The following is a 71,683-nucleotide window of genomic DNA, read 5'->3' on the forward strand; positions in this document are numbered from 1 at the left end:
GAATGTATATTGGCAAAGAGGAAGTGAGGGAAATATAACATTCATAAAGTGTGACGGCTAGACGCCTTTGTGCTTGCTAGGGTTTTTTTTGTAGCACGCATACATTTCCTCCAACGGTTAAAAGTTTCCGGAAGCCCAAACAAAGTGGTCATGTGGTCATGTAAACTGAAACTGGCAGTCCATCTGCTACAGGACTTGCACAGGGGGAGAGTTTTAGAGTAGAGTGGCGAAGTCAGGCCCCTTCCGGTAGAGCCCATGTGACCTATGCAAGCCCCAACCACGGTGAGTTCGAGTAAGCCCTGGCTGCAGCGCGCAGAGCCTCAATGTCTAAACGTCTGACTCTGCCTGCCCAATAGCACCCGGAGGAGGAAGGAGGTTATTGCGCGCTTTCATGTAAATTATAAACGACTTTATGGAGAAACCAACAAGTTGGAATTAAGAAGGTAATCAAAGATAATCAAGTTGTAATAAAGAAGGTAGTCAAAAAATCAATCCCTTGAATTAGAGCAGTGTTTCTCAAACTTTTTCAGACCAAGGACCACTGAACCCATAAAAAAACACTCAAGGACCACCTAACTCAAAATAGCCCCAAAACAATATGCCAACTTCAGTTCACAAATTACAACATAAAATGAGTTTTACCAAAGATACAGGTACTTTATTTTTGTCACACAGCTTGTACAGTGACATTCTTTGTATTTAACTCATCCCTCAAGGAAGCAATATCTTACTTAATGAGAAGAATGGTGCTGCTTTTTTTTCTGGGCCATGAGTAAAGCAATGTCTGGCTCCAGACTGGACAGTTTAAGTCTCATATCATAGTCCACATTAATCCGGTTGCGCTGCTTTGTTTTCAGACCAACAAGGGAGGAAAACCCAACTTCACAGTTGTAGGTGGTTGGAAACGGCATCAACAATTTCAGAGCGGAGTCAGCCAGCTCAGGGTGCTCAGGCTGGATGTGGAGCCAAAAGTCGGTCAATCCTTTCTCCCTGAAAGTTGTTCTCAGTGTCCCATCTGATGCAATGTCCACAAGGCTGTCAACCTCTTTTGGTGAAGGTTTGGAACTGACTTGCTCAATGTGCGTTTTGTCCCCAAATGGATTTCCGATCAACTCAAAGCTTCTTGGACGTTGAAGATGGTGACGGTCTTCCCTTGCAGCGCCACATTCAAAGTATTGAGAGCGCTGAAAACATCAGCCAAGTGTGCCAACTTTCCGAGCCACTGGAAATCATGCATTCTGTCATACAGTTCATCGCTGTGGTGCATTAATAACATTACCTCGTCTCACAGTTCAAATAGACGGGTGAGAACTTTGCCACGCGACAACCAGCGAACTTCAGTGTGGAACAGTAGATTTGTGTGTTCGCTCCCCAATTCTTCACACAGAGCTTTAAAAAGACGTGTGTTCAGTGCTTTACCTTTGATCTTGTTGACTGTTTTTACCGATTCGTCCAGTACTGATTTTAGGCACTGTGGCATTTTTTTCACAGCCAGTTGTTCTCTGTGGATGCAACAGTGTGTTGCTGCTGCAGACGGCGCAACTGCGCTAACGCGCGCCACAAGTCCTTTATGCTTTCCTGTCATTGCAGTTGCAACATTGGCTATGTAATCGCTGACAACAGGGGACATTTCATAGTGGTTGGTGGAAACCGGGACATTTTAGCGTTCTTTGGCTTTTGTCGGGACTCAGGACACGCAACTCAAAATAGGGACTGTCCCGGCAAAACCGGGACATCTGGTCACCCTATCACAAGTGATAAAATAGTGTGGCAAGCGATTCAGCAAAAATGTGCATTTGACAACAATGTGCGGGCTGCACTAACACTAAACTTTCATGTCAAGTAAATAAACTTTCATGTCATAAAAAGAGGAGTCCCACAAGGTTCGATCTTAGGACCCTCTTTATTCAACAACTAAATGCTCCCACTAGGGCAAATAATGCAAAATAACAATATTGACCATCATTGCTATGCTGATGACACGCAAATCTATGTATCGCTATCACCAAATGACTATCGGCCCATAGATCTGCTGTGCCAGTGCATTGAACAAGTGAAAGACTGGATGTGCCGAAATTTCCTTCAACTAAATGAGTACAAAACGATAATTGTATTTGGTGCTAAAACGGAAAGGCTTGAGGTAACCCAACACCATCACTCTCTGTCCCTGAAAACCTCAATCAAAGCCAGAAATCTAGGGGTTATCATGGATTCAGATTTACATTTCGACAGTCACATCAAATCCGTTACAAAATCTGGATATTATCACTTTAAAAAAATGTAGCAAGACTTAGAGGGCTCATGTCCACCGAAGACTTACAAAAATGTGTACATGCCTTTATCACTAGTAAGCTTGATAACTGCAATGGTCTCCTTACAGGTCTCCCAAAACAAACTCTGAGGAAGATTCAGCTTGTTCAGAATGCTGCTGCTAGAGTTCTGGCAAAGACCAAAACATTTTAACATATTACACCAATTCTTAAATCGTTACATTGGCTTCCTGTAGGTCAGAGAATTGATTTTAAAATCATGTTGCTAACCAATAAATCCCTACATGGTTTAGGCCCAAAATATTTAACTGATATGCTTCCACTACATAAGCATTCTAGACCACTAAGATCTTCTGAGACCAATCTGTTAACTATCCCCAGAGTAAACACAAAACATGGGAAAGCAGAATTTAGTTACTATGCAACAAATAGCTGGAATAAACTCCCTGAGGATTTAAGACTTGCCCCAACTCTGAGCACCTTTAAAACAAAACTGAGGACTTTTATGTTTGCTTCAGCTTTCTGCTAAATCTTAAATACATTGCACTTTCTAAAAAGCTTTTGTAACTTTGTCTTTATTTTCTATTTTATTACTAAAATGCCTTTTTAACTTTATATTTTACTCATTTCTTTGCATATGTTTTCTTTTACTTATCTATTATTTTATTGTATGACAATGTTTATATGTGAAGCACTTTGAGTCTGCCTTGTGTATAAAAAGTGCTATATAAATAGAGTTGCCTTGCCTATCTCCTTACTCAATTTTTCACATAGAGACACCATTCAAATTTTAAAATGTTCAGAATAGCTTGGAATAACGCGCTTCTTTTCAGAAGCGCTTTTTAAGACATCGCTATTCTCTTAAACACACACACACACACACAATACATTTGACCTTTCAGATTCTTCAGTTCAATTCATTTTACATTTCTGCTGTTTTTTGCAATGCTTTGCACTTTTCATTCAGCTGTCACTTTATTTGTTTCTAACAATGTTAACAATTTTCTTAAATGGTGTGCATGTTTACATTGTTTACTCCATTTAGACTTTGAACTTTTGTTCAAATCCCTTCACACTTGATTTAAGTCATTTAACGTTTCTTTGGGTCTTAATCTATGTGGCTTTATTAAAAAATATTTTCAACCTCACTTTGTACAACAGCACTCACCACATTTTCTGCAGGAAATGCATTTTCTAGTTTTTTATTCAGTAGTCTGTTGGGGTTGTGGGTTCTCTGAAACGGACAGGAAGAGACGCAATAAGCTGGTGGGAAGGGATGGCTCTTTATTATTACACCCAGCATGTAGAAGGAACATTTCCGAAGGTATTTTATTCCATCTGCCATAGGGCTCTATGGGACAAGTGTTATATTGTGCTGTCAAAAAACCCTTCACCTAAATACTGCAATACTTCAATGTAATAATGTGTGCTTTCCACTGTACATGTGTAATTAAGTATTTATTCTGTAGTGAAGGCACTCTTAGCCTCTTTTGATTTCGCCAATCAAACATTTTGATTCTACAGTTTCAAATGAATACAATTGGTACACGTACAGAGCTACAGAAAAAGCATTCATTACTTTGTCCTGAAACTTAATTATTATTAAAAGGCAGGATTACTGTGGGGCATGATGGCTGGCATTCTTTTTCCTCTCCTGGACTAGAAGATGACCACCGAGCCATTCTTCCACAGGTCCAAAGCTGTGTCAACTGCCTAACATGTAATGTCCATTTCGTCACGGTCAACCCATGTTAACCAGCTGATTAACACCAACACACACAACCAAGCCCAAGCTTTCAGTCTTTGAGGTTGTAGTTCCTTATTCTACTGGCCCTGCTGGTGGTGGTGGCTCCAGCCGTCTTGCTGGTCTTGGCTTGATGTGAAGTGGTTTTCCCGGGACTGCTCCTGTCGGGAAACGGGGCCACGCTCTTGCTCCTCACCTTGATGCCCTGCAGCCTCAACTGGGAATCTGAGCCAACAGGCCCAGCAGGAACTGGGAAGGCTGGCCTGTCCAGCTCTGCTTCACCTACAGTGGAGATCAAATGGACACGAGTGTGTGAGAAGCTTCCCCTCTCTAAAAAGCCCTTCAACATCCCTGTATCCCTTTATCACAGAGACGAGACTTACCTTGTTACATAACATTCATTAAGCTGACACTTTTATCCTAAGCGACTTACAATAAGTGCATGCAGCCATGAAGATACAACTAAGAAATTACAAGAATCAAGTGCATATCACTTGACCACACCCCCAACCAACCCTCTATATCCCGGGCACTTCCCCAACCAGGTCAAAGATCTCCTCCTAGTGATGCCCTAACCAGTCTAAGGTCAGCTAATGATGCCCCAACAATCTCAAAGATCACCTAGTGATGCCCCAACCAGCCACAGATCACCTAGTGATGCCCCAACCAGCCACAGATCACCTAGTGATGCCCCAACCAGCCACAGATCACCTAGTGATGCCCCAACCAGCCACAGTTCACCTAGTGATGCCCCAACCAGCCACAGATCACCTAGTGATGCCCCAACCAGCCACAGATCACCTAGTGATGCCCCAACCAGCCACAGATCACCTAGTGATGCCCCAACCAGCTCAAAGATCACCTAGTGATGCCCCAATCAGCCACAGATCACCTAGTGATGCCCCAACCAGCTCACAGATCACCTAGTGATGCCCCAACCAGCCACAGATCACCTAGTGATGCCCCAACCAGCCACAGATCACCTAGTGATGCCCCAACCAGCCACAGTTCACCTAGTGATGCCCCAACCAGCTCAAAGATCACCTGAAAACACCCTTATAAGCCCACTATCACCTTGCCACGCCCCAACAAGGACCTGGCCACGCCTCAACCAGCCAACAATGAACTGCCCACAAGCCAACCAATTAACCATCACCTAGCGATGCCCCAATTAGTCAAAGATCACCTGACACCTAACACCATGACCAGTCAACCATCACCTAGTGATGCTCCAACCAGCCAACCTTCTAGGTGACCTGGCAGCTTGCAGAAAGAGTCGCTGACCGGCCTTTGCTCAAACACACACTCCAACTGTAGGTTAAAACATAACTGCTCCAACTTTCCAAAGTGATCTTAGAGATAAATAAACAAAAATGACGTATCTGTAATTACTATTGAATCTCAAAACACCAATACTGTTGTATCTTATAAATAGTAAAGTTGGGAGTTAGGGTGTAATTTTTAAACTAGCTAGATGGGCCAGGCTTCCTGTAGTCATTCTGGGCTGGAGTTCCACTCTTCAGCCTGACTCTGAATCCAGTCCTGCTTCTTCTAGACCAGAGGACGTTCAGCCACAAAGGCCCAACGGGCTCCTCTCTAAAGAAGTAGGTCAATAGCAGGGTTTTCGAGTCGTGAAACGGTGGTCACTGATCCCCGTTCTGATCTGGTTGGGAAAGTGTTCCCAAGAAGGTCATCTTTTAGACCCTGACATGGTGTGTTCAACCACACACACATTAGGCAACCATCATGGGTATTTTGGCATCTCAGAATAAAAATACCTTGACCTTCTTTACTTCACAATGTTCTGAGGGGGTGTGTGGCACAAGACACACAAAACGATTAATTTGATAATATGAAAAATGTCCCTTCGAAATCGGGCTGGGGCAATGTTGAAACAAAACAGATAAATGTTAAATGATATATAATGAATATATTATATTAATTATTAATATATAATAATATCTACCGAGAAAAAAAATACATATATACAGTATATATCGATATATCTATATATAGATCTATATAGATAGATATATCTAGAGATATCTATCTATATAGATTTATCTCTATATATATATACACACTATATATAAGAAAAATATAAAAAATCATGTTTAGAATGAAAACCAGTAATTGAACAAGGATGCGGCCAGACAGGTGAGCGTCTGAGCACCAGGTGAGGAGCTGAGCACCAGGTGAGGAGCTGAGCACCAGGTGAGGAGCTGAGCACCAGGTGAGGAGCTGAGCACCAGGTGAGCGTCTGAGCACCAGGTGAGGAGCTGAGCACCAGGTGAGGAGCTGAGCACCAGGTGAGGAGCTGAGCACCAGGTGAGCGTCTGAGCACCAGGTGAGGAGCAGAGCACCAGGTGAGCGTCTGAGCACCAGGTGAGGAGCTGAGCACCAGGTGAGCGTCTGAGCAGCAGGTGAGGAGCTGAGCACCAGGTGAGCGTCTGAGCAGCAGGTGAGCGTCTGAGCACCAGGTGAGCGTCTGAGCAGCAGGGGAGCGTCTGAGCACCAGGTGAGCGACTGAGCACCAGGTGAGCGTCTGAGCACCAGGTGAGCGACTGAACAGCAGGTGAGCGTCTGAGCACCAGGTACCTTCAGTGAGCAGAGAGGGGCTGAGGTCCCGGTCCAACATCTGCCACATCTCCCTCAGAGATCCCTCCGTCGCTACCGACGACATCAGGGGGCAGGAGGAGCTGGAGGGCGGCTGGGGTCCGGTGTCTTCGCCGGCGCACAGTTCAGGACGCCTGTGCATACTGCTCGACAGCTAAAACAGAGCAGCAGACACAAAAGATGGGACACTCCCAAAAAAATTATACATATATGCCTTTTATTCTACACTCAACTGCAGTTCTGGTTATTGGTTGGCTTTTTTTATTTTCGTTATGATAAACACAATGATTGACCCGACCAACATGCAATGCTGCGCCTTTTAATTCTCATTTAGAGTAGGAAGGAAAATGGGGATGTGAGGGAGTCACAAAAGTCTGGGCTCTTGTCAAACTGACTGTTACTTAGAGTCAGTCACCTCTCTGCTGGCTGTTTTCTTGCGTCCCTGACCCCAAGGGTTGGCAGCACCTTTTTGACTCCCACTGTCGCTTTCAGACAGGAGCGCCCTCACCGTGACGATGGGCACCCCCTGCGCCCCCTGAGCGTACTGCAGCTCCTGGTTGGCATACACACATGCAAGCACACACACACACACACACTTCAGTACACAGTGCCCCCCGGTGGCCATAGAGAAAAAGGACGACCCAGGAGAGTCGACAGAAATTTGTGGAAGGGTGGAGATGTAGAAATATTTTTTTTCATAGAAAATAACATAGATGAAATGTTTATGTTATGCAAACAAAAAAAATTCTTTGAAGTATAAAGTTAAGCCTTGAAGTCTGCAGAATGCAAAGCGCTGCTACACCGAACAATTGATCTAATTAAACTTAAGGAAAACCCTGTTATGAGTTCAACCAAACAATACTTTCATGAAAACACTCCAAGACTCGGATGGGAGAGATATCATTCTGATCCGAGCTCCGGAAATAGGGATCGATGGATTTTAATTTGACCACTAGAGGGCACTAGAGGACGCTCTCCGAGGTGTTTGTTGGGCTGGGGTATCACCTGTGTGGTGAGCTGGTACTGTAGCTTCTCCAGGGTGGACAGGTGGTGGTCCGGTTGCCCCCGGTCTCTCTCCCCAGCTGGGGTCTCTGCTGCTCTGGCAGAGCCCGGCCCCTCTGTCCCTGGAGGACCAAGCGGTACGTTACAGGTCTCTTCATAGGGAATCATGATTCCATGTCAAGAGTTAATTAATACGATTCTGGCCCCTCCAATGAGCTAATCGTGAAAGGTAACAAAAAAATATGAACAGTTACAACTCAGCAATTGCTCTATTATTATAGTTGTTTTATATACAGTGGGCCCCTCAGGTTATGAATTGAATTGATAATCTGGGAAAACCAGTGAATAGCAGTAAATAATGGTAATCATCACAATGTATAATCACAATTAACAATGTGATTATCGAGATTGCCATTATTTTTGCAGCCCTAAGAGTCTAGTCCAGAAGTCGGAGCACTGTCTAGTTGAATCCAGATGTTGGAGCAAGGTGTGTGTAGAGTATCGTACCCTCTGGTCCAGATGTTTGGAGCTGGGCACGGAGCCCGTTACCCATGGCGATGAGCTGCTGCTTGTCCCGGGTCAGCCTGGCGATGTAACGCACCGCCTGCTTCAGCTTGGCCTGCAGGGGGCTGTCGCCCCCGCCGACCCACCCCGCCCGAGGCCCCAGACCCCCCGGGGAGGCGAGCTGCCGTCGCAGGGCCAGGTTCTCCTCCCGGAGCTGTCCCACCATCTCACTCTAGAAGAGGAGGACCAAGACGGGACAGACAGTGACGCAGTGGTTGTTGTACAAACATGGCTCTGATCGTTTTCACACGGGCGAAACAGTTCTGTCCATGAGTCAGAAAAGAATGGATGGAATATTATGTTGAGGAAGGGAGAACGATTACCGGATCATGAATGGGAATATAATGCATTTACGTGACATTATGTAGAGATCGGGAATAATCCTTTAAACTGGTTCTTGAAACTAACTCTACTATCGTGAGTCATGCATTGTACATCAACTCCTAGGTTCCCATCTATGTACTACAAGTTAGGAATTATACTTAAGACACATGAGTATGGTGATTCTGTTACCTGTTCGCACACTATGGGGTCCCTCCTACTAGCAATGTCCAACTTTAGAGCTGACACCTGTGGTCAAAACACAGTAGAAGGAGAGGAGTCTGTGGACATTTGAAATACATGCTTATAACATACGAATCATGTGACCAAAATGATCAAATGAAGCCAAAACTGGAATGGAACTCAAAAAGCTACTGACCACTCTAAAGTATGTGCATGTGTGTGTCGGAATATAATGAATGAATGCATTTCAGTCTACACAGCGTGCTTCACATCCTCATCCTCACTCTTTGGCCCATGAAACAGAAACTACACTTTGTCTGATAAGCCAGGGTACGCAGCATTTTGTGTAATTTGTTACAATTCTGAATATAATATATTACAATTCACTCAACATGATGATTAAATGTTATTTACCTGGTTTCTCAGAGCAACGGTGTCCAGGTTGTTAAGAATGTTTCCTTTCTGGTACTCTTCCTTCTCTTTTCTCTCCTCCTCCAGCTCCATCTCAACTGCAGCCAGACGCTGCCTGAGACCGGACTCTGTAGAGGCCCATCTAGACTTCTGATTGGCCAGTTCCAGACGTAGCCCTTCCCCCTCTGCCTGCTCAGCATAGCACTAGAGAGACAAAGGGGATCCTGAAGTACTTGTGAACCCTGATCGTTTTGTCATTCCCTGCGCAGGAGGCGGTAGCTACCTGTTGCGTGAGGCCGGCGATGGCCGACTCCAGGTGGGCTATTCTCACCTCCTGCTTTTTCTGAGCCGCTCCGCTCGCTACCTTCTCCAAACGCAGACCACCTTGGAGGAAGGAAGGAACACACATATATACACACACACACACACACACACACACACACACACACACACACACACACACACACACACACACACACACACACACACACACACACACTGGTCAACATGTTGAAAGGCAGACTGCTGGACGGTTACGTCTGGTTAATGGTTAGATCTTCTCTTTATATATATTTTTTCTTAATGGACTTTCTGAAATGTCAGTGGGAGTGAATGAATGAGAAATTCCCCATTGAGCCACTGTAGCTGTTCAAAAAAGGGTGTGCTCAATGTTGAGTTCTATAGTATTCCCCTATCTTTAACCCAAGAACATTTATTTAAGCGGTGGCACTATACACAACAAAAGACACACAACACAAAAAGACAATCGCATACAGATATGAGTTGTTATCTTGAGGTGTCAGTGTCTGAGGACCTACCGATGGTTTCATTGAGCGAGCGAATGTGGTTCTGCATGTACGTGTTCTCAGGGGCCACAGGGGCTCGCCACAGCGTTGGTGTCTCTGTTGTGATGGTTGTGGCGCCCGATAGCTGCTCTTCCAGCTTCCTGCAGCGCCTCTTCAGTTCAGACACTTCCTCCTCCAGCGCACGCGTGTACTCTGGCGTGCCTGCAGGCCGCACAAAAGCAACATGCAGTCACAGTGTTGGCGTTTTAAAACCAGTGAAACAATATATAGATATATAGAGGAAACTATTTATCTTATATTAAATTATTTTTATTGTATCATGATTATGGTGTTTATTGAAAATACAACTGTTTGATAACAAGTAACAAAGGATATGTTTTTAATTATCAATCAATTATCAATTCATTGAACTATACTAAACCATTCCATGATGGAAAATTCTCTGACAGTGTTTTCCGCACATCTGATTTCTACAATTTCAAACATTCTGCCGAACTTTCTGGAAAAAGACTACCAACAAACAATCAGCTGGGCTCGGCATACGACGACAAACAAAAGCAGATTCTTGTGTCATTGATTGCAACAAGACTCCACTAACCGCACCTTCTGGCCTGGGCGCGTCCGGTCCTTCAGTAGGGGGCGCTGTGTGCTGGGACGACGCTCCGGGCTCTGCCTGGGTCCTCGCGGTGGTGGCTGGCCGAGGAAGAGGGGCCCTGCCGAGGCCCTCCATGTCCATCCTCATCCGGGCCACCACGGCCCTCAGGCTGCTGTTCTGCTCCTGCAGGCGGGAGAGCAGCTCCGACCCTACAGGACCGGGGCCCCCGGGGACACCCTGCCAGGGACACACAGCACCGCGCGGGTGAAGGGGGCCGCGGTAGAGACTCCTCTGGATGTGTGACCGTCTATTACTACACTCCCATGGAAATGGCGTGAGGTCAGAAACCTGCCTAATGTGTTTGATCCTTTTTTATTTTTTTAGCATTTAGTCTATTTGTAATGGACAACGCAGCGCACATTAATACATACATAATTATCACAGTCAATGCCATCCCAATGTGTGTAGATGTGTTGGTGCATAGAAGGTTTCTAGCCAGGCGGCTAATATGCCTGTTGTGAATCAAGAACCTGACCATGCTGGTTGGTTTACTACAGCTGGGGTTGAAGTTACGCTACCAGTCCTAAAACTATTAAAAATACTGCTATCAAACCCTCCTCCTTGGTTAACACACGTGGTGGCGTTTGCATTCTTGAATACTAGGTGGGGCCAGTAACATTAAAAACGAATTTGGAGGAAAACTCTCCAATTTAGCCAACCTAATATAATGAATAGTATGTAATACATAATGTGGACTACAAAATAAGCTATGAGATTGAACTCTTACCGTGAAACAATATACAAGAAAGGATGTATTTCCTGGAGAGCTCAGAGGGCTTTTATAGAAGTATAATTAAGTAGGATTCATATCGATCGGGACCAGGATAATGAAAAGAGGCGTATGAGCCAGAAAGAGCCAGCTCAGCCATTAGGGATGAAACCGATCCAGGATGTTGACGCACACAGAGGCTAGTCACAATACCTCTTAAGTTAATAACGACTCTAATAATAATCTAAATAGATCAGCTAATGTATCACCATGACAACAGACAAAACCAAGCAAAGTGTAGCCGCAGTGTCTCTCAGGGGGGGAACAATTGCAACCGGGATTGAATGTGGTATGAATTATTCTCCAGCAAACACATCATTTGCAGTCATTTTCACAGTGGTTGTGGCTTACGCCCAGGCTGGTACTCTGCACTGTAATATTACAGTATTACAGTACAACTACATTCAGAACAGAAAACCTCCTCAGGTCACCGGTCTGCTGGCTGAATCCTGCTCATGTTATCCTTACTACCCTACAGTCATAGCTTCCAGGGGTAGCTTCAGTCTCAGCTCATGTTCTCGCCCATTACAACCAGATTAGCACTGTCCAGTGAAGACACGGCATGAGCAAGGGGAGCCGGGGGAACACGTGCACAGTTATTCTAGGAACGGTCAGGGACACGCTTGTCACGGGGCAAGTGACCAGGTTCCCGTGACGGGGCACTTGCCACGGGGAAAGGATGGATTGATACCGAGCGAGGGTGTGACCGCATATCAGTATGTGTGTACATATGAGTGTGTGTGTGTGTGTGTGTGTGTGTGTACATATGAGAGTGTGTGAGTGTGTGTATATATGAGTATGTGTGTGAGTACATGAGTGCGTGTGTGTGTGACCGAGTGTGTGTGTACATTTTAGTGTGTGTATGTCCATAAGAGTGTGTGTGTGTTTGAGTGTGTGCCCATACATATGAGTGTGTGTGTGTGTGCGTGTGTGTGAGTGTGTGCCCATACATATGTGTGTGTGTGTGTGTGCGCCCATACGTGTGTGTGTGTGTGTGTGTTTGTACTTATGAGTGTGTGTGTGTTCCGGTTTTCTATTTAAAGCCACTTAATGTTGCCGATTAATTATCAGCCAGAAAGAGATGGCGTAGCGGTGCCAATGCACCTCACTCAACACAAGGCAGTCTGTCATGTGACCTTACGGGAAAATCAAACCCACTGTTTAAGCTACTGGCCTGCCATCAACACTTTATAAATGCCTATCAGCAACTTGAACTTTGTACTTATTTAGGGACGGGGTTAAAAAGCTGGTCAGGCTTTTTCCATTGACTATCAGATTTTGGGGGGGAGGAGGGGGGGGAATGAAGACTTGACGATTAAAAAGTTTTTTTAGTTCATGTTGGTGTGTTTGAGGTTCACGTTGGTGTGTTTGTAGTTCATGTTGGTGTGTTTGTGGTTCATGTTGGTGTGTTTGTGATCCCTGCTGATCTGCTGTAGTTCCTTCTGGTGTGTGCTGACCTCCTGACCTGTAATGCCTGGTTCCTCTCCTCCGTGACGGCTTGCAGCAGGACAGAGGCCTCCTCCAGCTCCCTGCCTCGTTCCTTGAGCTCCGCTTGCGCCTGGCAGAGAGATAGAGAGAGAGAGAGAGAGAGAGAGAGAGAGAGAGAGAGAGAGAGAGATAGAGAGAGAGAGAGAGAGAGAGAAACAGCGAGACATTCACCCAATAACACTGCAGTCCTCAATCCTATCACACTCACTGTGTATAATACACCATTCGTTTTTTTTGTCCCGTTGTTCACTTTTGGCACATTTGTACACCTTGCCTCACAACTTGAGACCCAAATTGAGCACAGGTGCCACCCGGCCTGAAGTTTGACTGATCAGAGACGGTCTCTGAGCCACAGAGAGTCTCCTATTGGAGGGATCTCCAGATAATCAGTGTGCGTGGGTGGGACCTAGTCTCTCAGCTGCGTGAGTTGTGCGTGACAACCCTCTCTTGTGTGTTTGCGTGTGAGACAACCCTATTTTGTGTGTGTGTGTGACAACCCTCTTTTGTGTGTGTGTGTGTGTGTGTGTGACAGCTCTCTTTTGTGTTTGTGTGTGTGTGACAACCCTCTTTTGTGTGTGTGCGTGTGTGTGACAGCTCTCTTTTGTGTTTGTGTGTGTGTCACAACCCTCTTGTGTGTGTGCGTGGGTGGGTATGCTGGTGCATGTCTCACCTGGTCCCTGGCCTGTGTGAGGGCCTGGATGAGGCCCTGGCTGGTCAGGTAGTGCTGGGTCTTGGTCTCCTCACAGCGCCGCTGCCAGTCCAGCTCCACCTGGATACGCCGCTGCTCCAGGGCCTCCTCTCGCTGCAGCCCTGCGCTCAGCTGCTGCTGGAATCTAGCAGGGGGAGAGGGAGGAGCTAAAGCACAGGGAGGAGGAGCTAAAGCACAGGGAGGAGGAGCTAAAACACAGGGAGGAGGAGCATGAAGCACAGGGAGGAGGAGCATGAAGCACAGGAGTATGAAGGACAGGGAGGAGGAGCATGAAGGGAGGAGGAGGATGAAGCACAGGGGGGAGGAGGATGAAGCACAGGGGGGAGGAGCTAAAGCACAGGGAGGAGGAGCATGAAGCAAAGGGAGGAGGAGCATGAAGCACAGGAGCATGAAGCACAGGTAGGAGGAGCTAAAACACAGGGAGGAGGAGCATAAAGCACAGGTGGGAGGAGCATAAAGCACAGGTAGGAGGAGCTAAAACACAGGTAGGAGGAGCATAAAGCAAAGGTAGGAGGAGCTAAAACACAGGAAGGAGCTAAAACACTGGGAGGAGCTAAAAGACAAAGGGAGGAGGAGCATAAAGCACAGGTAGGAGGAGCAGGAAGCACAGGTAGGAGGAGCTTAATCACAGGTAGGAGGAGCTTAATCACGGGTAGGATGAGCCTAAAGCAGAGGTAGGAGGAGCATGAAGCACAGAGAGGAGGAGCCTAAGACACAGGTGGGAGGAGCATGAAGCACAGGTGGACCAGTACATTTATAAGACGCTGAGTGATTACTTCTCTGTTTCCTGGCGCCTCCTGTCCAGCTCGCTCTTCAATCTGGCCTCCGTCTCCTGCGCAGTCAGCAGCGCGGTATCCCTGGCAACCGTCTCTTTTGAGGCCTGCTTGATGTATTTGTCCCAGTTGCAGCGGGCCGTCTCCAGCTCTCCGTGAAGCCTGTTGGGAAAAAAGGCACACACAGAGTTAGACAGCCGAACGCGCACACACACATACACACAGTTAGACACACACACATACACATACACAGACAAACACACACACACAAAAGAGGGTTGTCATGACATGAGATGCTTATGTAATCGCAGTTACCGCATCACTCAACAGAGCTGAGGCTGTATACACACCAGGACTAATACAAAAGGGAAAATATTAAAATACATATACTCATATACATATATATCATATACAATACTCATTGAAGCGGCTGTAGTTAAGATACATTTAAAAAAAAAAAGTATATGAAGTGTTACAGGAAAGGGGAAAGAGATCGAAATGGTCTCATACAGAGGCGGGTGCACCAGAGCAGATATTCTCACGGAGCGTTTAACTCACTATAGAGGACGGAATGCAGAGATATTTCTAACAGGTTACAATCAAATTTTACCATAAAATCTTACCTACAGCACCTTTAATAATTATAATCATAAAAAGAATATATAACCCTAACGCTGGATATTAAAATCGATCCACAATCCCAGACCGTTGCACCTTAAGAATTATATTATAAAGAAATGTACAAGATTAAGAAAATGTGATGTTCAGATGTTGGCAATGTGCCGAGTTTTGAACCCACATTATTGAAATAAATAATTAAAAAACAAACCAAAAAATCAGGTTTGATATTTGACGAATAATCGCCCCAGGACTCCCGTCCAACACCTCACCTCTGGATGGCCTGGTCGCGCTCGGCCAGCGTCCTCTGCTGGTCCTGAAGCTGGGCGCGGGTCTGTCCAGCGGCCGTCTCCGCTGCCTCCGTCTGGACGCTGAGGGCCTCCTGCTGGGCTGCCAGGGCCCCGTCCCGCTCCCGAAGGGCCCGCTCCAGAGCCCGGTGCCTGAGAACCGTCCAATGGAGAATTTGTTTTTAACTTAGCGGTGGTCTTCATTCTTCAACCGCAGCGGGCAGCGGTATCAAAAGGGTAAGAGCAGTTTGTCTGGCAACCGCAAGGTCCCTGGTTCGATCCCCGGCCCCTCTTAGCTTAAGTGTCGAGGCGCAAGATCGTTCACCATCTGTGCGATATATAGGCTAACAGTCTGTTTCAGCGTTCTTAGTATATTCCCGTTTAACGTAGATCCTGGTTTTGGATTATTTCCACCTACTTTTTAACATGATCCTCCTTTTCTTTGCCTAGTTTGGCCTCCATCCTTGTCAGCCGTTTTTCCAGTTCCTTGATCCTAGTAAACGTATCCAGTCAGGAGTAGTAAAGCATGGGTACCAATCTCCCCATACAATGATACGATTACATGGATCACAAATCGTTATCTCGACTCCTATTCGAGGTACATGTACTCATGGTTGTGACACCGTAAACACAGTGATAACATCCAGATATTTTCACTGTCATGAGCCATCTTGAAACATTGCAGTTAACGGTGTACATTAATACACAATCAAACAAGACACACACCACTGTAGATTAATGGAAGATGTGACATACCCTCAATCAGTTAGTCCTCCATTGCAGACAACAACAAACAACGTTCACATATATTTTAAACATGACAATGGTTGTTTGGAGAATTGAGTCATGACAAAGAAAAAGATGTGATTTCTCTGTATTGTTATTCTCTTATTTCTTTTCTTTTTATCTTGTGTAAAGCGTCCTTGGGTACCAAAAAAATGGTCAACACATCAAATGCATTACATTATAATTTACGGTATACTAGCAAACTTCTTTACTCATTGTAAATCCCCCAGACAGACAGACAGACAGACAGAGGTTACCGGTTGTCCCTGAGAGCGGTGATCTCGGCGTGCTCCAGTCGTGTGTGTTGGAGCTGGTCCCGGGTCCGTCCACAGAGCTCCTCAGAGGCCTGCAGTGCGTCAGAGGCCTCCTGCTGCGTCTTGGCCTGGTACTCCGTCTCCTTGGAGAGCAGCTTCACCTGGACCACGGCACGTAGGCACATACACGTGCACACACACACACATACACACAGACAGACAGACAGACAGACAGACAGACAGACAGACAGACAGACAGACAGACAGACAGACAGACAGACAGACAGACAGACAGACAGACAGACAGACAGACAGACAGACAGACAGACAGACAGACAGACAGACAGACAGACAGACAGACAGACAGACAGACAGACAGACAGACAGACCGACAAGACAGACAGACACACACTCAAATTTAGATTTATTATTTGTTTGCTTTCTTATTTTCTGCTAAAACATTTTATGGCTGTGTGTTGGTGCTTGTTTGCCCTCTAGGCGAAGTCCTGTTTAGTCCAGTGTAACCGAAGATGACAGCTAACACAAAGAGTATAACAGTAACTGCTATGCTATGAGTGATGCAGGTCTATTTCGTTTTTTCCATGCTTGCAGATTGGCCAGAGCCAGAATGAGTGAGGCCTGGCCTACGAGAAGGCTTATGATGTCCTGCTGGATTTCCCAACTTTCAGTTAGATATTAGTCTGTCTGGAACCAGGCAAGCTGATAGGCGTTTCCCTTTTGAGAACAAATAACAGCTCTCACAGGTTCTGTGGCATTATACTACAAGTCTCTGGAAGCTAAACTTTCTCTCATATGCCGCTGCCCATAGAGAGTGGAATGTTCACATAGTGGGTTTTTTCTTAATTGGGGAGTTATTTCAGTAACAGTGATAAAATGGCATTAATTACTATGTTGACGATCATATTAGACATATGGTCACGTTTAAAACCAAAATAAAAACGGTATGGGGTTCACTGGCTCGTTAATAGATTTATTTGGTTTGTCCGTCCTTGTCTGTCTTTTGAAACAGTTCATGATGGAGTCTGCGGAAACCAGAAGCCAATTTTATGTCTGATTAAAATTGGATCACAGCATGGTAACATGTCATCATCAGCCTTGAACTTCCTCATTTCATTACACAATATGGCATAGGTTATCTTTATACGTAATTAACTAATAATAAACTACATCTACAGTAAGATCATATTTTTCACTGCATTATGTTATGATGTGGTATATGTCTGTTATATATCAGTAAAAAGTCATGAAAAAGTGTTGGGAATTCATCAGAAACAATATAATTAAATTCTATATGATGTTTGTGTTTTAGACCCCTTAGTCCCTCATTAAACCCTTCACCAACACATAGAAATCCTGCTTATCAACATGCATAAAGGAAAAACTCCAAGGCATCACAGAAATCAATCTGTGACACGTTATGAGCCAACCGGCTATCCTTGCAAAATCCTTGCAAATTCAGTAAAATTACCAAATCCTTTCTACGGTCTCTAGTCCCGTAAAGCTGCACAAAAGCCCAGGGTTGGGGGTAAACATGCATAAAATAACGTCACAGAGATAGGTCACACATATTGATAGACCACACACTGCACTGTCGGGTATTGATTGGATTTGACTAAATGAGGACAAAGGAATGAAACCCTACAAGCATATCTACACACCAACGGAATGAGATATAGGGGAGATTACATAGAAGCATATTGCAAAGTATACCTTTTCAATGTAATTACAAACCTGAAATCTAGATAGCGATCTGCAACGTAAACACAAATATGCTCATTGCAAGACTGGAGACATGCAGAGGTGAATACAGGCATGCGTGCCCGCACAAGCACACACAGACACACACCAGACTGATGCACATGTACCTTGATTTCATGAGAAAGTAAGACAGTGCGCATTTCGTCCATTCGCAGGTTGAACTCATGCTCTCTCAGACGGAGGACGTTGTCAAAGTCTGCCGTCATCTCCTGCAGACGCAGAGGAAGAGGAACTCACAAAACAACCAAACCTGCCTACATACTCAGTTTGTCTGTGTGTGAGTGGGTCTGTGTCTGTGTATATACAGTGGGGCAAAAAAGTATTTAGTCAGCCTCCAATTGTGCAAGTTCTCCCACTTAAAAAGATGAGAGAGGCCTGTAATTTTCATCATAGGTATACCTCAGCTATGAGAGACAAAATGAAAAAAAAAAATCTAGAAAATCACATTGTCTGATTTTTAAAGAATTTATTTGCAAATTATGGTGGAAAATAAGTATTTGGTCAATAACAAAAGGTCATCTCAATACTTTGTTACATGGCCTTTGTTGGCAATGACAGAGGTCAAACGTTTTCTGTAAGTCTTTACAAGGTTTTCACACACTGCTGCTGGTATTTTGGCCCATTCCTCCATGCAGATCTCCTCTAGAGCAGTGATGTTTTTGGGCCACACAGACTTTCAATTCCCTCCAAAGATTTTCTATGGGGTTGAGATCTGGAGACTGGCTAGGCCACTCCAGGACCTTGAAATGCTTCTTACGAAGCCACTCCTTCGTTGCCCGGGTGGTGTGTTTGGGGTCATTGTCATGCTGAAAGACCCAGCCACGTTTCATCTTCAGTGCCCTTGCTGATGGAAGGAGGTTTTCACTCAAAATCTCACGATACATGGCCCCATTCATTCTTTCCGTCACACGGATCAGACGTCCTGGTCCCATGGCAGATAAACAGCCCCAAAGCATGATGTTTCCACCCCCATGCTTCACTGTAGGTATGGTGTTCTTTGGATGCAACTCAGCATTCTTTCTCCTCCAAACACGACGAGTTGAGTTTTTACCAAAAAGTTCTATTTTGGTTTCATCTGACCATATGACATTCTCCGAATCCTGTACTGGATCATCCAAATGCTCTCTAGCAAACTTCAAACGGGCCCGGACATGCACTGGCTTTAGCAGGGGGACACGTCTGGCACTGCCGGATTTGAGTCCCTGGCGGCGTAGTGTGTTAGTGATGGTAGCCTTTGATACTTTGGTCCCAGCTCTCTGGAGGTCATTCACTAGGTCCCCCCGTGTGGTTCTGGGATTTTTGTTCACCGTTCTTGTGATCATTTTGACCCCACAGGGTGAGATCTTGCGTGGAGCCCCAGATCGAGGGAGATTGTCAGTGGTCTTGTATGTATTCCATTTCCTAATAATTGCTCCCACAGTTGATTTCTTCACACCAAGCTGCTTACCTATTGCAGATTCAGACTTCCAAGCCTGGTGCAGGTCTACAATTGTGTTTCTGGTGTCCTTTGACAGCTCTTTGGTCTTGGTCATAGTGGAGTTTGGAGTGTGACTGTTTGAGGTTGTGGACAGGTGTATTTTATACTGATAAGGAGGATAACAGGTGCCATTAATACAGGTAACAAGTGGAGGACAGAGGAGCCTCTTAAAGAAGAAGTTACAGGTCTGTGACAGCCAGAAATCTTGCTGGTTTGTAGGTGACCAAATACTTATTTTCCACCATAATTTGCAAATAAATTCTTAAAAAATCAGACAATGTGATTTTCTGGATTTTTTTTTTTCATTTTGTCTCTCATAGCTGAGGTTTACCTATGATGAAAATTACAGGCCTCTCTCGTCTTTTTAAGTGGGAGAACTTGCACAATTGGTGGCTGACTAAATACTTTTTTGCCCCACTGTACATACATTTCACTTGTAAAACATTCATGTTTTTTCTTTATGCAAAATTGTATTCAATTATTTGCATGTCTTGCAAATAAAAAAAATATTAAAATACATATTAAATAAAAAATATAATTCCCTTTTCAAATCATCTTAGCTCCAATATCAGAATTTAATATCTGTACCATAACTCCTATTGATCCTACAAGCCCAGTCTTATGTCGCGCAAACGTTGGACCCCAAATACTGCTTACAAACACACACAGTTCTGTAACAAAATTAGTCCATTGGATCCCAATAAATCCGACCATTGCGTTTTGTTCCTTTTCGGTGGCGGTGAAGTATCTGTCACTATTTGTCCACCAAATTATAGCACCAGTGCCAACACTTGAAAGTACAAGATTAATCCCTGTCAAGTCATCGCTCTGCTTGTTGCGCCTTCTCCTGTTTCCTCACAGAGGAGGTAGCGACAGCACACACACACACACACACACACACACACACACACACACACACACACACACACAGGGTGAGCCAGTTCAGCACAATGACTCACTTGCAGGTCAGGCAGAGGTCAGTGTAAAGGTCTAGCCCTGTGCTAAACACGTGGGTGGCCTGTCAGTTATTTAAAGCCTTGCCAGGCTGACCAGAACCACCAGCCCCACCGGAACCATCAGCACCACCAGCCCCACCAGAACCACCTGCTCCACTGTGTGTGTGTGTGTGTGTGTGAACACCTGTGTGTATCTACACCTGTATGTAAGTTTGTGTACATCCATGTGTGTACACCTGTGTGTGTGTGTGTGTGTGTGTGTGTGTGTGTGTGTGTGTGTGTGTGTGTGTGTGTGTGTGCCTGTCTCTGCAGGGCCAGCTCTCCCTCCACTTCTTTAATACGTCGTTCCAAATGGCGTTTCATCCCCTCATAGTCTTCCCTCTGCTTCTGGATGTCACCAGCCATGGAGCTGCAGGACACACACACACACACACACACACACACACACACACACACACACACACACACACAATAACCACAACATCACCAGAATATCCCCGCTCATTGTGTGTGTATGTGCATGCGCGCCTGCCTCTCCGTGCATGTATACAACCTTTCTCCTTTTACACATGCGGTCCAAGCCGGGCCTGGCAATGTTGGAATTCACCAGACAGCAAGTCAAGGTTTCGTGGGAGTGTGAACCAAGAAACACTATCCTCACCCAGGGGATGATAGTGTGCCCAGATATGTATCTCATAGTCAAACTGATTTACATCTGTGAACTCTTTACAAGAGTCCTGCCCAAGCTTTTCCAGCCTCATGTTTAGCCTCTGCCACCATCAAGAACAAAATTAAATTACCAAGGTAGTCAATTATTCATGGTTTGGTTACGGTCATAAATGTGCTTAATTTGTTTGCTCCTATTAATTGCAACCGTAAAAGCCATGTTAGTTTCCATTTTAAATTATGTCATCAAAATATAAATATTTGAGAATGTCATTCTTTTGTAGTTAAGAAAATAATTGAAATATTTACAAGAAACCCAAGGAAAGTGCAGGGGGTCGTATACACAACATGTCAATATAATATTTTTTTCACCTAATGGGAAAAGTAATCAAGTAATCAAATCAAATATGTACATGGATGCTAATCAACACCTGCACTGTATACTGACATCTACACTTTATCATAAGATAGAATAATACTGTATCTAAATTCAAAATGCTTTGCATGTCAAAAAGATTAGGGAATCTATTAGGAATTGTATAAGCCTGTTGAATACCATATCTATGCCATATTTTTCATACGCGTTTCTTGTGTGGGTTGACCTTTCTATATCGTATAATGTACATGAATGTGGATCCTTTAAGATGATTAACTGCAGACTAACTCCCAAACTCACCCCTGCAGCTTCTCCAGCTGCACCCTGTGTTCGGTGGCCTTCAGCTGGCTGCGTCTCAGCTCCTGGCTCCTCTCCTGGTTCTCCCTGGCCTTCTGATCCGACAGCTTGGCTACCTGGATACGCAGCTGGCTCAACTCCTCCAGCCTGCGGAGAGTCACGTCAGCATGCCGTAGTAAAGACCAGGTCAGGCCCTGTTTACACAGGACTTCAAAACATACCTCTCTTTGACCTACCCTCCTTAAAGATTCTGCTATTCCAATGTTTGGACGTTAGGGCAGACATTATGTACTAGGTCTGAAAATAATGATTATCACCACTTTGGCTAATTTATCTACTGCCCTTTCAAAGCCATGCAAATTGATGGTTGGGTATTTGGTTGCATTTGATCAATGGGGAAATCAAAGCTTTAGACTTGAGATATGGACGATCCAATAGGATCCTATGAGATCACGGTGTTGTAGTGAATCGTCCCGGCTCGATGAGTGTTACTACCTGGCACTCTCCACAGTCTGTGCCTTGGCAGCCTCAGCATCATATCTCTCCAGCTCTCTGTCTCTGTCCTCCAGCACAGAAAGGTTGTATTGGAAATCTTCTCTGAGCTGCTTGAAGCGCTGCCTGAGGAGAACCAACATGCCAGCCATCACTCCTCACGTACATGTCACACACAGAGATACATGCTAATCCAGGTCACTGGATTAACACTTCATACTTGGCCTCATCCCTGACCCAACACAACATCGTATACAACGTCCCCACGTCGCATTGGGATATCGGTTTTACTTTGACTACTTTGCAGGGTTTGGGTCTTTGAAGATATGCCCATGATCCGAATGGTCCTCCTTATCTAAACACGGCCGTTCTTCACTGTTCCTTAACACACTGACATCCCCTGCCGTTGCTGGCCTATGTTCTATGTATCCAAACAGTGAAGAAGAAGAAGAAGAAGAAGAAGAAGAAGAAGAAGAAGAAGAAGAAGATCAAACAGCTATTATTGAAGATGAAAGCTGAGCAAAACCTTGCCATACAGTAATGGTTGTCTACTATATGACCCAGTAACAAAGCAAATTAGTTCAGCCACTGTTGGGTGTGGGGTCACATATGGAGCTATATGCAACACAGCCAGCAAACAAGCAAGCTTACTGTACCGAAAGTGATATATTGCTGAACTTTATGACAAATGTACTTATTGTAATTCGCTTTGGATAAAAGCACCGTCTAAGAAATGCCCTAAATGTAAATGCAAGCAAGTCAATAGATAAAAAGCATTGTTCATAACGGCACCTTAAGGAGGACAGCTGCTCCTGCGCCTCTTTGAGTGAACTTTCCAGCTGCCGAGCCCTGAGTGTCTGGAGCTCCTTCCACTCTCGCTCCTTGGCGGCCAGCTGAGCGTCCAGGTGCTCTGGCTCTCCGCCGTCCACCGCCTTCATGTTCAGTGAGACCGAGGTACACCGAGGACTCTATACGTTTGTAGTAATGGTCATGTCAAAGCGGCTTAGTCGTGTGAAAGCGGGTGGCATCCACACTAGTGATGGGTCACTGACTTGTTCCCCATTCATTCTCGATGAGCGCGATCATCACTTTGTTTCCACAAGACGTAACTTGGGGTAACAGGGATAACTTGGACACATCGTCGCTGATCGGTGTTCACCGCGAGGAGAAAGTACAACACTCGCAAAACGACGTCACAGGCGCTTCATTAAAAAAATGTCAAACCTTTTTTGCAAAACCCTTAAATGTTAATCCTATCGGATTTCATTTGAATGACACATCTTCACACACATCGTCGCTCGGATGTTGTTGAGCGCAACAAACGTTTAATCGCGCTTTCCCCAATCGAACTCGTTACCATGGATACCGTCCGTCAATTGAGCTCCTCCGTCAGAAAATTAAACCATTTAATTTATGTTCCTATTATCCAACAAAGCAACATGGTGTGACGTAATATAGTTATGTACTTATAACTGTCTGCCGTCTATAACTTTCTAAATGTATTACTGAATAAATAAGAGGACTTATATTTGCTCTTATTTCTTCTACAAAGAAAGTTGTAGCTACAAAATAATTATTCATATTTGTAGCTTCATCTGCTACACATTTGGTATTCACATTTGCTCTGTATTTCACATAAGCAGATGGTTACGGTTAACGTAAAGGTTCAGCATTCACCATTCAATAAGTAGATTTTATTTTGTGTACCACGAACAGAGAAAATGCAATTAAGGGTCACACACCCTAATATGGACGAAAAAAAATAGATGGCGGATGCACTGTAGTTCTGTGAAATGTAACGATTCATGATATATCAAAGTAACTCATTAATAATGACATTGTTATCACACACTACTACGCCACAGGCAGCCAGGGCGTGTGTGCGTTGCGTCAGACCACCCTCAAGATGGGAAGTAACAAAGCGGGGAAAAGGGCGGAGCATTTCACGCCACTGCTGGTCATAGATGCGTCATCGCCGTGGAGGAAAGGGGTTCTACATCACCTGAGAGATGGAGAGACTTCGGTTCAATCCTCCTGCGCTCCCCCAGCTCGTTCCCTCACTGCGCCGGTGACAGCTCGTGAAACAAGTGGTTAAGTGGCGGAGGACGCGAGTTTGATTCCACGATCCTAAGTCCTAACGCCTCCGGTCAGGTAGGCGACCTCTTCATTATTAATAGACATTTTTTGGCAAGGCATCAAGGATTACGGTTCATCGTTTGCCCAATGAATGATAAAGTAATAAATGATAAAGGACTAATGTTCTGCTTAATACGTTTTTGAGTACTCTAAATGTAGATGTGTGTAGCATAGATGTTTTGCGAAGCGAAGCAACAATTAAAATAACAAAAATACATAATTAGGTGTTAGGTGTGATCGAGTGTGTTGTGTGTTTGTGTGTGGGCGGAGGGGGGGTGGGGAGAGAGAGAGAGAGGGAGAGAGATAGAGAGAGAATTTGATAATTCTTTTTTTTTCTCATGGATTTTTATTTTCTTACCATTTTTGTGATACACCTTTGCTGCGCACTTGTTTTCTTAAAACGTGCCTACACGTTGTTGGTAACCTAAGCCGGCGCTGACCATGGCTGACGTCAACGGGCATCGTCTTTTCGAGGAAACGCGAAGCATCTCGAGTGAACATACTTGGATTTCAACGTTTTTCCCCCCTCGCATTAGTAACTAGAAGTGGCGTCACGTAGACCAGCCTACGTGCGCCCGTCAGCATCCGTGGAGGGCGTCAGACACGGCGACGCACGCTCACAGCAGCACGTGCGCCTGTTAACAGCGATCTCTCTTGTATGTGTCTCATTTACATAAAGGCGCACACGCAAATCGAATCCAACGCGAGTTGATATCCAAAACATGATGCTGTTAGTTATCGTACGTTTGTGTGTGTGTGTGTGTGTGTGTGTGTGTGTGTCTGTCTGTTGGTACGCAGCCAGTGTTTGTGCGAGAGGGAGAATGTGAGTGAGAGTGGTTGTCCAGTAGTTATATAAGGATCTCTAATTTTAGGTTGTATATCTGCAACCATGTCAAAAGGCTGCACGGGTTCCATTGGAAAGGTTAGGATATTAGGTATGTTGTGTGTGCGGTGGGTTGTGAGGTGTATGTGACTCCCAGCACACTTGAGAAGAACACATCACATCACACAGAACATTACGTTCACACAAGTCCTCATAGACTTCCACGTTGACACAGAGTATGCTTACAAGGCACAGAGCTATGATTCCATCCATCGCATTGAGAAAAACATTGATATAAAACAGCCAAGGCCGGAGTCTTCATCCCTGGTGGCAGAAATCAGCAAACATAGTGCTTTTTTACTGTGAAGCAACAGTTTTTACCACTGAGCCACATAGGACATTCCTGTCATTATACTTTACAAAAGGGTTAAGCATTTGGGAGTGTAGGCACATGTTTACAATTCATCAACGCTATTTAAGCATAAGGTTGGTTTTAAGGCATCAAGGGTGTGCAGTTGGATTCGTTTCTTTTGACCAAATGATAAGTCCAACGTAATTTTGGTTTAAGAACTGGAGCAATGGCATTCAGAATGTGTACATTGCTGCGGCCACTCCAAAGAAGTGTTCACAGAAGGGTATGACCGAACCTGCTGACAGCTGTAGAAAGTCAGGAGTAGCTGGAAATGCGTGGTGAGAATCTTGGAGTAAATCATTCTCTTGATTCTGGCACCATTATATTACCGCTTACCCATGCTAGTATTTGAGCCAATAAATAAATTAATAGTGATGCGTATATTACATCCTGACAAGGTCCACAGGTCTGTAGAGGGTTGTTGAAGCGTGAGAGAACCATCTACAGAACAGATGCTGTGATGTCCTTCTCTCTTGATTCAGTTTTTCACAATAACCGACTTCCCCTCTTAAGGGGAGCTTTGTTCCCCCATCTTAACAAAGCTGCGTCTTGATTATAAGTAGTGGTGGTTGTAAACTGGCTGGTTGAGCTATGTTAACAACTTGATTTATAACCAACTTAATTTCTGAATGAATAATGATGTAGATGTAGCCAATCTCAGTCATTGGTAGGCCCACACTGCTTGTTAAATACGATAAGCTAAAATATGTTCCTCTCAAAAAGATTTGTGACTCCATGAAAAATTGTGTTCGCTGTTGTAACCTCTGTTACATCAGCACAAGGGATAAGGCAATAGCATGAGGCGTCATACAAAAAACCTCTGTAAGACATTGCCCTTGACAGAGCAGTGTTACATCATGGCTGGTCCCATCATTGTGACTGTGCACTCGTGAATAGGCTGTGTTAACGCATTAATGTTCCTGCTGGAGATAAACATAACCGGTGTTTCCAGAATCAATCGTTTCCTTCTATGCAACATCCTGGTGAGAATAGGAGGCCGTACTATGTGTACTACTACTATTGCCACTATCACCACCACCAACACCACCCAGAATGCCTTCATTTAACCAGATCGATATTTACCCAGTGATTTGTAGTTAAACACAGATGGTCTCTCTCTCTCTCTCACTCAAACACACACACAGGAATACAAATGTCCTTGAAATTGTAGTATTGTATAGTAGTGAATACAAAGCCAAAAACCAGCTCTCTGTCCGTCCACAGCTGTGACATCACCATCGCAATCAGAGGTGCATCATGGGAGGTGTAGTCCTGGACGAGGGGCCTGCGGGGGTGAAGGCTCCAGACGGGGGCTGGGGCTGGGCTGTGCTGACAGGCTGCTTCGTCATCACAGGCTTCTCATACGCCTTCCCCAAGGCCGTAAGCGTCTTCTTCAAGGAGTTGATCCATGAGTTTGGCGTGGGCTACAGCGACACCGCCTGGATATCCTCTATACTGCTAGCCATGCTCTACGGGACAGGTGGGGACACATGTGTGATATAAAGCTTACACTAGACCAAGGTGTTGTGAGTTTGCTTCCATCTACAGGGCAAAAGAGAAACATCAACATTTTGTCACTTGTTTTCTACCATGGATGGCGCTGTGTAGGCCCAGTGGTTCAGCTCTTTACATTTTCCCAGAATATGAAAGAAAACTCATTCATATTCATGTGGATTACTACACAGTACTCTGGTATAAGTTTGGTTTAGCTACTCCAGGGCGACTTTTCACGACTATTTTGAAAAACACATGCAGTTGCTGAGCGAAGACTGCCAACGCCCCCCTCTATACACAATTATTACTGCAAGGCCACGGCCAGTTAGAAACAGTGGACAGAAAAAGTCAGTGCTCCCCAGTGTTTATTTAGCATTATAACACCAATTAAACATGGTGGAATACACAAAGTGACACTATTATTAGAATAACAGCAAGCCATCATATTATATTTAATGAACAATATTACTATAGAATTTTTCCTAAAATTGTAAATGAGTGTATTTAAAGGATAAAAGTCCCACGTGCCGCCTGCAGTGCCCTCACGTACCACTGGCACATGTTGAACAACGCTGACCTAGAGCATTGAGGCGTCAGAGGAGTGTGTGACTGACTGGCCGAGGGGCCGTGGGCAGGCCCTTTGTGCAGTGTGCTGGTCAACAGGTTCGGCTGCCGGCCGGTGATGATGGTCGGAGGGCTGTTCGCCTCCCTGGGGATGATCCTGGCCTCCTTCGCCACCAGTATCATACACCTGTACATTTGCATTGGAGTCATTACAGGTAGGTCGTTGACGACACTGCATGCATGTGTTATTTGTATGGTTTTATAAGCCTTCTGTGTCTCACCCTGGAGTGGCTGTGTGTGCCACCCTTACACCTCTCTCTCTCTCTTTCTTGTACTCTCGCTCTCTCTAGTCCTCTCTCTAATTCATTTTCAGCACCATGCTCTCCACGGCCCACTGTAATGTCTGCCTTAGTGTAGACGTTTAACTGGTTAATAGTCTCCCTCCCTCTCTCTCCCTCCCTCCCTCCCCTAGGACTGGGTCTGGCCCTGAACTTCCAGCCCTCCCTGATCATGCTCAACCGCTACTTCAGCGAGAAGCGTCCGCTGGCCAACGGGCTGGCGGCGGCCGGCAGCCCCGTGGCGCTGTGCTGCCTATCCCCGCTGGGCCAGTACCTCCAGTTCCAGTACGGCTGGCGGGGCGGCTTCATGATCCTGGGGGGGATCCTCCTCAACTGCTGCGCCTGTGGGGCCCTCATGAGGCCCCTGCTGCCCCCCAAAGACGCGGAGGGCAAGGTGAAGGAGATCCAGGAGGAGAGCCCGCAGCCGGCCAAGAAGAAGAAGCTGCTGGACTTCAGCGTGTTCCGGGACCGCGGCTTCCTCATCTACACGGTGGCCGCCTCCGTCATGGTGCTGGGGCTGTTTGTGCCGCCCGTGTTCGTGGTGAGCTACGCCAAGGAGCTGGGCAACGCCGACACCAAGTCGGCCCTGCTGCTCACCACCCTGGGCTTCGTGGACATGTTCGCCCGGCCCCTCTGCGGCCTGATCGCGGGGCTCAAGTGGGTGCGGCCCCGTTGCGTCTACCTGTTCAGCTTCGCCATGATCTTCAACGGCGTCACCGATATCGTCGGGTCGCAGGTGAGGCTTTCCGTTGTGTGGTTCAGCAAGCAACCTCTTGGGGCGCCGCTGCAGCTGCCGTGCCGTGGTTATGCTACTTATAGTATATCTTGGCATGTAATAATGGCCAAAACAAAAAAAGATCAGAGAAAAAAAACATTCAATCAGGACAAAGAAATGAATGTACCCCTAGGATAGCCCCTTGTGTTTTAACCCTTAGATGGGCGTCAAAGTATCCCCCCCTCACTGCAGTCTCTTGCTGCTGTTGTCCCCCACAGGCCACCGACTACCCAGGGCTGGTCTTGTTCTGCATCTTCTTCGGCATCTCCTACGGCATGGTGGGAGCGCTGCAGTTCGAGGTGCTCATGGCCATCGTGGGAACGGAGAAGTTCTCCAGCGCCATCGGCCTGGTGCTGCTGATGGAGGCCATCGCCGTGCTAGTGGGCCCCCCCGGCGCAGGTCAGCTATACACACATTTACATGTGTATAATACAGTCAAATGAATTGCATTGTAGCACATTGTATTGTGTTGTATTGTAGTGTAATAGTGTTGTATTGACTCGCTTGTGGTCATGTGTTGGAGAATAGTTTACCAAAAAAAACAAATACAAATCATTCAATTAAACTGATAACATGTAATGGACTAAGACTAGTACTACTGCCGCTAACAAACGCTCTCTCTCGCTCTCAATTCCAGGGCGTCTGTTGGACGCCACCCGTAACTACATGTACGTGTTCCTGCTGGCCGGGTGCGAGGTGGTGGTGGCCGCCTTCATCATCGCCCTGGGGAACTTCTTCTGCCTGAAGAAGAAGCAGGACGAAGGGCCCGAGGCCCGGCTGGAGATGGCCATGAGTGCCTGCGAAAGGGAGGGGCTTAACCACGAGGAGACGGGCTCAGAGGACGGCCCCGAGACGCAGAACGGAGACGAGGGCGAGACGGCCGGGCCGCAGGAGAAGACGGTGAATGGCTTGGAGGGGGAGCTCGACGGAGAGGTGAAGCCAGAGAACGGTGTATGAAGTGAAGGACACAGAGGAGAGCGAAGGGAGGAGTTGCCCTGGTAAAGAGGACGTTCGAGGAAAGACCGCCAAGCGCCAGGGCGGGTGAGACACGGGGAGAGAGAGGGAGAATAAAACTCCACGGTGCGTTTTGTTTGTTTTCTATGTTAAGAGGTGTCGCACTGTAACAAACACAAAAACACGAGTCGCTGACTCAACTCACATCTGCACAGTTTGGGCACTTAACATTTCCTCTGAGTGATCTTCACTCAGTGGTCGCCGTTTTCCATTTTTGACGTTTTTTTCTCATTCTGTAACGATACTTTCCCAATACTGTTTTGGTGTCAACTTTTATTTTGGAGGCGTGTTTCTCAGGTTTGTTCTGCAGAACCTCACCTGTTATGTTCTCACGTTCAGATACCACTTGGGAATAAGGCTGGGCATTACAGTTAACAACCAAAGTGTTTTTTAATCAATAGTGGGTTCTGTCCACGCCTGTGGTTAGTGGGCAATTAGCTTACCACAGGGGAACTACATACTGTCGTAGTTATTTTGCAACACAGTGTGCTACAAAATTGGTATTTTGCAGTGCAGTGTTGCTAGTGTTTTACTTGTGTCCAATTGTGTCTAATAAGGCATGTGTGCTGATCAAACTTCAATTATTTTCATAACTTAATTCACGTATTCTTGGCTATCAAGATCCTCTAAATTATTGCACTTGTGCTGATGCTGCAGTTGGCGTAACGTGAAGTGTGTGTCTGTGGTTGTGTGTTTTGCCATCGTTTGACATTTGCAAGGAACTTTCATGTTGTCTGGTTATGACATTGAGAATTGCAACACACACAAGTTATTTTACTGTTCGAAGTCAATTATACAATACACAGCTGTGGTAAAATATGAATTAACTACCCATGAAGGCATTCTGTGTAAGGTTGTAAGTGACGGCTGGTCAATAGACGGGTGATGCTTGTCATTGTAGACAGTGAACACGATAATGAATGGCTATAATCCTTGAGTTCAAGACCATTGTAAGGAATATAAGGGCCCTTTTGTTCATATTGAACTGCACCCTATTCAATGACCCATCGGTGATTGCTTTATGGGGGTTTCCCAATGTTACGAAATAGGTCCTCTCTGCCAGATGTGCTTTAAATGAATGGTGCAAAGAACACCAGCTTCGACTGCCATTACAGATTAGTTTATGATTCCTCACAAAAGAAATAACTGAACAGAATAAAACAATATTTCAACACATTCCGATTCTACGAGTACAGCATGTGTGGTCGATGTTGGACAAAAAGTGCAAAAATGGTACAAGTACTTAATTTATTTACAGGTTTTAAAGTACACAAATACAGTGGCAAATACAAAGAGAAAGTAGATCTTACGGAGCCGGTACCTTGGATAAACATAACTGTTGCATGGCCAGCCAAACCGACCACGTGTCAAAATGATCCCTTAAGGGGAAGAATGAAGAGCAGGGAGGCTCAATTTCAACAGGCTTCCCATGGTTCAGGACATGGTCAGAAAGGCGTAGAAAGCTTCAGGAGACTGGCTGGTTCCCATACAAGTCCGGGTAAATACAAATCGCCCTTCGCCCAAACTAGTTTGCTGGCTTAAACCTGTCAAGTATTAGTAGTAGTTCTTGACTCAATAGAAATTTGTGAACAATACACTTATAATGCTTTGAATGCCCCCGTCTCTGTGATTAGCCACATCCATGTAGGTCTTATCAGATCCCTTTATAGGATATTTCCTCCAAGGCGAAAGAAATAAAGATTCAGACGATGACTTTCTGGACTCACATTATTTTCTTTGCTTGAAAACAGACAAAGAAAAACAAAAAGATTCTTGGTAAGCAATGAGTGCCTTGTCCTCATCCATTTAGTGGTGAGCTGGCTGTGGCATTTCATAATTGATCCTGTACTACCTCTATGTGCAGGGACGTAACCAGGGACTATACAATACTAATGCTTCCGTGTAAGTAATCCCCCAAATCACTTTCAGTTAATAAAACGGGCTTCCCTCACTGCTACAGAAGCCGAAGTGTTCGTTTTTCCTAAACCTTCACAACTTTCCAGATGGCATCTTTTCAAATCTCCAGGTTGGAGTTTTCTGCTAAAACTGGGGTTTACTTATTTATCCTCAAGTATCACATGCATGTTGCCACCACCCTTTAAATTTTGCGTGGGAAAATGTTTTCAAATCAAATGCTAAAATATTGTCACTTTTAGAATCACGGCTAGATCCTTTTAGTATTGCAAAGTTCACGCAGTTGCGTGCAAGTTGAATTACTAAACGATTCAGGCTGTATCTCAAGTACATCAATACAATAACAATTTGATCCGCTACATCGTTCCACGACGTTAATTAACCGGGAATGTCAAACTGCAAGGTGCTCCTTAACCTCTTAAGCTCCAGCCTATTTTTTAGGTTTCTGGGTTAGATTGAGAGCGATCGAGAGTCCCCAAATATGGGGACCCTAGAGTTGAAGAGGTTAAAAAGGACTACGTTAGTTTGAAAGGGGAGGAGAATTTAAAATGACAGAGGGATGGGGCATCTGCGTCCGAGGTGTAACTCACAGCCCTGCCTATGTTGCTTCACGACGCGTCGACGACAAAACTACTGGGGGGTGGAGCCACTTGTTATCATGACGCAAAACAAAACTACCCCTGCATTTTAATCCCCCCAACACCAGGCAAGTTGCCCGGATGGAGCTGAAGAGAGGATGCCTTTTTTTTTTTTTCATCTAAACCAATAGACAAAGAAGGGGCGAAAGAAAAAAAAAGAACATGTACACATCTATATTACAGATATTTCACAGCTTAAAAATCATACAAACGAGGGAATGAAAACGTAGATCTGTACAACAGTGAGCAGACATCAAATGCAAGTGTCTTAAACGGGCCCCCCGGGGCTCCTTTGTAAAGTGCACTTCTCCTCGACCGGACACTGGGAGTGGGGGGGAACTCATTCGATGGTTGAACCGAGGGAGGGGAGGGAGGGGGGAAGGGGGGGAAGGCTGGTGACATCACTGACCGTGAGATTCCAGAAAAAATAACGGTTGATACACTTATATCTACCTGGACCCAGGGTACCAATAAGAAGACTTGGTACGTCAGGACTATGAGTAGACCGGTTAGCTTTACCCCTGCCCCTGACCGCTGGCGAAACGAGGGGGCAGGGTTCTAAAACATGCAAAGCAGGATTTGTTTTCTCTCCTATAAAGGACGTAGCTATCGAAAAAGTATCGCACCAGCGGCTGCAAAATGAAACCCAACAGAAACTGAAAAGCGCCCTGGCTTGTCGTTAATGTGAAGAAATAAAATACACACACCTTCAAAATAAAAGCATCACACCTCAAAAATCTACCCACAGGAAAGAGAAGCTGCTGCTTCCACTCGATTTAAGTTACTGCCAAGTAAAAAAAGTAAAAGCGTGTTATGCACCGGGTTATTCCACGTTCAGTAGCAGTAGGAACAGAACCGAACACACGCATTCCGTGAACGGTGGTTCAAGAAATGTGTGCGTTAGGACACATAATGGTGGAGAACAGTTGTGTGTTTGTGTTGTGTGTGTGTACTACAGGTTGGCCAGACCGGTTCTTAAGCCCAACTGGAGGCGGAAAGGGAACCACCGGCATGGAGGGTTCTGCAAAGGTTCTCCCGATAGTAAAAGTGGACACATGAGAGCAGTCCTTTACGTCCTCAATATATTTTATCAAAATGTCTGCCGCTCTAGGTCTGGCAACCAAGACCCCCGACAGTGAGGGGGGGGGGGGGGGGGGGGGTGGAGACGACAGGCTGGGATCTATTCAAAGAGGAGGCAGGAATATCTGAAAAGCGGGGGGGGGTGGAGGTGGAGGGGAACACGAGGCCAAGAAATAGATCATAGACAGACATTGTGCTGAGTCAGCAGCTGGCTTCAAATGAGAGCTGGAGTTAGCAGTAGCAGTATATTTGTGTGTCGTCTGATTGCTGCTACATGAGCAGGGTGTGGTCCGCTAGCAGAGCGGGCGGGGGGTGGGGTTGGGGGTGGGGGCTCATCGCGGAGCTAAAGAGTGGAGGCCACCCGGAGTCACGCCGGCCACCATCTGCAGAGGAAGCAGACAACACCGTGAATGGGAGCAACAGTGCAGCTATTGGCCGTTTAGTCCATCATTCTAATCAAAGGGGGCCTCTTCCGCTGTCCAAAGGCTATCTGCTAATTTGGCGAACATGGGTTATAACTAAACTTGAATAGCCCGTGTGTTTTATCTTGTGACAAAGTTTCAGACTTAAATTTGGCTTTGTGTTATATTATTGCAATTTGCCTTATAACCCATTTGGCTGGCCAGTTGAAACCCTTTAATGCCCTTTTTCTCGGTTTTCCCCATTGCGCAGTTACTCTTTGTAGGGCAATATTGTAGCCCTGAATTATTAACGCCTGCCAAACTATGATTCTGAAACATGTAATAAAACATGATCTGTAGTGTGCTATCCAGCCCTGAATGTGGTAGAGCTTCCCACCTCCCTCCCCGTTGATTGGTCTTTCAGGAGATTGTTCAGAGATTTCGTTTTTATATCTCATTTGGGAATTACACCGCAGACGTTTCGCCTTCCTCCTAGACATCTTGGAATCGCTTCGCCGTGCATCATAAAACACCGTCGTTAGTGTTCCTGGATCATTTTGTAGACCAGGAAATGGTTTGGAGAAGAACCAGTACTGGCTCATATCGAATCAGCCCAATCTACTCTGAGGCGGCTCTATGGTAGGACTAGAGACACACCCAGGGTTTCAGGTTACCCAGTGACCATCTGGAATATTAACCAAATGAACACCAGAGTGTGTAAGAGCAGGAAAGGATTTATATCTACAGTAGGCCCCCTTTAAATGGAAAGAACAAACAACAGGAAAATGGATAATATATCAATAGGTTGGTAAGACATAGGATGGGGAAAGTCACACACTTATTTGAGTTGGAGTAACAAACGGGTTTATAATATTCCACACAATCCTAAACATATGGTTGAGTGCCATGCTGTGGGGTTGCAGTGTCCCTCATCATGCACACACAACGGTCTGGATACAAGCCAAGGCAGGGCATGTTCTGCATGAACACATCTACGTTAAAACAACCCAAGGCAGGGAATGTTGTATCAACACCTCATCAGCACAACGACGGCATAAAATTGCAAGGCTTGCCGTGAATGCTGTTCGTATGCTTTGAAGCATTGCCGCTAAGCTTTGAGCAGGCATCAAATCAACAGCACAAGCAACAAGCCAGAGCATGGATCAAGAGAGGGCGCGGGTTCCACACGTGGGGAAGGGAGAGGGTCAGGGCTAGGGCTTTGAAACACTGGTCGCTCACCTTCTGACGGGATTGCCTCACACCTGAGAACAACCTCCCGTCTGGATCAATGAAAATGGATTTGATGGGCGCAAAGATGATGTCATACAATCAACAGTAAATATGGGCTCTTTGATTTCTGATTGGCTCGACTTTGAAAATGTTAAATGACGTATGGCGAAACAGACTGCTCCTCTGCCGTCTTACTGTATAACTGACGCCCATCGACTGTCGTCTTTGCAACTGTGTTGGCTCTTTACGTGTCCAAAATATTTATCAAAAGTTGCGTGAAGGGATAAAAAAGCCAAAAGACTAGGGCTTGGGGACTCACTGGCAGACGTCACTGATGGATAGTCGATTTGAACATTGTGCAAACGTTGCACAATGACACATCGGTGTCAAAACTTTTGCAATTGCAATACGAGATCCTATGACATCGGCTGCTGCCAAACACACCCAAGTCTAACAGGAAATGGGAAGTCAGGCTGCCTGACCTGCAGAACACTCTGAACCCAGGTTGCAACACTAAAAACTGGAAGTCTTTTACAGCTTTTACCAAGAAGCTGGAACCGACGGTCCCAGGCAGAAGGTAAATTCATTTTGTAGATGAAGCGCTGTAAAAAGTGCCTTCCGGCTGTGGCTTCAAACCCGTTCGGGGGAGCAGGAGTGAAGCCTTTGCAACCTGAAGAACACTCTGAAGGCCTGGACAGTCCCGGGGGACGTGTGCAGGAGAGGAGTGTTTGAGCAGTGCTTCAGGTATGGGACTCACCCAGCGCGGCTGCCATCACACAAGGACTTGGTGAGCGTCTACTTGGCATGGTGCTCGTAGGGAATGCTATTCTGAGGTTGGGGGGGGGGGGAGGGAGGGGGAGAGAGAAGGCTGTATATGTCAAGTCAGAACCCAGAGTTATTCCGACCAGACATGACCGGTGAGGACTAGCTGCGATGAGTCTTTAATGTTTTTCGGTCCATTCGGCTGTCTGATGAACCTTTTAACACATACAGGGCTTCTCCTTAAAATAAGGTCCTTTCAACGGACAATGAGTGGATCTAAAAAAAGGTGTCTTAGGAGCTAGGGCTTCTGACATCTCCACTGAGTTTGATGACCTAATAAGTAGATGGCTTCCCAATCCTGCTTATGCTGCTTTAGTGTCTTTTAATCATGTTGGGGCAATCCTCCTTCCATTCCGACGCAGTCAAACTCTGCATTAAACCTGCAGCGGCCTGTGAAAGCCCTTTGGGACCAACTGATAAAGGGATATAACCAAATACATGGCATGGGACATTTGCATGTTGTAAAAGCAACTGAGCTGAGGCTGAACACTGACAAAGCCACGGTGGGTGATCATTGGTGTGCGGCTGGGTGTTTCCGAGTCGGGGGCCGAGGGCCGAGCGGCGAGGCCCGGGAGCGAGGCCGGGCGAGGGGACACACGTACCTGTGAGGTGGACATGCGGGAGGCGTCCTGCCGCCCCGTCAGGTCAGAGGAGGACACGTTGACGGGCGCACCGCGGTGGAGCCTCATGCTGACCTTCCTCTCGCGCTCCATGCCGGACACCTGGCGCGGGGATGTGTTCGCTGTGGAGGGCGGAGGGGGTGAACCGTCAAGACTCCTGTACAGACTGTATACTCTCATACACCTTCATACGCAGCACCGGCTCTAGCAGTACGCTCACTTTAGGCCCCGCTCCCGAGTAGCCCAGTCAAATCTGATTGGTCAGCATGCCAACTCTGTCGGCAACGCTTATCGGCAAATTCAGACCGCCCAAGAATTTGTTAACATTTGTCGTTTGGGCATCTTATATTTCACGATCTAACTCATTTGTGTACAACAAGGTAACAACAGTGTGTTTGTTAAATGACCCGAGTATATCCATTGTAACTATACATTTGATAAATTATACATTACTTTCTTGTTGCATCTTCAAAGCTACGCACAAGGCTAACGTTGCTCATTTGGTGGTCTCTCCTGCAACAATCTGTTTTATATTAACTATTCCAACACCCATTGTATTTGAAATACATTTTGCGTCCTGGATCAATAATATGTCCTATGGAATGATGTCGCCTCAGGAGTGATTTGCTTTATTACAAAACACTATTTGTTTTTCAGCACTTATTGTCCTTATTAGGTTGTAAGACGAATGAAGCAGCTTCCAGCTCAGCCTACATGCATGCTGCACAAACCAGGCCTAGAGCCTTACTGCTTGAATCCATATAGCCTGCAGAACATAAACAACATCCTTAGAGTGTACTGTGAACCTTTGAAGAATAGGACAGAAGCAGAGAATGTTTTTATTTCATGTTAAGAGATACCACTCTAATATAAAATTGTAATACGTTTCAATTTTGATATTGTTTCAAACTCTTCACATAAGCATCCCTGTATATACGCAGTAAACACGTTTTTCAATTTATCCTTTCCAGGTGTCAGCTTTTTCTTCTTGGGACAGAGTGTCAGGAAGGTCATCCCATCGTGCGTTGTGATCCATATACTCCATATTTGTGGTGCCTTTCCCCTTCCAGGACTTAACACGACCTCGAAGACAGCTTGTCCTGTAGATGGTCAGGCTTGCAATCCTCCCTTTCATTTTAGGATAATGATCACCAGGTACAACCTACAATTATAGAAGGTCAACAGTCAATGATCCATTTGAAGCATAGGAAAGTAATTGTGGCGTTTGAATATGTTATTTAGTCATTAATTGGTAATTATCTCGTATTGAATATATGCCATGATGATGTACAAGGCCTAATAACATACAGTAACAATACAGCTTTAATAATAATTTATCCAACTCAACACAATAACTTAAGGAAGCAAGTTAGCCGAGGTATAATACTAGAGCTGATGAACCAAAACATAACAGCATAATGATTGGAGCTAGGAAGTTAGCCGAGAACTAACGCTACAGCTGACTAACCAATATGTTACACACAATAACGTTCGGTATCTTCGGCACTGGGTGAACCACTCAGCGACAACATACTCAACTAACACTCATTAGTAGCTACCTTGTTTGAAAAAAATTGCTAATAAAGCATACTTACAGAGTGTGATCCTTAGGGTCCAGGTTGGGCCAACAAAGTGGGAAGTGCCTCGTCTGTGAGGACTGACCGAGGCAGACATCCTACATCATACGGTGCCCGGTTCTCAGTGATATGAAGCGAACACGGTGCTGGGGCTGTACTGCGGAGGGTGTGGTCTTGCAACCACTCATTCTACACGCCACCTTCTTTGGGAATTAGCTTTCACACAGGGAGCATCTTCTCGACGCGGCAGGTAACCGAACACCACAAGCTTTTACGGATGTAAAGTATGAGCGCAAACAAGCCGTTCCACGCACTTATTAAAGGGTTCTCGGTGGGCGCGAATACTCCCCCTGGCTCGGACCTTGATTATTTTCTAGCTCAAAGTAAAACATATGGCATACAACGGTCTATAGCAAAGGGAAAAGTCGAAAAAGCACAATATCACCTTTAAAGATATATAAATATATATAATCTGTTATCTATAGCTAATCCGTGTGCACCGCCCCCACCCTTTCAACAGGGACTTCAACAACAGCTCCGGGCACGGCTTTGCCATTTGCAAATTTAGATTCACACTTTGGCAGAGGTGTTGACCGAAAGGCAGGTAGTATGGAGCGGTGCCCTAGACTACGGCGAAAAGCACAGGTTGGACCGGTTTCCTAATTGAATTGTTGAAAGATTTATAATCATGAAACATAGATAGCTATAAACATTGCCAGCCAATTAAAAAAAAAAAAAATGCACACATACTGTAATGACAAACACATTTGTATGACATTGTCTGACAATGGCCTCAATAACAAAAAGCCTTCACACAAACTGCAGAATATTAAATTACATCCACACACTATGAGCCTCCCCGTGGTCTGTAACCGCACTGACCGGTGTGTGAGGTGGGCGTGAGGGGCGTGGGGGGTGCTCCGGCCTCCTGTGGGCCCCGGGGCCTGCCGGGGGCAGCGGGGATCCCCCGGGGCCCCGGGGTCCTGCCGTGCCTCAGCCGGTCCTCTCGGTCACGCCGCTCTCGCTCCGCCTCCTCCGCAGCGCGATTGGCTCCCTGGGCACATGGCGAGACGGGTTTGAGAGGAGATACTTTCAGAAGCGGCTTTGTGTAAAATTCATTGTGAGTTTGCATACAAGACATTTATAATGTCAGTCTATCTCTACTCTGAAGGGTGGATATTAGCATAATTGTACCCGGATAATACACACGGCGTGGTTATTTATACTCACAAACTTGAGCATGTTCCAGTCGAACACGTAGTCGTAGGAGAAGCCCTGGCGGTGGAACAGGTTCCTGAACAGCTGCCGCAGGTATGAGTAGTCTGGCTTGTCGTCGAAACGCAGGGAGCGACAGAAGTTCAGGTAGGTGGCAAACTCGGCTAAAAGAAGAAAGAAAATAATTTTCAAAAGCCATTCGGACTCAAAATCCCGGTTCCAAAGAGGCGATCTTGGTGCAAGAGTCTTCTTTCAGGGCAGGACGCCGCTGGCTCAGCCCAATGCAAGCACTGCCCTTCCATACATTGCACTCACAGGGGTAGCCTTTGCACAGGATCTCGATGGGCGTGGACATCTTCTTCTCGCTGATGCGCTCGTACTTCTGCCTCTTGGTGGCGGCCTTGAGGCCCTGCCAGGGCAGCGAGCCCAGGTTGAAGTACATGAGGACGTAGCCCAAGGACTCCAGGTCGTCACGCCGGGACTGCTCTGTAGGGGGCGCAGCAGACGGGACAAGGTAACTATACAAAGCTCTCATCATACCATCAGCAATGATCCTGTCCTACACACGCGACAGGTGTAGGCAAATTCAGAGCTGATGACAAGACTCAACCCCTTGATTAAAATACCTCCATTGCAACACGCATAAGGTAATGTCCCAGTGGAGTGACCAGAGAGTGCTAACAGCAGCCCTACCTATCCCCAGGTGGGTGTTGATGGAGGCGTAGCGGGCGGTGCCGGTCAGGTTCTTGTTCTCGCGGTAGGGGATGTGCTGGTGCGTGCGGGCGTCGCGGTACTTCTTGGCCAGGCCAAAGTCGATGATGTAGACCAGGTTGCCCTTCTTGCCCAGTCCCATCAGGAAGTTGTCGGGCTTCACATCCCTGTGGATGAAGTTCTTGGAGTGGATGTACTCAATCCTGCTGATCTACGGTGGCGACAGAGAGAGGCAGAGGAGTAAGGCGACGAGGTTCGCAGTAGAAGAAAGTGCTTAAAAGGGGGAAGGTTCAGCTATAGTGTTGCTTCCCATGTGTGTTGTGAAGCAATAGGTCTGAAACAAAAACTTTCTGCCAAAAAACCCAGCCAATTTGGACCATTAACGTTGTTTTTCAGAACCACACCAATGACATAAGAAATGGTCCCACTTTTCTGTGATTCTAAGAGACTTGATTTCCTTAGACTTAACATTGCACAACAGGTGAAGCAGTTCTCTCCTATATTAGAAAGTATTGAACAGGAATACCCAGGAAGAACAATGCTATTATTAATGAAATACCAGAATAAAAAATGTCGGAATCTGTAGCCAAAAGGTTCCAAGAACCATTCAGAGCCAAATAAAACAACCAGTATTTCTACCACACCCAAAAAATGGCTCTACTTGCGATTTAATAATACCATCCGTGACAAGTCGGCTGCATCACCACCATACACAGATGGAAGAGGCGTTGCCTTTATCAGTCTAAATTAATTACTCATTTATTATCAAGTCAATACTATGATGGCTGCTCTGTGCCCTATGACATTTTGATAACATTCATTTGCCATTTTATGACACCCACACGACACCTATCAATCTTCTCCACATCCAGGAATTGGAGCCTTCCCTTGGGGTGTCCCTCAAGCTGGTTTCCTTTCTCCACTGGGGGTTCATACAGGATATGAGCACATCCAGGCCCTCTAGCGCTGTGACCAAGACGGCAGTTACCGGGAGGTGACATTTGAGTGAGTCCCTACCATCTGGTCCGCCAGCAGCAGGACCGTTTTGAGGCTGAACTTGCGGGAGCAGAAGTTAAACAGGTCCTCCAGACTGGGCCCCAGCAGCTCCATCACCATCACGTTGTAGTCGCCCTCCGCGCCGCACCACTTGATTATCGGGATGCCCACTGCAGGTGGATTGAGAGGAGGGGAGGGGGGGGGGGGGTCATTTACATCCAAAGTTCAATGGAGCAGAAGCAGAGATCCATTCATTAGGATATCTTTATCAAGCATCAGTCAGTAACGCTGTGCTCGCCGTAATTCTGTACTGAATCACTTGATACTTATATTAGAAATATTAATATATATTTATACCACAGGCTATGAATCACCTTTTAAAAAAGGGGATAATCAGCAGTGTCGATGGTTTACAACGCGTAGCGGTATACAGAGCAGTTATGCATTGGGAAGCACATTGTACAGGAGAGTTATGCATCATGATGGGAACAGACATGTGAGATGTGAGTGTGTGACGTGACCGCTCACCTCCTCCTTGCATCATCTTGTAGATCTTGCTCTCGATATGGAGCTGGGGGTGCTTGGTCTTCACACATTCTAGCTTGATGGCAACCTCCTCACCCACGGAAATATCAGTGCCTGGGAACGGACACAGAGGACAGGACACGTGGTATCATTAGCGCTACCGCAGACAACAGGACCAGGACTGCAGATGTCAAATATCATGTGAAAACAGAGAGTATGACGTAGCTGTAATATTCAAGGTGGTTGAGTGTCATACATGTCGAGACAAGTAGAGGCACATGCGTCCTATATATTGTGAAATAAATCGGTAGCAGCCAAGAGATTCTCTACCAAATGACTTATGGAAAGTTTTGTGGCCGAACATGTCAAGGCATATCCCTGCACGACAGCAACAAAACAATGCAGGAGGCTGACTAAGACCAAAAACACTATACGTGCGTCCTGGAAGATTAGCCTATATGAGCCAGTTTCAGGAAACAATCGCAGAACCCGACTGACAACTTAGCATGACAAACCATTGTGGGGAAATGAATCCATGACGCAAATAAAAAAAATCTAAAAGGAAAAGAAAAAAACGCCAAAAAGTATTAACTTTTTGTGATCAGAAAATACACGCACACATAGTCCTTAATAAAGACCACGACAAACAGCCCTGACTTACATTCACAACAATGGACCCTGTTCACAGATCCGTCAATAGTCCAATAAAGTGACCTCCTGTTCCTGAATTTAACATTATTTGTATTTTTTGTCTATTGTATTCATGTCTGCCAAAGACCCAGCATGGTCAATCTATATTTACTTGAGTTGACGTGTCCATACTGATGCCCTGCTACACCTTAAATCAAAACAGATGAATATTTCATGTTGTGAGCTATACTTGGGTGTGTTTCAGCGGAGATCCACACAACACAAAGTCTGCTGTCTCTTGAGGGCTGGAAAGCAACCAGTGGCAATATTTACTGATCAGGGTCCTGACACTCCACACCCTTGGTGCAATCACTCAACAGGCTGAGACTCATATGCGTGCGTGTGGTTTCATAAACCCAACTGCAATGCAAAAAAATAATTCAAAAGCGGAAGTGGTTCAAGCTGTCAATACTCCTAATACAAATACAAATACACAGACAGACAAGTGGAACCTAAGGACAAGAAAAGAAGAACAGACACATAATAATGCTCCAGTCGGCTTGTTATTGCTGTTAGTTTAGTACTCATTTGGTTGGCTTATGGTTTATAAGTTGGCACGACATTCATATGATATCGATGCTTTAAATAAAGGCACTTTGTTGTTATAGAGTGTTGTAACACGTATATAATATAACATAGGCGGTCTACTTTACAGGAGGACACAGATGTAAGATAGCCTGTTTGAGTCTCAGAGTTACACAACACATTCTGTAATTCAGTCAGGAATCTCAATAAAACGAGCATGTTGGACTAGCACACAGAGGGATTCAGGAGGGTGGAGTTACTGGCCTGTAACGAAAATAAGTGTCTACAATGACAAAAAGCTCAGCAGACTCCAAGCAGACGCCATAGACAAACATAAATGTTTTGGAAACACCGATTCTATAAGTCACCTTACATAAGGGAGGGAAACACAGCTGCACTTCCAGTTTAAGAGTACTGTCCCCAATGTAGTTCTGCTTGCTTTGTTTGCTTTGTCAGCTGGTCTACTTAAATACCCAAAGAGGGAACAATGCTAGGTTTACCACGCCAAAAAAACCGATATATTTTGCTTGGTCAACATTTTAAAAACCAAACAACTAGAACACAAACATGACAGTTATTAACAGGGGTGATGTCGTTCATGGAAACAATGCAGTCCTTCTATTCACACACTGGTTAGTTTGCATTGGGTCAGGCAAGCTATAAAGAGTCAGTTTATATTTAACGTAACGTTACACTTCAGAAAATAGTCATGTACCAACACAGTCATGTACAGATAGCTATAGTGCATATGCCGTTTAGGCCTCTATCGCATGTATGGGATGAATGTGGAAATATAATGGATCAAATAGGAGACAGACAACACTAGATAACTGAATGTAAACATTGGTTGTCTACATTCGTAATGAGTACTATATTTGAATACGTTCATTTGAACTGCGAGGACTTCGTAAACTGGACAAACTAGTCTGCTGCACTGTATTTGTTGGGGCGAATCTTAATCGCATTCAACGGATTAACAGTGGTAATCTCGCATAAGTGAGGTGCTCCAAAAAAAAATAAAACATCATAATAAAAAACGACTTGGCTGCAAGAATTGCCCGGAGAACAGGACAGATCTGCTTGGCTCGCTCGCTCATGTTTTCTGCTGCCCTTCAGCCCCGGAATTAGATGACAGATGGCAGGGAGCTGCAAGCAAACACTGTAGGACTGGCTCTGCCTGGACGGGGTTAGGCGTCCAACAAGATTCAAATCCATCTACTTAGCATTGGTCCAGCAAGAACTATAGCCTGCCTCGTCCACAAAACGAAGAAACGAGCTAGTAACGATCAAGAAAATGTCCTCAAACCCCCGATCGTTTGTAAACAGGGGCTGTGGGACACGGTGACAACACACAGAGTACAGGCCGTTCACGGAGGGATATCTGCCCTATGATACGTGCACCATAGGCGGATACATCCGAGGGGAATATATGGGTGTTTTTCTGGAGATACAACGGAGAGGGGACTAGATTAGGAGGGCTAGGATGGGTGATGACTAGCCGAGGACTAGGTTAGGAGGACTAGGTTAGGACTGGGGTAGGACGGGATTAGGACTAGGCTAGCACTATGGGACTAGCTTGCCTGACCTAACCTCCTTCGTTTGATTTTCGACCACATTAAAAGGAGCCAAGTATGAACATTGATACGAACTTGATTTGCAGAGCCAGTGCCAATACGAATGATCACAACAATCTATTTATCCCCCGGGAAAATACAGAGTTAATGTTGAATTTTACTCACCCAAATAGATGTCTCCGAAGGATCCGCTTCCGATTTTTCTACCCAGTCTGTATCGGTTTCCTACTCTCAACTCCATTTTGATGTTGACTTTTTTCGTCTATAGCTTAGTTTGTCCCTTGTAAATTAATGTTATCTCGTAAAGAATGAACTATATGCTCGGTTACCTCGTCAAATGTTTCACCTTACTGAATTGGGTTACAACCGACCCCTTTATTCACACTCCCCCTCCTCTCCAGATCCTAGTCTCAGTCTCTTCTGTGGCCGTCCAACTTTCACCATTCCGTTTTAATGGTTTAAATCCTTAAACCATCACAATATCGATATTTCCGGAAAGCCACGAATGTGAAGTTTATGATCTGGATATTTTCAATATCATTTTCCCCTGTTTTAAGGCAGGATGGGGTCGGATTTGGCGAATAGGTATCCTCCAAATATCGTCCGATTCTTTACATAGGATGGTGCTCCACAGCGATAACTGTCATATGCTTCTGACGTCACTTCCCCTAGCAACTATATGCAAATGAGAGAGAGAGCGAGCTAGGGAGAGAGTGGGGAGAGGGAGCGAGAGCAAAGTGTATATAATATAAAAAGAGCCATGTGCAAATACAGTTTTTATACATATGCTGTAACGTTATACAAATAGTATTGTACAGACGATTATGAAACAGAAATGGGAAGTGCATTCTAGATAACAAACGGTGCATTTTGGAAATATAACCTACATAGAATGCAGTAGTTTACAATATTAAATTCAGCATATTTAGGCAGTTTATAAATACGAATTCTGCAGTTATTTTTTGTGTCAGTATACATGCGGAAGATAAAAATGATTTGCTAAAGTTACAGGTAGTTTCATAAATGGAGAAGACAATGGCCAGCGAGTCATACCCTTGAAATGAATGGGGCGTTCAACAATACCTTTACTATATATTAATTAAACTTATATCAATTCTTCGAACAGTGTGTGTGCGCCAACTCATAAAATAAAGTTGTGGATAATCAAGACAAACATGTGCAGTCGCTTCTTGTTCTCATATAGTATGTATAAAAGGAACCACGCCCATGAGTGTAAATCGTTCTCACAATTTTTGCGATTGGTCAAATATGTACCAATCGTTAAGCGTTTCGGCCGCTCACATGGCAGCCTGTTGTTGTTTAGATTGGGTAATCCTCAGCGCACGTGTACCACAATGCTCCTCACCGAGGTGGGAGGAGCTTTGTGCAAAACACATGAAAATAAGGGCTTTGTGTTGTCAACAAAACTAAAAGTGCACGGTGGAATCACAGTAGTAGGGTAATAGTATAGTAGTATGGTCCAGACAGAATTTTGTAATTGCAGACTAATTAAAAAAGCGAGATGAATCTACGCCCTCTCTACAACAATGGGATCAGCGTGTCCTCATCTGGCCAGGCATGCGCAATGTGTTCATATTTTTATTTGATTTTTCTTGAAATATGACTTTCCGAAAACAAAATACTACTACTATATGAAAACAAAATACTTTAACAACATAAATAATGATAAAGTCATGCCGTTAATATTCCTCGCACAAAAGGGTCAACTTTAATGAACTGTAGTTGACAACATGTCAGACCTTTTAACAGTAAAATGATTCAGCAAAGTATTTGGCGTGGCCTTTAAGCTATATCGATACAGGATCAGAGATTTGTGACATTTTAGTAGGTCAGGCCTACTCTAACTAAGCACTGGTGCCCATTCATGCGAATCCATCATTTCACACGCTTCGGTCAACAACACGCAGCAACACTCAACATATCGCCCTTCAAAAGATAGATCTACAATTTCGATCATAACATTTGTGGCTTTTTAGTGTTCCAAACAGAGTAATCATTATAGCCAAGCGATTGGTGGTTCAAACTATAAGGGGCAATGGGGACATCTAGAGGAAGAAAACAGGTACTCCCATATATGCCCAAAATAAGATCTATAAAATATAAAGGCTATCACTCCCTCCAGCCAAAGGTAAATTGACATGTCACAATAAGAACACATTTACATTTTTATTAAAAGCATGCATAGGCATTCAATGAAGATATGGATCAATTTTTAATTTCATTGTAAACTTTGTCATCTATTGACTCAGTATACCGAAAGTAAGATAAGACAGAATATGACTTTATTGCTTCCACAGAGAAGCCAGGGGGAAAGTGCATCCTCCTATGGGTACACAAAACAAAAATACTATTCAAAGGGTTGTGAGTACTACAAATCATACGAGCTGACCTTCAATCCATGAGACCATTATCACAAAGAAGAGCATCCAGTAATAATCAAGCCCAACACTGGGAACACTGGTGGTACTTCTGGCTATTGCCACCGGAGGTTCAAACCCAGACCTGTAGATCCAATAAAAGTAGAATAAGGAGATGACAATGAATGTAGATTTTAGAATTAGGGTTAGGAACTATAGAATCCTAAACTTGTTAATGCTTGAACAATGTGACTGTTCAATGGTATAAATACTGTGTTTGCTATACCATATTTTATTAATCAATTTATTTTACTGCTTTCACTTTACACGTTGTGTTTCATTGTCTTTGTTGTGATCAATGTGATGTGTTGTTTGTTTGAGGTTTGGCTGTATAACCAACACCGTGTATGAGATAAGTATAAGGTTCATATGCACAATTATATATTGCAGTACAGAAACTTTGACCTTATATGCACGATGACCACAGCTCAAGTCAATTTCACTGAAAGAGGTGCTTGGTATAAGAGGTGAGGAGAAATATCCCTCTGTCTGTCTGTCTGTCTGTCTGTCTGTCTGTCTGTCTGTCTGTCTGTCTGTCTGTCTGTCTGTCTGTCTGTCTGTCTGTCTGTCTGTCTGTCTGTCTGTCCGTCTGTCTGTCTGTCTTTCTGTCTGTCTGTCTGTCGGCCGTCGTTGTCTGTAAACTGATTAGAAACAATCAAAATCAACTAAAAATAAAATAAAGGTACTACATTCATCCTTGGTCTATTGGCGCCCATACATACCTACCGATGTAGGATGATGTGTGATTCATGAGTCACAATAGACAACAGAAGATCTTTATCTCATATGCACGCTGTCAGAGATGAGCGGACGATGCATTCTGGGAACGCTTCTCTTCCACCACTATCGCAGACGCTCACGGCGCTTCACAATGGAGACATCCTCAGCAAGCAACAGCAAGCCCTGTGATCATGATTAAAACAATGAGCCATGCTATCATGATCAAAACATTCGAGCTGGTACCCTGAGGCAAAGTGAGCATTAAGTCACATCAGGGATGGGAAATGTACAAGGGTCAAAACGGTCCTGTGACGGATGACTTCCATTTGAAAGTTGTTTGTTGATTTCTTCCTCTAAGAGACGGTTGGAATGCTGATACGCCGCCACAGCTGAGGCAGATCTCACGCACACACAAACAAGTTAAAAATCGCTTATCTCAGTTTCTTTCTCACTTAGTGCATTTTTCCCCCTACTGCACTCCAACAACTTCCCTTCATCAAGCTGCCTTTCTCTTTCTCTCTTTCCCCCCTATTCTGTCTCTTCCAGGCCCTCATTCGATCACTGCCTCTCTCTCTCTCTCTCTCTCTCTCTCTCTCTCTCTCTCTCACTCCCTTAGTACCCTTCCCCTCTCCTGTCGACCCCGCCTCCTTGTTTTGCTTCATCCCCTCCTCCCCCTCCTCCTCCTCCTCCTCCCTCCCTCTCCTCCTCCGCTTGTTTGGAGGATCGAGGGCTCCCGGCATAGAACCCGCGCGGAGGAGCAGACAGGAGGAGCCGTCACCGGGACCCACACAAGAGCCCCACAGCAGCAGGTCCGGAGGAGTGACCCACGGACAACAATCGGCTCCATTCATCCCCCGTCTAAAGCCTGTCCAGACAAGGGCTGAACACGCCGGCCCAGCTCCTCGCGGACGGACTGTTGCCCCCGAGCCGAGGCGCAGAGTCCTCGGGACACCATGAGAGTTAAGGTAAGCACCGACCGCTCTGTGCTCCGAGGTGCTTTTGTTTGGCGGGAGTAAAACGGGGTGACGTAAGTTGAATGTTGATGCTGTTGTGCAGCAGTGCGGTTCAAGTTTTTACAGACAGAGAGGGAGACTGAGAGGGAGACTGAGAGGGAGAGAGAGAGGGAGACTGAGAGGGAGAGAGAGAGAGAGAGAGCGAGAGAGAGAGAGTGTGAGAGAGAGAGAGAGAGAGCGAGATAATGAGAGAGGGGAGAGAAACACACACACACAGGCAATTAAAGAGAAAGAAAGAGACAGAGACACAGAGAAAGAGACAGAGGCAGAGAGAGAGAGACAGAGACAGAGAGAGAGAAGAGGTAGCTCAATATGGGTCTCCCAATGACGGGACATCCATCCACTGAACTAATGTTGCATACTGGCTTTCAAAGGTTTTTGTTATAAACATGCATTGCACATAGCCAGGATGGATGTCTGAACAGATGTAACAACATGCGTAAAATACTCCCACACACACACACACACACACACACACTTACATGTACAAATAATCACGTACCAAAACACACATACAAAGCACACACACGTACCAAACACACGTACAAAGCACACACACACACACAGGCACACACACACACACACACACATACACACACACGTATGTATGAAAACACACACACTCTCTCTTTCTCTCACCCTCAGACACACACACACACAAACACACACACTTATGTACAAACACACACAGACACACACACACACACACACACACACACACAGGTGTGTACATCCAAACACAAATACGTATGTGTGAGAGTGCGGCTCCCTCTGCTTTGAGACCAAACCATTCCCAGATGTGGCCGACCGCATGGCCTCCACTTCCCCTTGTTCAGGGAACATTGTTTTCAGAGACAACTGGCCTGAAACGACCCCGGCGGCCCCACCACCACCGCGCTCATGGGAAACCCAGCTACTGCAGCCTCCTGGTCTAGTTAAAGCAGCAGGGAGCAGGGCTCACCTGGGGCAGGTGTTTGGTTCCCAGCCTGTAAACATGAGGTCCCCCCACCTGCTGCCTGGCTGACAATAGAGCACTTGACCCGCCCATGCAATCATTTGCCCTCTGTTGTTGTTTCAGAGACCGCCACTGAGCGGCTGTCGGTGTTGACGTAGTTTATCCGGCCGGCGCCACCTCATGGTTTGCTATGCTCTGTCTGAGGAAGATACCAGTGTTTAGGGAGACGGGCGATGCTGGACGGGGATCTATGTGAACTGAACAAGGAGCCGCTTGTGAGAAAGAGACTCAGAGAGTGAGTGAGAAAGAGTGAGGCAAGTGTCCGGAGAGAGTTGAAAATATGAAACCTGGGGTATAAAAGTGCAGGGCATGCCAAAGCATAGGCCATGCAGCTGTCCTCATGTCTGACACAGACACAGAGAGAGAGAGAGAGAGAGAGAGAGAGAGAGAGAGAGAGAGAGAGAGAGAGAGTTTCAGGACAAGAGAGAAGGCCATAAAATAGAGAGAGAGTAGAAAAGAGAGAGAGACAGGCAGAATGGAGCTTAACCAAAGTGGCAGCAGAGTTGGAAACCAAAGTGGCAGCAGAGCCACTGGGTGACATAAACCAGCCACATCCCTGGGAAACTTTTCCACGTTTGGTGAGCGTTTCAATGTTGCTGCTGTGGGTCCTCTCTCTTCCTCGCCTGCAGCACTTCTGCTGCTCTGTCAGGCCTTCTACATTCTCGCTGTCGCACGTTATTCATAGGTTTGGCTAGTCTTATCATAACAGGTGAGTGCATGCTAAAATACTTTTGCATGTGTGTGTGTGTGTGTGTGTGTACCCATGTGTGTGGGTGTGTGTGTGTGTGTGTGTGTGTGTGTTTGTGCGGGCAGCCGTGTGTTGTGCTTGTGTGCGTGCATGTGAAAGGGATAGTGTGAATTGTTACTTGTGGTATGTGATGAGATGGGCAGAATACATCTCCTCACAGTTCAGCCGGCAATAAGTGCTCACTTCAGCTCCGATGCTATACAGCTTATTAACCTTTTAACTCTTTCCTCTTCCCAAACCAGAACTTAGTTTGACAACAGGAAGTTAGGAAGTGCGGGGGTAGTGTGGGGTTGTTGGCCGAGTAAGGCTTATTTCTTTTAACCTTCCAAATGTTTTGCAACTCTGAATCACAATAAGCCAAACAGAAATAACACAACCAGTAATATAAGTGGTTCTTCGGCTTCTGCGAGTTCAACCTGTGTTTCCTGGCCAAATTAAGTGTTTGTGTTTAAGGGGAATTGTACCATATCTTTTCAGGATATGGCCGAAACGATATACACACACACACACACACACACACACTAAAAGAGAAAAAATAGCCTATGAGAAAATAGCCAATTGTCCGATCAACCTCAGATGAATTGCCACCTCAGCTATTGTCCTCTGAGGACCTGAAATAGACCCCATAAATATCTCACATACACAGATATAAAGCATATAGACAGAAATAGACATTGAACCCTGAGGCAAGAGGGGGTTCTGTGTGCAGTTGAATGTTCTCCCGGTGTTCATACAGGTTTCCTACGGGTGCTCAGGTTTTACTCCCGCAAAACAAAGAAAAAATGCACTTTAATGCTCCTGCCCTGCTCATTACCAAGGCAGGGACACTAAATCTGGAGCTGGTTCCCAACCCTACCCTGTGACAGCCCACTGCTCCGAGCCCCTAGCTAGGACACAGAGGAGGAATTTCCCCAAGGAATCAATAAGTATATTGGCAATCGTAATATCATATTTACACACATCTGTATGCATTAATTTGCATTTACATTTAAGGCATTTAGCAGACGCTTTTATCAAAATGACTGACATTAACTACATTTGTACTTGTTCTAACCCTAACCATATTCTATGTATATGAAGAACTTTAAATGGTGGCAGCACATCTACTTGGCTGCTCCTGCTGCCATTGTAAGACAGGTTCTAACAACTTCATGTAATTGTTTACAAAGACGGGCTGGGCCAGGGGGTGTGTGGAGAGAGTGGGTCTAGCTTAGCCTTGTGGCTTTCACCACACGTCCACACTGGAACAAAACCAGTGACCTGGGACTGCTTACCACCAGTTGAAGGAACTGGGCCATGAAGGAGGATTTCTGGTCTGTTAGGTGAATGGAGACAGGCACCCACAAAACACACATACAAACACACACATACACGCAAAGACAGACAGACAAACATACACACACACACACACACACAAATGCACACAAACACAGACACAAACACACACACATGGGACGCACACATGCACACACACACACACACACACAAAACTGATAAAGAGGTGGGCATGACGCTTCCACAGTGGTATGACAAGCTTGCACAAGAAGACATGCTGATATAATAATGCACATGCAGGCACACACACACACACACACACACACACACACACACACACACACACACACACACACACACACACACACACACACACACACACACACACGCACACACTCACAGTCAAATGTTTCCACTTATTAATTATTACGCCAAAGGCAGGTTTCAACATGTGTTCTCTCTCTACGGGTGAACAGATGTTTGATGGGCAGAGCAGCTTCATTGAGGCTAAGCGCTATGAGCTTCATTAGGTAGAGAAGGGTCTATGGATAAAAAAAACCCTTTTTCTTCTATTCTGACAATCAACACAATGGTTTGTCACATTTTTAAATAATTGATACAACTGGCTTTTCAAAATTATGCCTGATTAAAATGAATGAATGAGCTAGAATGTACTCATCACTAGACACTTGGTAAACAAACAACTCCTGCTCTTTGCTACCACAGATGTGATTTCAGTGCTGAATTAAAACCAAGGCATGCCATAGGTAACACACACACACACACACACACACACACACACACACCACACACACACACACACACACACACACGCACACACACACAGGAATTCCCAGTTGGGAAGTGAAACCAATTGAGGAATTGGTTCAAAAAATCGAAACATAAGACACCTCTAATGAATGTAACAACAATTTGTTTTCATTTCGTTAAGCCTGTCCATGCGTAGTATTTCAACTAATAATATCCACAAGCTTTTGCTCCCAATATCACTCAGCTCAAATGCAACAATAAAAGGATAAATATTATGTAATATTTATAATGATAATGTTATCATAATGTTGTTTTTCCAATCTGACATTTCCAAAAGTACAGATATATGAAGAACTGACGCCACACCAGCGAGAGTAAAAAAAAAGAGGTTAAGGCGGTATTCTCAAAATGCTAATCGTCGTACATCCATCAACACGCAACGGTATTTAGTATGTTTATAATAAGTATGTTTAGTAGACTATAAACACAGTTTTGTAAACCTGAAAACAGTAATGGAGGGTTCACTGTGTGACGCATATAATGGCTGTTAGCCACACAAGCACCTTGACAGGCAGCCAGATAAGAGTGATGTCATGGAAAGTTTGATAAGAGTTCAGATGTAATGACATCATCCCTGAGGTGACCCTTATGCTGTGATCAGATCATTGCCGTGATTGGCAGATCAGTTGAAGCAGAAATGAGGCAGTTCAAAACATGTTGCAGCACTCTGCATAACTATGATGGTTCAGAGGAGATCCGAGGATCAGGGATAAGGGATCAAGATGTGGACTCAAATGCAGAAACAAGAACAGTTTGTGCAAAAAGATTGAAATTCTTCAGAAAAAAAAGGATGAAGATAGGCAACAAGTCGAAAAACTGCCTGATTTATCTCAGGACTACTTAGACACAGACTAGACAGGGTTAGCGACGGGGCAGGACAATCAGAAAGGGCGAACAAAACCAATGGCTTGAATGCACAGGAGGAAACCATAGAAAATCAACACAGGTGGAACACATCAATTGATAATTGATATCTCTCAGAGTGACACCAGGTATTCAGCTTGCCTCTGGAAGCATTGGACCCGAATCTTCTATGTGTTTTAAATGTGTTTGTATTATAATTGGTAATGCCTCATTTGCATCCTTCTTAAATGTTTTGTCTTGTTTTATATATATAATTTTTTTATCTATGTAGTGTGCTGTCTATGTGGACCTTCCTGTGTCTTGAATAAAGTTATAATAATCAGGGTTAATGAGATTAAAGAAGATTATAACTGAGGACATCAAGGAGGAAGAAACTAAAACTACACAAATCAAACAGAATAGTTCAAACAGTGAAAAGATGAATGTCTCCTCTGTGTCCCTGAGATAACATACAGCACATCGACAAGGACTTCTGGGGGGGGGGGGGGGGGAGGTCACAAGGAAGTTAAGCACATGCTGAACAGAATGCTTTGATTCTTGGACGTCTGGACTTTGGGCAGCCATGCTTGTCTTCAAAGCCAAACATGTTCATTGACTATCTCTTTATCCAGTCGTTCAGTCAGCAGAAGGGATCGGCTTTGTGTGGGCGGGTTGTTGTGTGTTTGAGCAGAGGGTGGGTAGTGGGGGAGTCGCAGGTGAGTGGTGGGTGGGTAGTGGGGGAGTCGCAGGTGAGTGGTGGGTGAGTCACAGGGGATTGGTGGGTGAGTAGTGGGGGAGTGGTGGGGGAGTCGCAGGAAAAGTGGGCAAGTAGTGGGTAAGTATCGGATGAGTTGTGGGGCAGCATATCAGCATTGGGCTCCTTTGTATTCAGGGCCCTCTCTTTCCGGATGTCTTCCCGGAGCAAGAGGTCAAACTGAAAGGCTTGGAAGCACTGAAAGGAATCTGTAATCCCCCTGCTAATCCCATGTTTGCATCCAGACAACCTCTGATCCCTGACGTTGACTTTGAATGTTGTCGGACAGACGGACGGAGAGACAGGCAGGGCCGAAGCAAGCCAGAGAAAATGAAAGACAGAAAACAGAGAAGGAAGGAAAGAAAGAAAAAAGAGAAAGAAAGATGCAAGAAAGGCAGATTGAATGGCGATAGGGTGATTGTCACTTATTAATCAAGCTGTAGCTACAATCAGGGCTGATAATGGCTGCCCCTTGACCAGCAGCAGGGCCTTTGTGGAAGACAAATATGGGGCCCCTAGTTTTGATTATAGTGGTGCCTCTGATGCCAAACAGCCAACTTCCTGTCGCTCCAATTTCAGAGGTAGTCATTAGTTTGAATTGGGTTAGCACTTAGAGTATTTGTATTTGATTTATGTTTTTGCTTGGAAATTGGCCTCCCATTCCCATATGTTGCATAGCTTCAAATTAGTATCATAATAATGATGATCTCATTTCATCCCATAATTTTGCTAATGGGTATGAGCAGGCATCTTTGTAGCTGGATGGTCTTAAATCTGGAGAGCATTCATTAACCTGGATACAATTACCCGTGGAGGAGTAAAACATTAATCCACTCTATAATTAGGATGACCTGTGTTACAGTAAACTCATAAATATGAATTGATTAACCTTGATGTGAGCATGCTCTTATAGTGTATTTTGCAACATCTGTAATAAGACCTATGTCCTAGTAAAAACAAATAAAAAACATGTGTGTTATTTGCACCAGTTAGCAGTAAAAGGTTAGTACAACACAAATTCAATTTTATCCTTAAAGTTGGATATGGTTATGTGTGTCGTCATTTCAGGCTTCATATATGTTGGAGGGAGAACAACTTATTAGTGTAAAAATTGTAAAAAAAAGTAATACATTAGCATAATTATTGGGACATTTAGTGATAGACAGCGAGGGAATGTCTGACTGCTTTTGGACTTTCCCTCCAGTATGGCAGCCCAACATAAAGCAACAATGTTACTGTTACTCTGGGTGGTGTCAAATTTTTTCGCAATGTTCCACAGATTGCTGTCAGATGTTTCGCCACATCCTGTTTAGTGCTGATGAGTTCAGTCTTGGAGCTAAATGAATTCCCTGCTTCCAGCGCTCAACAACACAGAGCAGGCTGCCATTCATTGTGACTGACATTCAAAAAAAAAACAGATCCATTCCGATGTTTCCAAAAGAGTTCCCGTCGGATCCTGGCTGCTCAATCGGAGAGCCCGTCCTAATATAAGCACAGACAGTAAAGTGTTTTGTCTACAGTCTAAATTTTCCGTCCAATTCCTCCCTAGAAATGCTCTCCAGCTACAACAGAGCTTGTGGCTTCAAGAAGGCCGGAACATTGCTTGCTTCAACGCGGCCCCCTGTAAAATCCTGTTTACTGACCATGGCCGTGCATCTATCAAATCCTTCACTCACTTCACAGCCTTTTGTTCTTTCTAACGTGTGTGTGTGTGTGTGTGTGTGTGTGTGTGTGTGTGTGTGTGTGTGTGTATGTGTCTCCTTTGGGCCCTGGCAGATGAAGGTGATGTGTGTGTGGGCCGTGCTGCTCCTCCTGGGTCCGTGGCCAGCCCTAGTCTACCGGACCCCCTTCAACCATGGACCGCTGGAGTCTGAGCAGAAGGGTCCAGGCATGACGGAGCCTAGGGGACGCCCGACGGACAGCTACCCCAGAGATGAGGCTTCGGACAGCGGGTACGTCGCCGTGCTCCACGGGTGGAACCTGCTTGGTCAGCAGTTACAGGATAACTCAACGACCTGAGGAGCGTTTAGACAGAGAGCCTCACGTTGTGCTGCAGAAAGTTGTGGGCGACAGTTTTCCGACATTAAAACACTATTTTAGGTCGGAGTAAACAGGATCCAGGGAAAAACGCCAGACCTTAATACGGCAGACATGTAGCTCATTATCTGTGTGCTCTCACACACAGCCAGCGTTGTGCTTATACAGAATACGTTTCCAAACTAAATGTAATGGAAACAGCGACGGCACCAAACAAAACGTCACAAACACGTCATGTTAATTAACAAGCTACAATCGAGCCCATCTGGTCTGCGTTGAACCTCATTACAAACAACTTTCAACTAGAAGCAAAGACCACATTGAGGATGTTAATGGCCGGGGGCGGTTTGTGAAATGGATCTTCCGCAGGCCGAGGTCGTCCAGAGAGTGTCGCCGATGCTGCGACCCCCGAGAGGACCCCCCGTCGGGCTACACTGGCCAGAGCTACCCCCAGTTCCACCCGCCCCCGCCCGAGTACAAAGTGGTGCCCCAGATCAACATTACCATACTCAAAGGTTCACTCAATGATAGCATGCTTTCATTGCATAAACAAACACATGCACCCCTCCACGCAGACAAAATCACACACGCACACACACACACACACACACACACACACACACACACACACACACACAAACACACACAAACAAACACACACACACACACACACAGAAATACACACACAAACACAAACACACACAGAAATACACACAAACACAAACACACACACACACACACACACACACACACACACACACACACACAAGAGACCCACACACACAAACACACACACATCTGGTGTTTATTGTGGTGGTTAAGAGCGAGACCGGTGGAGGTGTGTCTCCCGCCCGCAGGGGAAATGAAGAAGATTTGAGGGCTTTTGAGGAAAGAAACAAATAAAAGCGTGGGTTAGTTGGTGTCCATGAGGGGACGATTTAGATGTGAATGTGGGTTCGGCTTCGCTGGAGCGCACACATTGCCCGCAGCGATCCCGACCACGGCAATTAACTGTGTTTTAGCAAAACCCACCGTAATGTGAGTCGGAGAGCGGGGCGGGCGCGGCGGATGTCTGAGGGTCCCCCATGAAGTATGCGACAATAACACTTTTAGTTAGCGCACTATGAGCACACAGCAGTATAACCATAAGCACACATACCTCAACGATAACTACCAGCGCTATAACCACAAAGCACACTCATAACAACAACAGCTCATTTCTACAAGCCTTTACCTGAACCCTTTCCCACAACTCTCTCTGCCTTTGCCAGGTGAGAAGGGGGACCACGGCGAGAGAGGACACTTTGGCAAATCGGGGAAAGGCGGGCTGACCGGCCCCCAGGGGCCCACTGGGTACAAGGGCTCCAAGGGCAGCGTGGGCCTCCCGGGGGAGGCCTGCAAGTCGCACTACGCCGCCTTCTCAGTGGGCCGCAAGAAGGCCCTCCACTCCGGCGACTACTACCAGACGCTGGTGTTCGACACGGAGCTGGTCAACCTCTACGGACACTTCAACATGTTCACCGGAAAGTTCTACTGCTACGTGCCGGGCGTCTACTACTTCAGCCTGAACGTGCACACGTGGAACCAGAAGGAGACGTACGTGCACGTGATGCACAACGAGCGGGAAGCGGTGGTCCTGTACGCGCAGCCCAGCGACCGCTCCGTCATGCAGAGCCAGAGCCTGATGCTGGCGCTGGAGACCCACGACCAGGTGTGGGTGAGGCTGTTCAAGGGCGAGCGGGAGAACGCCGTGTTCAGCGACGACTTTGACACCTACATCACCTTCAACGGACACCTCATCAAACACAAGAACGATTTGTAGGGTGTCGTGGGTGTGTGTGTGTGTGTGTGGGTGTGGGTGTCGGTGTGTGGGGGTGCGCGGGTGTGCCTGTACTTGTACGTGTGTTTGTGTGTGTGTTTGTGTGTGTGGGACAGGGACAGACGATAGCAGCTAGGTACAGGCCTTGACGAGCCAGAGGAGAGCAGTGCATCATGGGAGGCCTCTGTCACAGCATCGCTCTGACCCCGATCGACCGGCCAGCTGGACCTCAACAGTCTGAAGGGACTCAACCCATGGACCCGCAATTGGGTTTATCTGGGGAGCGTTGGCATCAGCAACGTTATGTCTGGGTGGAAGAGGCGTGTCGGGTGCAAAGGTCTGTTAGGACACACACCTGGCCCTGGTCTTGTAGCGTAAGCAAAACCTGTAGAGCCAAACTCGGTGATAGACTGGCAATCAGCATTCTGGATCTATTTATGGGTTTGATGATTTCTGTTATTGATTGACGAGACTCTCAATGAGGTTTATATTTGTTTTGTTTTTATTTTATGTTCTTGTTTTGTACTTTTTGCCTACTTTAAATATTGTGACTTGATTAACAGGAATCAAGTCCCATCAGTATTGTGTAACTAAACGTTTTTTTTTGTTTTGATATTTACATTGACTAGGACCTGCATTGCTTGCCAGGTCAGTCAGCATATATATTGAGCATATAAACTCTCCTTCAGGTGCTAGTATAAATAAGTATCAATAAAACTGTTTGAGCCCCAGGATTGAATGAATACCTATGGTGACAGAACATCAGGTATTCATGGATATTAATGAAAGGGGCTATTTAATATTTGTAAAGATAAAAGGCTATCTGGAAATCTACATTGATACGGAACTCCACATCCACACTGTTGTGACTGTCGTTTCCATCTGTCGTCAGGACAACAGTTCTTGTAATATATCATACGCCCGTTTTGGCAGAGCATATGGCGTACTGCAGGGAATCCATCTGACACATCCTGTTTCATTGTTTTGGACATGTTACACATGACATTAAAAAGCAGAGATAGCCATAACGGTCTGGAGGTGACGTGAACTTCCTGCTTCATGTGTGCTCTTTGTTTTTTTTTATCTTAGTTCCTAGATAGATGTATATATCAATTGAAAGGTTTTAACAAACAGGTAAATGATGAGCACCATCATGTAATCTGTATCCCTCCCGCTGTTACATTTAAATGGCTGCGATTCCCAGCTCCCACAGGGAACCCAAATTAATTCCTGCTTTTAGTCTACATTTTAAAAAAAGAGAGCAGGAATTCAACAGGTGCATTAAAGAATAATCAAAAAGATTTCCCTGAACCACCCTAAAATTTTGCACATAACATTACACAATTTCTTTCTCGGGGTGTGCAAGAAAAAGGGTCTCCCCTCTTAAAGAGATGAGAGGGATCGTGCACGCACACGCACGCATCGCCGTGAGAAAACACAACAGAGAAATACGACTCTTAAATTACACGTTTTGTCGCGCCAATTTAAAGAAGCACCGGCACGTATCGAAATATTTTTTTGCTGCCAGTCGGCCTGCTTTGAACACCATCTGTCACAACGAATGTCTCGTGGAGCCTTTGATGCCGTTGTGTATCTGGACAGTGTTCAGCGGCAGCCTTTCAGAGCAGGCGTCCCGGGGGGAACGGTTTCAAACCGCCGCTTCAAACCCATAGGCCCCCTTACTTATTTTCCACAATGGCGATATTGTTAAGTCCCTTTAATATGAAGATTATGAAAACAAGAACATTTACATAGAAGAGGAAAAACAATGGAGGGAAACAGAGGGAGGGGAACCGCTTGACAGTTAAAAGACGTTGCTGCAGATCCCGTCTATGTTTGTTATCCTGTCTGTTCTGCTATGTTGCTGTTGTTTCGTTTGTTCAGATTTCTGTGTGCATTGCTCGAAATGGATATGGATCGAATTCAATGTTAAAATAAACAAACATGTCCTTCAGGGAACGTGGCTGTGTTGGGAGAACGGAAAGGATCAGGAGAAGAAGCTCCCAGTTTTTGAGGACCCACATGTGTGTTGCGTGTGTCTTGGAGTTGTTGGGTGTGTCTGTTCCTCAGTGCTGTTGCAGACGAAATGTGACTTGGCAAAGCGTACAGAACAGCAGATGAAAAGTGAGCCAGCATTCTACAGCAGAACTTGCCATGAAAAGAGGAGCAAAGCAGTTACTCCAAGTAAAGCTTTAGCCTCCAAACACCAAAGGCTCTCTGGCAGTTTATCCTTCGTTTTTTTCTCTTAATGCCTGATTATCTACTTTTTCTTACTTTCTGTATTGTTTTTCAAACACAAACCATCGGTTCCAATGCAATACACACAAAGAAGAGACAATGAAGAACTCGGGTCTACCACACATCAACATGCACGTACTTAGCTGTAAATCAATGTGTACCGGCGCCCTCTAGCGTTGGTCTTTATACAGCACATGACAGGAAAGAGCGCATAGATAAAGCAAAGCGATCGGAAAGAGTTGCGCCAAACACATTCCACATCCATGTAAAGACATCATGCAAATAAGGAAATAACGTCTACTATCACCTTCTGGTGTACAAAAGTAGTATAATTCTAGCAACATTTTGTGCAGCTATAGTAGACCCATCTGTGGATACATATTATTGGAAATGCATGATTATTTCGGTTATAATAGCGGTATAATTATTTTTTCTTACAAGCGTCAGACAATATTATTTTATTATAATATTGTCATGAACCTCGCCGGATAAAGAATATAGTTTGATCTCCTTCTTGAAGGAAGTCTTGTGGCTATGATGTCTTTTGTAGTTTCCCACCATGAGGAAAGTATAGCAGGAGAGGCTTAGTGGTCAAAATTGGACTTAAGGAGAGTATATTAACGAGATTTGAGAAAGAGACTTCCTGCCAGCATCAGCAACTCTCGGTTCTGGTGTTGACCGCATCGCTCACGTGACAACACCGGCCTCAGCTTCTACCTCCTACAGCTCTCTCATTATTTTAATTATGGACCCACACAGGTTATCCTTAATGGGCCCAAGACTGCTAAACGTGTATTTTCAAGATTTGCATTAGAAAAAGGCTTCAAAGACTGATGGAACCAATGTATTTTTGGACACTAAATATTCTGCTAATTATTTAGGATAATATGCTGAAATAGGCCGACTTAGATACTCTGAAGTTTTAACCCAATTACAGGAACAGTTCTTACATCCTAATACCGGCATTTCTGATCTTATGGCCTTCCAGTCAATGAATCCCATTTATGAATCAAAAATAAGAAGTTGATTATAGACGATTCTTTACACTTCAACTGAAAAAGAACATGGCGACAAGGCCAGCATGGAGAACACACTCTATACTAATTCTTGTCGAGAGAATAACCACAAATGTTTTCATGACTGAATACTCCGATGGAAGGGTACGTGCAAGCCTATGGGTGTTGGGTTATAAATCCCAAGGAAGATACAATGCCTTCGGACCATCACCAAGGGTGAGGCGACGCAAAGTTCAAAGATGGAATCACGTCGTGGGCCCGTTAGAGGAGGTGGCGAAGAACGATGGCGTAGGCTATGTCGAAACGGAGAGTTTAACCTCTGGTGATATGGAGAAAATAATAGGTCTACTTATCAACGAATTAATTAACTCACTAACAAACGAAATAAATAACTAGTAGGACATTAGTATGGTGGAGCTTATTTCCAACCAAAGAGCATGAGGATAAACGTATATATTTTAATTCTGCGTACGTTCTAAAGCACGGATTCCTGCTCCCAGTTCACATACATGGCCACTCGGTGGCAGCCTTGTCCCTGTTTTGATCCCGGCCGGCTGCCGCTGAAACAGGACTAAGTGGGGTTGTTGGAGAGAGAGGGCAGGAAGAGCCATGTTCGGATCAACCAAACATTATTGGAAACATTAATAACTGACACTCTAGGGCTTGGGATGACTGTGGAGGTAGTCGGTTAGAAATAAGGATATCAAATGAGTGCGTATGAAACGTAACAATCTCGCCTTTTCTTTTTTTTACGAGAACGCCTGTAAGCAATGCAACAATTTATGTCTTCTGGTGGTACATCTGAGGTCCACTGGAGCAACAACCAAATGCAAATGTAGAGCTAAAGGGTAAGTCATCTGAAAAGACACATCCCTGAACATACTTGGCTCATCTGGTCTTTTTTAAATAAGATAACCTATGCTGCACCACTTTTACTTGCAAACAAAGCGATGGGCGAAGAATCAAAATCGAATCGAATCTAATGAGATCCCCCATGAAATCCAATCACATCCAATCGAATCATTAAAAGCACCGCCAAGGTTTTGTCAACTCGGAGTTGATCGCTGAGCTGATAAACGTAACGAGCCGCCCACTTTGATGATCTAGCTGCCTGTCAGCGTTTCTCTGGGCGTCATCTCAGGGTCGCCTGTTCTGCGCTGATCTACCTGATGGGCCAGCGCTCATCTCCGCGCTCCCCCGTAAACCCGGGGAGGGCGCGCACATGAGCGGCAGACAAGTCATCCCGGGTCCCCTGGGGGCCGTGTGCACTGCCGCTGAAGTGCAGCCATCAAGAGACGGCGATGCGGTTCCGTATGCGATGGCCACAAGCAATATCAATTTTTTATTCGGATCGCACTTTGAACGGTGGAGGCCTACTACACGTGGCACCGACGTCTATTTATTAGCATATGCCAATAGCGGGGCCCCACTAAATAATCAACCGGCGAAGGGCTACCAGCGAGGCATTAATATTTCATGGGGAATGGTGTACCTCCATGTATATATGGTGAATTTTTAAACACAGATTCTCCCGGTCGCAATTTTCATCATGGTTTTATTAGGTATTAAAGATTGAACTGTGGTCCCCCCCCCCCTTACCTTTTCAATCAACGAAGATGACGGGCTGGCGACTCAACAAAACACAGAGAAGAGGCAGGAGACGTACAGCAGCCAATAGCAACAGGGGGTGGGGGGAGGGAGGCGGAGGACCAATGATGTGGGTTTTAAAGGGGCAAAGGGTTCAAAGAAAGAAAGAAAGAAGGAAAGGAAGTGGGGAGGAATAAAATGAAGAAACGGTGTAATTTGAAATCAATAGTAAATGTAAAAATATATATTTTGCTCGATTTGTTCTCACTTTTTGTAGCCAATCTTGTGTTTTCTCATATTCTGTATTTTTCTGTTTCTGTACCCTTCCTACATGGCACATCGACGTATATCCATATCAAGAGCTCTGAGAGGGTGTACAGGCTGATGTCCGGAGAGAGGGTGCACACCCCTGTTAAAGGCTGATACCCTGACAGACAACACACCCCAAATACCCTTACAGAGGGTACATTCCCCTGGTTAATGCTGATACCCTGACAGAGGGTACATACCCTGATAGCCTGAAATAGGGTAGATACCCTGATACCCTGACAGAGGGTACATACCCTGATACCCTGACAGAGGGTACATACCCTGATAGCCTGACAAAGGGTACATACCCTGATAGCCTGAAATAGGGTAGATACCCTGACAGAGGGTACACACCCTGATACCCTGACAGAGGGTACATGCCCTGATACCCTGACAGAGGGTACATACCCTGATACCCTAACAGAGGGTACATACCCTGATAGCCTGACAGAGGGTACATACCCTGATTGCCTGAAATAGGGTAGATACCCTGACAGAGGGTACATACCCTGACAGAGGGTACATACCCTGATACCCTAACAGAGGGTACATGCCCTGATACCCTGACAGAGGGGTCATGCCCTGATACCCTGACAGAGGGTACATGCCCTGATACCCTGACAGAGGGTACACACCCTGATACCCTGACAGAGGGTACATGCCCTGATACCCTGACAGAGGGTACATACCCTGATACCCTGACAGAGGGAACATACCCTGACTGAGGCAGTGGAGCCATCGCTGTTTGAGTCATACTAATGAGGGATCGATAAATCTGCCCACTGAGTCTGCCATACACACAAGCACCCAGGTGTAGAGCACAATCTATTTTTCTTTCTCTCTCTCTCTTGTGCTCCTCTCTCCCAGTCTCTGTCTCTCTCCCCCTCTCTCTCTTTCTCCCTCGCTCTCTCTTCTCTCTCTTTCTCCCTCTCTCTCTCCTCTCCGAACACTCCAGAGACAATCAATGATGGGACAGTGAGGGCTGTGTCAGCACCAAGGAACCCCCTCCCACTCTCTCTCTCTCTCTCTCTCTCTCTCTCTCTCTCTCTCTCTCTCTCCCTCTCTCCCTCTCTCTCTCTCTCTCTCTCTCTCGCTCTCTCTCTCTCTCTCTCGCTCTCTCTCTCTCGCTCTCTCTCTCTCTCTCTCTCTCTCTCTCTCTCTCTCTCCCTCTCGCTCTGTAGCTCCATCTCGTCAATGCTGCCTTGGCAGCTGTATAAGTGTGTGTGTGTTTGTGTGAGAGTGTGTGTGCGTGTGTGTACGTGTATATGTGAGTGTGGGTCTGTATGTGTGTGTGTTTGCGTGTGTGTGTGTGTGTGAGAGAGAGTGTGTGTGTGTACGTGTGTGTCTATGTGGATGTGTGTGTGTGTATGTATGTGTGTGTGTGTGTGTGTGTGTGTGTGTGTAAATGTAGTAGCTTACCACTGTTAAGGCTCTCCTCTCCCCATTTCTTCTGCTGCTGAGTATCTCATGGCCGTCACATCCCCCGTTCCTCTGAGGACTAATTTAAATGTCGGCAGGATGTAATTACGCAGTTTCCATTTTTATTCTTTCATCCAAACCTATTAGAGGTTTAGGTCCTGAAGAGGTCTGCGAGAACATACAAGAAACACAAATAGCATGAGCAATAAGAACAAGAATACTTCAAAGCAAAATACCGGAATATAAATATGCACTAGAAATAACAGAGGCCGCTACATACGTTGTTTATGATTTTCTTTTACCGGAATTAGCATTTTAACAGACTTTCCACATTTACATTTTAATTTGGACAACATGAGAAACGTACCCCTCAATGTTGACTTCCCAACAAGAATGCTTTTATGCTGTTTTATGAATTTAGCAAAAATAGGATGAAAACGAAAAATATAAATTTTGCACATGCGCACTGCGCTCCTTCTCCCTGCCGCTCCCCTTGCTCTCTCTCTCTCTCTCTCTCTCTCTCTCTCTCTCTCTCTCTCTCTCTCTCTCTCTCTATCTCTCTCTCTCTCTCTCTTTTCTCCCCCCCACCCCCCCCCCCCCCCTCTACAATCCCCAGGCGACTCATTTCATCTGGAAGCAGAGCGTGGAAAATATGTTGTAGAGGGTTGTGCTTCCTCTGATATATATATATATATATTTATATAAAAACTGGCATGGCTTTTAAATAAACACTTTGGTTGAAACAGTACTGATGTATTCACAAGGCACTTGCTTATGTGCTCACTGAACTCTTCTATCTTATAGAATATCTATATCTATATATATCTATATATAATCAATACATTCTTTCTATATATGTATATACTGTATATATAGTCTCAAAAAATATATAAACAATAATAAAATAATATATATATATCTACATAATTATATAGTGAATAAAATATATAATGTATATATAATTATATAGTCAACAACAAAAAAAATAGTATAATAATGGGAATGGAGGGGGTGCACCATTTGAGTTGGAAAAAAGGAATAGCATTTGGCCCTTCATTGTCTGAAAAACGATGTGGTCGACAAATAGGGAAGGTAGGATGTGACACTGTAAACTCTGGCCTGCCTTGGCGCGTAGACATGGGAGATCCAAACACTTGACCCATAGATAATAGATGGATCGGATCATATTCTGCCAGAGCAAACCTTTTGCACTTGAAGGAGCCCCCCACCATCCCCTTCACATCACTCTGAGGGACGTTTTGTGTGTGTGTGTGTGTGTGTGTGTGTGTGTGTGCGTGTGTGTGTGTGTGTGTGTTAGTGCGTGTGTATATGTCTGTGTCTGTGCATGGCCGTGTGTGTGGGCATGTGTGCCTGAGCAGTGAGTGTGTGCGTGGGCGTTTGTGTGTGTGCACAGTTGTGTGTGTGTTTGGGGGGGGTATCTCTTACCTGGGCTCTGATTGCTGTTGCATAATTAAAGGTGTAATGCCCCTTAGAGTATCACTGCAGAGCCTTGGGTAACTGCCCTAAACCACAAATACACACACACACCCACCCACACACGCACGCGCACACACACACACAAACAAACAGCATGCCGGTGCACACACTGACACACACAATATCAAGCACGATACCCACACACATGCGCACCTGCAGATACCACACACACACAAACACACACAGACATACACAGAAATGCACACATTCTGGCGGGCACACACACACACACACACAAGGAAAGACTCGTCTGTCACTCCATCTCCCTCTGAGCTTTCTCTCCCTCCCTCTCTTCTCATAATGTTTTCGGTGATTCTTTCTCGTGGCTTCGCTCTCCTCTCGTCCATTTCCTGTCCTGTCTACTCTTCAGAAACCCCTTCGCCTTCTGGCCGATTGTACTCGTCTGAAGTTGGTGATGAGGGAGAAGTCTGTGAAGCAAAACCCAGAGACTCTTACCCAATTTCACCTCATCAGCACCCAGAGACACCATGCAGAACCGTGACGGCTCTTTTAGGGTACTTTGTTAATTACAGAACGTCCTCTTTATTTTCCTTTCCCTTCCTTCTTCCGTTCCTCTCCTGATCATAATGTTTAATTTACTCTTATTTCATGTGTGAGACATTCATTTTCCCGAGATATTGTCTGGCACAAAAACTGCAGTCACACTGTTTGTTTTGCTGTTTACTCTGCTATGATGAGCTGCAGGCGGAGAAGACGACTGGTCACTGTATAATTAGAGCGTGTTGTGTTTATTTTATGTTATTGTACTCCTACCACGAGACCAGAGCGTAGCCTCCTATGTCTGAACAAACATTTGTTGGGTTTGCAGTATATATGGAGCTCTACACTGTCCCACAACTTCTCTCTCTCTCTGTCTCTCTGTCTCTCTCTGTCACTTTCCAAGATTGATGGAAGGAAACATACAGAGAAAGAGAGAGGGAGGGAGGGAGAAAGAGAGAGAGTATATATATGGGAGGAGTTCTGAGAAACAGCGGTAACTCAAAGTGTGGTGTGTGTGTGTGTGTGTGTGGGGGGGGGGGGGGGGGGGGGGCGTGATTGACATGGTGACAACTAGACCCTGGTCGAGGAAACACTACCTCTGCCCTAGAGGCCTCTTTCCTTTGTGTTAGTGGAGATAGAGACAGAGAGAGAGTCTCACACATGCACACACACACACACACACACACACACACACACACACACACATAGACACACATAGACACACACATAGAGTGAGAGAAAGAGAGGGAGAGACTGAGAAAGGTGTTGCATGTGGAGTGTGTATATCAGTGAGTCTGTGTGTGTGTGTGTGTGTGTGTGTGTGTCCAAGATCTTCCTTGATAGCTCTGTGACAATGATGGTTGGATGATCTACTGACACCTCAGAGAGAGAGAGAGAGAGAGAGAGAGAGAGAGAGAGAGACAGGGGGGAGAGGGAGGGAGATAGAGATGGATGAACGTAAGAGAGAGGAAAGAGCGAGAGCGAGAAAGAGAAAGAGAGGAGAGAGAACGAGAGATTGAGGGAGTGAGGGAGAGAGAGAGAGAGAGAGAGAGAGAGAGAGAGAATGTGAGGATATCAACAGCATGAAATAATCATCACCCCCTCCTCCCCCACTCATCCCCCCATCCTCTGCTCTTGGGAAATATGAAACATTAATACAAACATATCCTCCTCCTTTTCCTCCTCCTCTTCCTTCCCTCCTCCTCTGCGTCTTGATCCCTCTCTTATATCTCTGGGGAGCAAAAAATGTAATAAAGACGACAAAAAAAAGAAAAACAAGCAACAACACAGGAATGATTAAAAGGTGCTTCTATGCAGAGAAATATAAAAAAAATAAGTTTAAATGAGATGCATCAAGTTGGTTCTGGGTGATAAATTGATTAAATTGATTAAATTGATTAATTCAGATGTCGATTTTTTTTCAAGCCGTCTGTAAAAATGACTGAATCGTGTAATCGAGATTTTATGGTCTGAACGTAAAAACATGGGGCCTCTTTGCTCTTTGTTAGGAAAACCTTCCCCGGAAAGCTGGGTTTGAAAAGTGAAAAGCAAATATGGAAGACATACAGGGCTGACATGGAGTGAAAGTAATAAGCATGGGTCAGCAATGAACCTCAACCGTTTTGCTTCAAGCATATGGACATACCAGTTTATGAATAATATATGGCATCCCGTAAGGGCTGGTCAGTACAGCGCTCAAAATGGTGCTTACGTACATCGGTAGCGTTTGATATGCAGGATGTATAGTCTGGGGAGCTGGGAGTCCAGATGTGTGTGTGTGTGTGTGTGTGTGTGTGTGTGTGTGTGTGTGTGAGTATAGAGTTGTCCGTCTGTCTGTCAGTGTCTCCTCCGTCGACAGATCGGAGGGACAGACTAGGAGCCTGCGTCTCCTCCGTCTGCAAATATTTACATTGGAGAAATTCTCTTGGCCATCTCTCACTTGCTGCTGATGTGCTTTATGGTGTGTGACACACACACACACACACACACACACACACACACACACACACTTGTGCCCCCGCAAACACGGACAGACAGACGCACATAAACCCATCTACAAATACACACACAAACACACACATGCACACATTTGCACAGTCAAACGCGGGTCAGACGCATACACATAAACTCATACACAGATACACACACACACACTCACACATAACCACAGGCAGACACACACACACACACACACACACACACACACACAGGCAGACAAACTCACATAAACCCAGACACACACATACACAGACACACATGCATGCGCATTCACACTGCTAACAAGTTTATACACTTGCTACATTTCATCGTATTCCTAACTAATTTCTACACTCCTTTTAATAATGATAATTTATAATATGGCTCGCTCCCTTGCTCATAACAAATGTACAGAACATATACTCTAGACCACTGTCTGTCGTTTTACATTACCAAAGCAATTTGTAACCAAATACAACATAATTGTGGTTAGCAAATAAAACAGATTATAAGGCAGATAGGCCAATCAATGAAATAGGTATGCTTAATACATCTTAGCTGTTTCCTCAAAACATTTTAGCTTTTTACTCCTCTTTTTTCTCTGGGAATCCGTTTGGACGACACATCGCTAAAGTAAGATTAATAGAGATCCGGTCTGAACAGCGGTACTGTCGTTTTTCAATATGATTTACACATATAATTTAATTTTTGCTAATAATTATGATTTAACGGCAAAGTCCAGGGACTCCTATATAAAGAGAGAACAATCCATTCTCATAAAAGAAGCATCTCTTTTTATCCTCGTGTACACAAATCTTCTTCATGCTGTCTTCATTCCAATTAGTTCTTCATTTTGCGCACATTCCTGCTTACTCTTTCAGTGTCGGGTTTTCTGAATGGATTCCGGTCTTCAGATATCCACAACCAACCACCATCTTCCATAGTGAGGCACCAATGAGAATAAATTGAGCATGAGGCAACATTTTGAGACATTTCAATCGACAACTGGGAAACATTTTCAGGCATTGCCAGTGAATGTAAAAAAACGGACAAACTTTCGAATGCTATAAATATTAGTTTTAAAATTAAATTCCAAGTTTGTTAAACGTTGAGCAACATTGGCCAACGGCCAGAGAACCATCAACGATAACTGAGATCTAGAGCAAGAAAAAACCAACCAAAGAAACCGGCCAGTTTCCTTTTAGGCTAATACTATAAACGTTCAACTGTATCATGTCGCATTGCATTCCCTAGAAATCCTCTAACTTACTTTTTGTGTTTAAACCAAGTCAACAAAACGCTTTATCCTTCCACATGCAGTCATAACTAAGGCATACATCCCCGGTCGTCATCATTAAACTGTTATCAGTCAAACGGGAGCTATGCGGGAGACGGGTTTTTTTAAAAGCACAACCATCAGGGTGTCTAATAACGGTTTCCCTTCTTCTATAGCTTCCCGAAACAAATCAGTTGACAACATGTTAATGCCGAAACTAATGGCCCTGTATTTACGACAGCATCCGCACACATCCGTCTTCCAATATATGTCACTGCTTCCAATCCGGGCGGTTAGTTGGCATTTAGTACCCGCATTGTAGGACTATAGAGGCGATGGCAGCGGCAGATGTTAAATGATCATAAGAATCCCTCTTTCTGTGCAATCCATCACGTTCCTGCTAATCACCTCAAGACCATCAACATAGGTCTCCTGGAAAGAACATGCATTCACACTTAAATTGATAGTGAGTAAATTGGTGTGTGCGTGTGTGTGTGTGTGTGTGTGTGTGTGTGTGTGTGTGTGTGTGTGTGTGTGTGTGTGTGTTACAAGTGAAAGGGAAAGTGATATAATGAGGTGAGGTGAGCGGAATTCTCCCGTTGTCGTAGCGCATCATAAAGCATATATGATCTGCTTCGTTGTCGAGGAAAGTTTGAACAGAATGAAACACACCCGTGCATTCGCACACACACACAAACGCATGCACGCACGCACCCACGCACGCACATGCGCACGCACGCAAGCACACACGCACGAACACACACACAAACACACCACACGCGCACACACACACAACAACACACACAAACACACACACAAGTAAACACACACACACACACGCACACAAACTCACATACAAACACACACACACACACACACACACCAGCGCACAGAGAGACTCGGGGCAGATGGAGACAAACACTCACATGCGCGCTCACACTCGTGCACACGCACACACACACACACACGAAGACCCCCACACACACAAACACGGCGACCAAAACGCACAGCTCTTTGTGGGTGGTAGAGTAGACATGTGGGGAGTGTAAACTGATGGTGTTGCTGCCGTCCAGCTCTACCATGCTCTATTTTATGGCCGTTAAAGCAGAAAATAGACTTTTAATGCGAGACGGGGCCAGATGTCGCCATCTTTTCGGGGCGACTCTGCCTCCTCTCCGATCCCTTGTTTACTTCATTAATCGGGACGTTAAAAGATTTATACGTGTTCCGCTCCGTCATCCCTCCCCCCCCCCCCCCGGAGCCCTCCCCCCCGCCCTCCCCCACCATCTTCTTCCCTGTTGTCCTCTTTTGTAATTAAACGGTCGGGGATGCCGCCTCATCCGTGTTAAGTGTGTGTGCTTTTGTTGGTGTGTGTGTGTGTGTGTGTGTGTGTGTGTGTGTGTGTGTGTGTGTGTGTGTAAGTGTTAGAGAGAGATCTAGAGAGAGAGAGAGAGAGAGAGAGAGAGAGAGAGAGAAAAGGAAAGACAGAGAGAGAGAGCGAGAGAGAGAGAGAGAGAGAGAGAGAGAGAGAGAGAGAGCGGCAGAGAGAGACAGCGAGAGAGAAAGCAAAAGAGAGAATGAGGCAGACTCTCATATCTCTCTCTGCAGCTCCCCCTCCTCCCCTTCTCCCTCCCCCCCTCCCTCCCTCCCTCCCTCCCTCCCTCCCTCCCTCTCCCCCATGCAGCAGATGCATCTGTTCTGCCTTAGCGGCAGAGGATTCCAACTTAATTAACACTAAATAATTAACTAAATCAACACGCTAAACATGGCACACACACACACACACACACACACACACACACACACACACACACACACAGGGGAGACACACCGATGTGTAGATCTCTCGTGCACTCCATTTGCATTATGGGGGGAAGGAGTTTGTGTGTGTGTGTGTGTGTGTGTGTGTGGGGGGGGGGGGGGGGGGGGCGGTCATTCCCGGGTAGTGAGGAAATACAGAGGGAACTCACCGGAATCTGGATGGAAAAGTAATGAAA

At 45.3% G+C, this 71,683-nt stretch overlaps 4 protein-coding genes across 5 annotated transcripts; 2 read left to right on the forward strand and 2 right to left on the reverse strand.

Annotated features, from left to right (window-relative positions):
* Positions 1–3,553: 3,553 nt before the first annotated feature.
* ccdc57 (coiled-coil domain containing 57) lies at positions 3,554–23,635 on the reverse strand. Its single transcript, XM_079756930.1, has 21 exons — positions 23,092–23,635; positions 22,303–22,425; positions 21,811–21,954; positions 20,769–20,877; positions 18,143–18,244; positions 16,260–16,417; positions 15,635–15,709; positions 15,202–15,369; positions 14,315–14,473; positions 13,500–13,662; positions 12,807–12,899; positions 10,521–10,749; positions 9,930–10,118; positions 9,395–9,495; positions 9,115–9,315; positions 8,710–8,766; positions 8,140–8,368; positions 7,636–7,754; positions 7,046–7,183; positions 6,613–6,784; positions 3,554–4,296 (listed from the first exon to the last, which is right to left on the reverse strand). Exons 1-21 carry the CDS (start codon positions 23,235–23,237, stop codon positions 4,067–4,069), a joined length of 3,105 nt encoding a protein of 1,034 aa, XP_079613056.1. The 5' UTR covers positions 23,238–23,635; the 3' UTR covers positions 3,554–4,066.
* A 667-nt stretch (positions 23,636–24,302) lies between these two features.
* On the forward strand, positions 24,303–31,568 carry slc16a3b (solute carrier family 16 member 3b). The gene is made up of 6 exons (XM_079756885.1): positions 24,303–24,450; positions 26,895–27,150; positions 27,800–27,943; positions 28,201–28,802; positions 29,060–29,240; positions 29,479–31,568. The coding sequence occupies exons 2-6, from the start codon at positions 26,928–26,930 to the stop codon at positions 29,796–29,798; spliced, it is 1,470 nt and encodes a 489-aa protein (XP_079613011.1). The 5' UTR covers positions 24,303–24,450; positions 26,895–26,927; the 3' UTR covers positions 29,799–31,568.
* Positions 31,090–45,007, reverse strand: csnk1db (casein kinase 1, delta b). Of its 2 annotated transcripts, XM_079756889.1 has the most exons (10): positions 44,539–45,007; positions 41,588–41,698; positions 41,081–41,229; positions 40,046–40,274; positions 39,668–39,838; positions 39,368–39,516; positions 39,020–39,191; positions 36,543–36,682; positions 35,876–35,946; positions 31,090–33,870 (listed from the first exon to the last, which is right to left on the reverse strand). In XM_079756889.1, the coding sequence occupies exons 1-9, from the start codon at positions 44,612–44,614 to the stop codon at positions 35,914–35,916; spliced, it is 1,230 nt and encodes a 409-aa protein (XP_079613015.1). In that variant the 5' UTR covers positions 44,615–45,007; the 3' UTR covers positions 31,090–33,870; positions 35,876–35,913. The 2 variants fall into 2 exon arrangements, with proteins under 2 accessions (XP_079613015.1, XP_079613014.1); XM_079756888.1 differs by lacking the exon at positions 35,876–35,946.
* Positions 45,008–48,142: 3,135 nt separating this feature from the next.
* Positions 48,143–59,820, forward strand: c1qtnf1 (C1q and TNF related 1). The gene is made up of 4 exons (XM_079757345.1): positions 48,143–48,496; positions 55,787–55,962; positions 56,417–56,562; positions 57,319–59,820. The coding sequence occupies exons 1-4, from the start codon at positions 48,485–48,487 to the stop codon at positions 57,867–57,869; spliced, it is 885 nt and encodes a 294-aa protein (XP_079613471.1). The 5' UTR covers positions 48,143–48,484; the 3' UTR covers positions 57,870–59,820.
* Positions 59,821–71,683: the final 11,863 nt, after the last annotated feature.

The sequence above is a fragment of the Pollachius pollachius genome, assembly GCF_949987615.1.
Source record: "Pollachius pollachius genome assembly, chromosome: 19".
Classification (NCBI taxonomy): domain Eukaryota; kingdom Metazoa; phylum Chordata; class Actinopteri; order Gadiformes; family Gadidae; genus Pollachius; species Pollachius pollachius.

Excerpts from the sequence above, each read along its gene's own strand:
- csnk1db (XM_079756888.1), bottom strand. The coding sequence starts at position 44,614 with ATGGAGTTGAGAGTAGGAAACCGATACAGACTGGGTAGAAAAATCGGA. Across the intron at positions 39,839-40,045 it reads CAACACCCACCTGGGGATAG|AGCAGTCCCGGCGTGACGAC; the intron begins GTAGGGCTGCTG and ends CGCCCCCTACAG. Across the intron at positions 36,683-39,019 it reads CACGCCCACCTCACACACCG|CGAACACATCCCCGCGCCAG; the intron begins GTCAGTGCGGTT and ends CGCCCTCCACAG.
- slc16a3b (XM_079756885.1), top strand. The coding sequence starts at position 26,928 with ATGGGAGGTGTAGTCCTGGACGAGGGGCCTGCGGGGGTGAAGGCTCCA. Across the intron at positions 28,803-29,059 it reads CCGATATCGTCGGGTCGCAG|GCCACCGACTACCCAGGGCT; the intron begins GTGAGGCTTTCC and ends TGTCCCCCACAG. Across the intron at positions 29,241-29,478 it reads AGTGGGCCCCCCCGGCGCAG|GGCGTCTGTTGGACGCCACC; the intron begins GTCAGCTATACA and ends TCTCAATTCCAG.
- c1qtnf1 (XM_079757345.1), top strand. Across the intron at positions 55,963-56,416 it reads GATGAGGCTTCGGACAGCGG|GCCGAGGTCGTCCAGAGAGT; the intron begins GTACGTCGCCGT and ends GATCTTCCGCAG. Across the intron at positions 56,563-57,318 it reads CAACATTACCATACTCAAAG|GTGAGAAGGGGGACCACGGC; the intron begins GTTCACTCAATG and ends TGCCTTTGCCAG.
- ccdc57 (XM_079756930.1), bottom strand. The coding sequence starts at position 23,237 with ATGAAGGCGGTGGACGGCGGAGAGCCAGAGCACCTGGACGCTCAGCTG. Across the intron at positions 7,184-7,635 it reads AGTACCAGCTCACCACACAG|GAGCTGCAGTACGCTCAGGG; the intron begins GTGATACCCCAG and ends TATGCCAACCAG. Across the intron at positions 6,785-7,045 it reads AGAAAACAGCCAGCAGAGAG|CTGTCGAGCAGTATGCACAG; the intron begins GTGACTGACTCT and ends GCTCTGTTTTAG.